Raw genomic sequence first — 72,089 nt, 5'->3', positions numbered from 1 at the left:
TGTTGAATTTTTATCTTGTATTGGGAAAACACTGTATAAGTATTGTGTGATCAGTTTTAACAAGAAAATGTTAGATGGGAAGATCGACTTGCAATGGAGGATCCTTCATGGTGCTATTGCAGTTAACTCTTTCATTTCAGTTTTAAACCCGGAGATTGGTGCTAAATGCCCTTTTTGCAATGGGAGAGAAACCATTTTTCATGCCTTTGTGAACTGTGCTAGATTGGAACCTTTGTTTTTGCTATTAGGAAACATTTTCACAAGTTTTAGTGAAACTTTTTCTTTGGAAGTGTTTATTTTTGGCTTTAAATATGCAAGGAAAAGAAGATTTTCTTGTCAATGTTTGAATTTTGTAATTGGGCAGGCCAAGTTGGCTGTTTATATGAGCAGGAAGAAGAAAATTGAATACAACCTAGAACAGGATGTAATTGTTATATTTTCAAATATGATGAAAGCAAGGATATTGACTGATTTAAATTATTATAAGTTTATGAATGATCTTGACACTTTTGAAAATATTTGGTGCTGTAACGGTGCTTTGTGTTGTTTGTTTGAAGCTGATGTGGTTTTTACATTTATGTGATTTGCTTTTGCTTTTAGGCAATGTGAAGTGAAATGTGGTTGTTGTATTGTGATTTTTTTTGTATTAAAGTTTTGTTAAAATTCAAAATTCTCTCTCTTTCTCTCTCTCTCTTTCTCTCTCAATTCAATTTAATTCAGTATGTGCTTTATTGGCATGACAATTGTTACAATGTATTGCCAAAGCGTAGTGTTTACATTGAATCTAGAACAGATATATATGCAACAAAAACATGCATGTAGATACATTTAAAAAGTAGAACAAATCAACATTTTAGAATTCCATGAACAATTTAAAATTCAATGTTGTGTGTGTGTGTGTGTGTGTCTCTCTCTCTCTCTCTCTCTCTCTCTCTCTCAGCTTTTCCGTTCCTATTTTGCTGATCTTGAAGAAGCTGCCAAGAAGGCTGAACAAGTTCTTCAAAGATTCAACCCTTCACAGGTAATGTTGAACACATTTAGCTATAGCTGATTTGCTTTAATGAACGCATCCTTAATAATATCTTTCTTTACAAATGACCTGCTTCTATCATCTGATTGTGGTTGTATCTCTTTATTAGTTCTACTGGATCTTAGCGCTGCGTTCGACACTATCGACCACAACATTCTTTTGAATAGACTACAAAACTTTGTTGGCATTAGTGGAAGTGCCTTAGCATGGTTCAAATCGTACTTATCTGACCGCCATCAGTTCGTAGCAGTGAATGAAGAGGTATCATATCGATCACAAGTGCAGTATGGAGTACCTCAAGGCTCAGTACTAGGGCCGTTACTTTTCACACTCTATATGTTACCCTTGGGAGATATTATCAGGAGACATGGTGTTAGCTTTCACTGTTATGCTGATGATACTCAGCTCTATATTTCTTCGCGGCCCGGTGAAACACACCAAATTGAGAAACTAACGGAATGCATAGTCGATATAAAAACTGGATGACGAGTAATTTTTACTGCTAAATTCTGAAAAAACAGAGGTGTTAATTATCGGACCTAAAACCCCACATGTAACCTAGAACATTATCTAACACTTGACGGCTGCTCTGTCAATTCTTCTTCATCAGTCAGGAACCTAGGTGTGCTGTTCGATAGCAATCTGTCATTTGAAAGCCATGTTTCTAGCATCTGTAAAACTGCATTTTTCATCTCAAAAGCATATCTAAATTGCGACCAATGCTCTCAACGTCAAATGCAGAAATGTTAATTCATGCGTTTATGACCTCAAGGTTAGACTATTGTAATGCTTTATTGGGTGGTTGTTCTGCACGCTTGATCAACAAACTACAGTTGGTCCAAAATGCAGCAGCTAGAGTCCTTACTAGAACCAGGAAATATGACCATATTAGCCGGTTCTGTCAACACTGCACTGGCTCCCTATCAAGCATCGGATAGATTTTAAAATCTTGTTAATTACTTATAAAGCCCTGAATGGTTTAGCTCCTCAGTACTTGAGCGAGCTCTTATCGCATTATAGTCCTCCACGTCCGCTGCGTTCTCAAAACTCTGGCCGTTTGATAATACCTAGAATATCAAAATCGACTGCGGGCGGCAGATCCTTTTCCTATTTAGCACCCAAACTCTGGAACAGTCTACCTAACACTGTTCGGGAGGCAGACACACTCTGTCAGTTTAAATCTAGATTAAAGACCCATCTCTTTAGCCTGGCTTACACATAACACACTAATACGCTTCTATTATTCAAATCCGTTAAAGTTGTTAGGCTGCATTAATTAGATGAACCGGAACCGGGAACACTCCCCATAACACACGATGTACTCGTTACATCGTAAGTTGAATGGCATCTGCGCTAATGTTTGTCTGTTTCTTTCCTAGTCTGTTTCTCGGTCCGTGTCCGATCAGATGGTGGGTCGGCGCCGGAGGTGATGTCTGCAGCCCTGATCGTCGGCGGAGACCAGGGCGCCGGATGACCCCAGAGATATATCCCCAGATATATCAACCAAAAATAACAAAATAACTAAAATATAATAAAATACCTAACTACATAATACTACTATTGTTAGAAATTGCAACAAAATTAAAATAGAAATATAAACTTTTGAACTGCGGGTTTCGTCTGGTCAGAGGAGAACTGGCCCCCCGACTGAGCCTGGTTTCTCCCAAGGTTTTTTTTTCTCCATTCTGTCACAGAGGGAGTTTTGGTTCCTTGCCGCTGTCGCCTCTGGCTTGCTCAGTTGGGGACACTTAATTTCTAGCGATTATCGCCGATTTGATTGCACAGATACTATTTAAACTAAACTGAGCTAGACAATGACATCTCTGAATTCAATAATGAAATGCCTTTAACTGAAAATTGAGTGTTTAATCTTATCATTATACATTACTGACACTCTATCCTCCAATTTGATACTGTTAAGTGCTTTGACACAATCTGTATTGTAAAAGCGCTATATAAATAAAGGTGACTTGACTTGACTTACAGTCCTTCCTCTCAAATATTTTGGTCACTTTAGTCATTTTTAACACACTGTCTCAACATGTATATATTTCTCTTCATTTCAGCTGAAAGGGAAGACCAAAGGAAGGCCTGTCCTGGGATTTGAATTTGGCCATCTTGTGTGTTACGGAGAAGACCAAAAGCTGCAAAGACAAATACTTCCAATGGTACGTCTGTGTTGGTCTGAGCACCTTGACTAAACTGTACTGCAGTTACATTTGCACAGCATTTGATGTTTCTTTAACTTTGGTTTACGTAGCCCATCAGGAAGAACCCTCAACAAAGTGTCATGTAGAAGTAGTAATAATTCATACAATTTACCAAGTCAGCAAATTCATATGATATTGTACAAGCGTACTCCAACAAAATTCTACCACTTTTACTCCTGCTGCTGCCATTGGCCATTGCCTCAACTCTCCTGCAGTGTCAAGTCAAGTCACTATTATTTGTATAGTGCTTTTAACAATGCAAATTGTGTCAAAGCAGCTTTACATCAGCTTTACATTATTTATATGCAGATTGTGCCCGTGTTTGTATCATAAAGTTTATTTTAAGTCCATTGGAATCTTTATTAATCTTTACAAATTGGTGCGGTCTCTTCCCGTTCTAACAGTACATGATACCTGTCCACACCTCAGAGTCTGCCTTTCTTTCCGTGTTGATTTTTATTGAACATATCTGTCTAAGAAGCAAGAGTCTGGAAATGCTGTTTTAAATTGTTACGTGACAAATCAGATCTTCAGTTAATTTGGCCAAATCAGATCACTTAAAGCTATTCACTGCAAGAACGAGAACTATAATGATAACTATTTTAGCATCCACACCAACAGACAATAATGTTCTGTTTTTGTTTTCATTTCATGCTCTCTGTATAGAATAATATTTACCATATATTGTTCTCTATATGTATTGAGTTCTTATATATATATATATATATTTGTGTTGCATATATATATTCAATTCATCCATATTGTCATGCTGCAGTTTGCACAGAAGACTTTCACCACCTGTATGTACACTTGCGTTCATGGTATTGTGACAATAAAGTGATTTGATTTGAATTGGTCACGTCTTTTGTTCGTCAGTTGTACTGTAGGGTGCTGGGTAACAACTGAAAATTATTTATGACATGGAAGAAGAAGATTATGATAGGGACATGGACAAGCAAGCAAGCGGAAGAAAACCAGGAGAGCTCTGATGATGAGCAGGAAACTGAATGTGATTCTATGATGCTCAGGACATTTCACCATGCATGCATTTGGGTGGCTTCATCTGATTAAAATAATATGGTTTAAACATAACCCATTTTTATTTCCCTTGACTATAATGTCTTAATATGCTACTTTAGCTGTCTTTATGCTGTGTCCTCCAGTAAATTATTGCACATAGTGTTGGATAATAAACTATGAAGTAAATATTCTGTATTAGGGATGGTGTTTGGTAAATGCACCATTTAATTTAGTAAACAATACATATAATTACTATGATTGTTTTAATTAAAACATGAACATTTACAAGAAGGGAATGCTGAAAGATGCTGCATGGACTATATTGCACAACCACAGTTTTTTAAAACTGCTTCACATCTGTGTGGCATGGAGTCAACCAACTTGTGGCACCTCTCAGCTGTTATTCCACTCCATGATTCTTTAACAACATTCCACAATTCATTCACATTTCTTGGTTTTGCTTCAGAAACAGCATTTTTGATATCACCCCACAAGTTCTCGATTGGATTAAGGTCTGGAGATTGGGCTGGCCACTCCATAACATTAATTTTGTTGGTTTGGAACCAAGACTTTGCTCGTTTACTAGTGTGTTTGGGGTCATTGTCTTGTTGAAACAACCATTTCAAGGGCATGTCCTCTTCAGCATAGGGCAACATGACCTCTTCAAGTATTTTAACATATGCAAACTGATCCATGATCCCTGGTATGCGATAAATAGGCCCAACACCATAGTAGGAGAAACATGCCCATATCATGATGCTTGCACCACCATGCTTCACTGTCTTCACTGTGTACTGTGGCTTGAATTCAGAGTTTGGGGTCGTCTCACAAACTGCCTGTGGCCCTTGGACCCAAAAAGAACAATTTTACTCTCATCAGTCCACAAAATGTTCCTCCATTTCTCTTTAGGCCAGTTGATGTGTTCTTTGGCAAATTGTAACCTCTTCTGCACATGCCTTTTTTTTAACAGAGGGACTTTGCGGGGGATTCTTGAAAATAGATTAGCTTCACACAGACGTCTTCTAACTGTCACAGTACTTACAGGTAACTCCAGACTGTCTTTGATCATCCTGGAGGTGATCATCGGCTGAGCCTTTGCCATTCTGGTTATTCTTCGATATATTTTGATGGTTGTCTTCCGTTTTCTTCCACATTTTTCTGGTTTTGCTCTCCATTTTAAGGCATTGGAGATCATTTTAGCTGAACAGCCTATAAGTTTTTGCACCTCTTTATAGGTTTTCCCCTCTCCAATCAACTTTTTAATCAAAGTACGCTGTTCTTCTGAACAATGTCTTGAACGACCCATTTTCCTCAGGCTTTCAAATGCATGTTTAGCAAGTGCTGGCTTCATCCTTAAATAGGGGCCACCTGATTCACACCTGTTTCTTCACAAAATTGATGACCTCAGTGATTGAATGCCACACTGCTATTTTTTTTGAACACACCCCTTTCAACTAATTCAACTAATTGCACAGCCTTAAGAGGGTCCATATCATGAATGCTGGGTCTTGTTTGTTTTCTGAGAATCTACTGCACCTACTGGTAACTTGTTTGCCACGTAGCAATAAAAAATATACTAAAAACCTTGATTATTCTGGTTAGTCACATTGTACTGCTATTATTTTGAACAATACTGTATTACTGACGTAATAATAACAGCAAAACGTACTTTACAACATTAAGCTTTTTTTAATTTGGGTTAAAAGATAGTCCAATCACAGCGAGTTCTGCGACTGCCAAGGGCACTTCAAAGCCAATGGCAACCCAGTTGAGCAGAGGCGTCACACTTACTTGTCCATATATGGTAATTCGTAACAGAATCTTCCGGGATCTTGGGGTGAATGGACAGATAATCAGTTAAATGTTTATTTGTCTCCACTCATTATAAAATTACAACAACAGATTGCATCGTGTGGTTAACCTGATGTAGCAACAGATTTGTTGATTACAGTGATTTTTTTTTCAAACAAGAAATAGTTCCCATTGTACACATTGTTTACACTAATATTAATGTACAATATTTAAACTCAAAAGTTTGCATACACTGTGTGAAAAACAAATAAGTCAAAATGTTTAATTTGCTTACAAAAAACCCCTTTAATAATTATTCAAACATGCTATATTTTTCTACTATTCAATTTTGCTTCTGCAACATTTACAGTGTATTTATAGTGTATTAAAGGAAAACAATCAATCACTTGTTTCCTGGAAATGGACCCTACAAACTTGCCATTCTTAGATCTGCCAGTTGAACTAAGCAAATAATAAAAAATAAAAAATAATAAAATTTAAAAAATCATGAATCACACATTTTGTAGTCATTTTACAACGTTTATTGATATCTCAAACTTTTCCCATATAGTTCTCTCTCCAGTTTGTGCCACTATGGAGAAAAAAATGAAAACAAAAAAGCAGTTGATTATAAAAATGTATTTGCATGGAGGTAACTAAGAAACATGCAACAGAAAACCCCTTTAAAAAACATTGTCTATATTCAAAAATAAAAAGAGAATTTGTTTACAGAAAATGTTACAAGATGTCAAATAATATGCAAGTGCATATTTTCTTCTCTTTAACAAAAATAAAAAAGGCAAAAATAATTAAAAACAATATTTCAATATTTTACAATTATTACCTTTAAAAATATATCTCCTGTAATCATTGTTTGCTACTATTGTGACTAAATGCAAGACAAATTAATGGTTAATATTAATTATAATTTTAAAATGATAAAAGTCAACCATTTTGAGCAAGGATATATATATATATATATATATACATACATACATACAGTGGGTACGGAAAGTATTCAGACCCCCTTAAATTTTTCACTCTTTGTTATATTGCAGCCATTTGCAAAAATCATTTAAGTTCATTTTTTTTTTCCTCATTAATATACACACAGCACCCCATATTGACAGAAAAACACAGAATTGTTGACATTTTTGCAGATTTATTAAAAAAGAAAAACTGAAATATCACATGGTCCTAAGTATTCAGACCCTTTGCTCAGTATTTAGTAGAAGCACCCTTTTGATCTAATACAGCCATGAGTCTTTTTGGGAAAGATGCAACAAGTTTTTCACACCTGGATTTGGGGATCCTCTGCCATTCCTCCTTGCAGATCCTCTCCAGTTCTGTCAGGTTGGATGGTAAACGTTGGTGGACAGCCATTTTTAGGTCTCTCCAGAGATTCTCAATTAGGTTTAAGTCAGGGCTCTGGCTGGGCCATTCAAGCACTGTGAGCTGTAAGGTCTTATATAGACAGGTGTGTGGCTTTCCTAATCAAGTCCAATCAGTATAATCAAACACAGCTGGACTCAAATGAAGGTGTAGAACCATCTCAAGGATGATCAGAAGAAATGGACAGCACCTGAGTTAAATATATGAGTGTCATAGCAAAGGGTCTGAATACTTAGGACCATGTGATATTTCAGTTTTTCTTTTTTAATAAATCTGCAAAAATGTCAACAATTCTGTGTTTTTCTGTCAATATGGGGTGCTGTCTGTACATTAATGAGGAAAAAAAATGAACTTCAATGATTTTAGCAAATGGCTGCAATATAACAAAGAGTGAAAAATTTAAGGGGGTCTGAATACTTTCCGTACCCACTGTGTGTGTATATATATATATATATATATATATAGTGATAGTGACAGGAGTGCAGTGCTCACAGTAGAGACGGGAGTGTTAACTGTACAGGAGAAATTAATACAAGTATACATGCTAATATTGGAAGTTGGCAGTAAAGGACTGGGAGCAGATCTGCCACACGAGAGAGAGAGAGATGTGAAAGCTTTTGGAAGGGCTGATATTGTGGAAAGCTGATGGAGTAATCTGTGAAAAATCCTGCAAGACAGGAAGAGACAGAATTGAACACATGATGAATAATAAATACATTGACAACAACAAATGGTAGACAACAACATAATTGCAGCATGTATAACAGTAAACAGAACATTATTGTCTGTTGGTGTGGATGCTAAAATAGTTATCATTATAGTTCTTGTTCTTGCAGTGAACAGCTTTAAGTGATCTGATTTGGCCAAATTAACAGAAGATCTGATTTGTCACGTAACAAGTTAAAACAGCATTTCCAGACTCTTGCTTCTTAGACAGATATGTTCAATAAAAATCAACACGGAAAGAAAGGCAGACTCTGAGGTGTGGACAGGTATCATGTACTGTTAGAACGGGAAGAGACCGCACCAATTTGTAAAGATTAATAAAGATTCCAATGGACTTAAAATAAACTTTATGATACAAACACGGGCACAATCTGCATATAAATACTGTAAAGCTGATGTAAAGCTGCTTTGACACAATTTGCATTGTTAAAAGCACTATACAAATAATAGTGACTTGACTTGACACTGCAGGAGAGTTGAGGCAATGGCCAATGGCAGCAGCAGGAGTAAAAGTGGTAGAATTTTGTAGGAGTACGCTTGTACAATATCATATGAATTTGCTGACTTGGTAAATTGTATGAATTATTACTACTTCTACATGACACTTTGTTGAGGGCTCTTCCTGATGGGCTACGTAAACCAAAGTTAAAGAAACATCAAATGCTGTGCAAATGTAACTGCAGTACAGTTTAGTCAAGGTGCTCAGACCAACACAGATGTACCATTGGAAGTATTTGTCTTTGCAGCTTTTGGTCTTCTCCGTAACACACAAGATGTCCAAATTCAAATCCCAGGACAGGCCTTCCTTTGGTCTTCCCTTTCAGCTGAAATGAAGAGAAATATATACATGTTGAGACAGTGTGTTAAAAATGACTAAAGTGACCAAAATATTTGAGAGGAAGGACTGTAAAGAAAGATATTATTAAGGATGCGTTCATTAAAGCAAATCAGCTATTGCTAAATGTGTTCAACATTACCTGTGAAGGGTTGAATCTTTGAAGAACTTGTTCAGCCTTCTTGGCAGCTTCTTCAAGATCAGCAAAATAGGAACGGAAAAGCTGAGAGAGAGAGAGAGAGAAAGAGAGAGAAAGAGAGAAAGAGAATTTGAAAAGCTCTTTAATACAAAGACAATAAAACAATTATACATCACATTATATATAAATCACAGAATATGTGTAAAAAACAATTCATCTTCAACAACAGAGCACAACGCTCCTCTGCTACACCATTTCAATTCAAAAGAAAAAAGATCATTAACTAATTTATAAAAATTAAAATCAACCAAAACTCTAGCCTTTACAAAACTTGAGAACAAAACAACATCTTGCCCAGACTTCTGCTCAATCTTGTTTTTTCTACTTGTATAAACAGCTAATTTAGCTTGACCCAGAATAAAATTCAGTAATTGACAAACATAAAGTTTTTTCTTCACATACTTGGCACCCAATACAAAAATTTCCATTGAAAAAGTTTCATTAAAACAACCAAAAAGACTCCTTAATACCATAAATAAATGGTTCAACCTGGAACACTGCATGAAAGCATGAAAAATTGTTTCTCTTATAAACCAAAAAGGACATTAAGAACTCACTTCAGGGTTCAAAATAGAAACAAAAGCATTTACAGCAATTGCACCATGAAGAACTCTCCATTGTATATCTCCTACTCTCTTTACTAACGGTGGCTTATACAAAACTCTCCATTCAGGTTTAACATCATCGTCTATTTTGAGGAATGAACGCCATGGAGTGTCTATTTTATTGTTTAAAAGCTTCTTATTGAAAGCCAAAACACAAGCTTTGTACAAAATTTTCCCAGGAGATAAAAAAATAGCTGGAAAAGAGTCCTCAACATTAGGAGCCTTTACCCCTCTACAAAAGTCTGCTAATGATTCCCTCTCTTCAATCAATAGAGCAGACTGCCACTTTGTCAATAATTGATCAACTTTACGGGACGAACAAATTCCAAGATGAGAAGCAACTTGCTCAGTGTTCATAAAATTAGGTCCAGCCACCTTTAACAGATGACTTAAAGTAGTGGTCTTAGATTTACAAAGCAAATTATTCAGTCCGGGAAAAGTGTGGTCACCAACAGAAATGTCCAGACGAGCTCCATGTATTATAGGTTCATTTAACAACCAAAAGAGAGAGAGTTCATAGATGGTGCCCTTTGATGATTAAAAAGATTCCAAACTCTGAAAAGGTTACGATAAAAAATTGGTACGTCGGCAAAGTCCAATTTCAAGGGGTCCAACAAGAAAAGAGTTTTGTCCAACTGAAAACCTCCCAGCTTCCGTAAGATAGCACACGCAGTAGCTCTCCAGCTGAAATCAGTTGGTCCCAACAAAAGTCTGTATAAATTGCAGACGAAAAGCCGCTGTTCTGCTTTGCAGGTTTACCAACCCCTGCCCGCCCTCTTCTTTTGACAAAAACAAAATACTCTGAGTGACCCAGTGTAATTTATCCCAAAAAAAATCAACTAATAAAGCTTGAAGTTCTGCTAACAATTTTGGAGGTGGATCAATGCATGCTAATTTATGCCAGAGAGATGAAGCAGCTACATTATTAATTATTAAAATACGCCCCTTATAAGACATGTTTGGGGCCAGCCACTTCCATTTAGCTAAACAACCTTTAAGTTTTTCAACAACCCCATCCCAATTTTTCTGTACAGTGAACTCATTTCCCAAAAAAACTCCTAAATATTTAAAACCTTCTGTATTCCAACGTAAACCTTCAGGATGTCTCAGCCTCCCACTCACCCACTTTCCACACACTAAAGCTTCACTTTTGTTCCAATTTACTTTAGCGGAGGATAAGACTTCTACATCGTACATCGTACATCAACCTCTACATCGTTTTGATTATTAACCATTACAATCACATCATCAGCATAAGCTGATAAATGGACATTACAGTTAAAACCAGGTATTTGTACACCATTCAAATTAATTCTTATCTGCTGTAATAGAGGTTCAATTGCTATTGAATAGAGCATTCCTGACAGAGAACACCCTTGTCTGACACCTCTACCGGCCTTGAAAGGAGTGCATAAGCCACCGTTCACTTTCAGCAGACTCTCAACATCAGTGTACAAGACTTTGATCTTACTCACAAACTCTTGGCAAAAGCCAAATGCTTCTAAAGTTTTCCACAGGTAATTATGTTCAACCCGATCAAAAGCTTTCTCTTGATCTAAAGAAATCAGAGCACAATCCAAATTAAATAACTTGGAAAAATAAAGAAATGTTATCAAAAATAGATCTACCAAGTATGCAATAGCTCTGGTCCGGGTGAATAACTTGTTCCATTACCTCTGTTAGTCTGTTTGCCAATGTTTTGGAGAGCACCTTGTAATCTGTACACAGAAGGGACACAGGGCGCCAGTTTTTGATGTCAGTCAAGTCTCCTTTTTTTGGGAGGAGTGTAAGAACTGCTCTACGGCAGCTCAACGGCAGCCGCCCTTCGGCCAAGCTTTCGTTAAGCACTGCGAGCAGATCCTCCCCCAACACTGACCAGAACGACTTATAAAAGTCTATTGGAAGACCGTCGATGCCTGGAGCTTTCCCCGACTCCATACCCCTCAGGGCTTTGTGCAACTCCTCTAGGCTCAAGGCCTCGCTGAGTTTCAAGTTGCCTTCTTCAGACACACTTGACAAGTTTTCAAAAAAAACATTGTCAATATCAGGCTCCACGTCACATTCAGCCTTGTACAGTTTTTCATAAAAACAAGCAGCTCTCTTTCTAATATCAATGGGGTCCGTTAGTAAAGTGCCAGATTCAGAGCGTAGTGCGTGAATTATTCTTTTCCGTCCAGTTTTTTTTTCTAAATTAAAGAAAAATTTAGTTGGAGCATCCATTTGGTCAATGTTTTGAAAACGGGACCGAACCAGAGCTCCTTGCACCTTACCCCCCACAAGGTCGCTAAGTTGAGTCTTTTTCATTAAAAGAGCTTCCAAACAGCTATTCTCCCCAGTTAATTCAACTAACTCCTGAAGCTTTACTATTGATGTTTCCAAAGTTTTCATATCTCTTGACACCTGTACAGTGATATTTTGAGTGTGCTGTTGACAAAGCTGCTTAATTCGTACTTTTCCAAAATCCCACCACTGTCTCAAAGATTGGAAAGAATCCTTTGTAGCTCTGAATGTTTTCCAAAAAAAATTAAACGTGTCTTCAAATTTCTTGTCACCCAACAAGGAGGTATTAAAATGCCAGTAGGCACTCTTTGGTTTGATGGAATTCAAAATAAAAGAACACCACACCATACTGTGATCAGAGAAACTTACAGGAACAATAAAACACTTACTATAGATACCACATTGATGTTTAAATGTATAAAACCTGTCTAATCTTGCTAAAGACAAAACATTGTCACGAGTATGAGACCAAGTGTATTGCCTTTGATTGCCATTAAAATGCCTCCATATGTCACTCAGCTCATGTGTTTTAATAACTTGGATAAGTCTCTTACGGGAGGGTTCATGAGGCTCCATATGATTCCTATCGAGATTTTGTTCAGTACAATTAAAATCCCCTCCTAGAAATAAAAAGTCTTCACTATTACAATTTTGCAGAATTAAATTGAGGTTATTCAAAAACAATATTCTTTCAACTCCTGAAGTAGGAGCATAAACACAAATAAAAACAAAGACTTGATTTTCAAATAAAGCTTTAACCTTCAAAAGTCTACCTTTTATAATTTCATCAACATCATAAGAAACTGCTCTTCTGTTCTTAGTTGCTTTGAGAAACAATTTAATGTCTTCCAAATCACAACTTCCACTCACCCCTTCACACTGCGAAAGAGAGACGCTAGAGTCGGATTCACTGTCACTTTCTATATCACTCTGCCCTTCACATTCAACAGAGTCCATTTTCTTTACAAATTTCGAATCGCAAACATTAACACTGTTCTTTCGTTTGCGAGGTACTTTGAACAGTGTACTCTCTGCCTCTGTATCGATGCCAACATTCTCACACACCATATCCACTACAGGCTGCTCGTCTCCCTCAATATTGTCCGAATTAGAGACTTTCAGACCTTTGAAAAAACCCATCAACAACAATTCCTCGCTCAACCAGCTCATTAGCTTTTTCTACAGTATTTTAAAAATCACCGCGGCATTATTCATTTTTGAAGCTGACAGAATACTTTCATGGCCAACAGCTTCCCCTATAGCAAGACAACAATCCTCTACACTCACTGCGGACGGGTCGCCGTGATTTTGCCAAGTAAGACATGTTCCTGGATCAACATCTTTTGTTGATCCTGGATCAACATTATTGTCCAAAAATATAGACTTAACCCAATCTCTACCCCTAAACCTAATCCTACCCATAATTTATTCCTAAAATCAGTGAGAAATGATAGCTGATTAACAAGGGTGTCAAAGCACCTAACCCTGATCATAAGCCTAAAACTTATATTTCCTGAAAAGTTATCCCTCAATTCTGATTGGTTGATTGGAATGACGTTCCAGGATCAACAAAGATGTTGATCCAGGAACATGTTGTACTTGGTGAAATCACGCTCACCCACTGCGGACGCCACCTTCACTGCATGACGAGTATATTTAACACCCGTGAATCCGGGGCTGTCATGCTTCAAAAGTGAGCACACGGCCCGGAGAACTCTCTCCCCAAGATTAACGAAAAGTAGGAAAAAGAAAGCTTAAAAACACTTATTTATAGCTCATCAACCACAAAAACCACACTAACAATCAAAGACGCTCAGACTCACCACATGTTCTCCACACACTCACTCCACAAACGCCCACGCATGCGCACACGAGAGAGAGAGAGAGAGAGAGAGAGAGAGACAGACAGACAGACAGACACACACACAACATTGAATTTTAAATTGTTCATGGAATTCTAAAATGTTGATTTGTTCTACTTTTTAAATGTATCTACATGCATGTTTTTGTTGCATATATATCTGTTCTAGATTCAATGTAAACACTACGATTTGGCAATACATTGTAACAATTGTCATGCCAATAAAGCACATATTGAATTAAATTGAATTGAGAGAGAGAGAGAGAGAGAGAGAAAGAGAGAGAGAGATGGCTTCTTAAAAGAGCTGCTGGAGTATGTGATCTGGCGTTAACTGCAAGACGGAAAAAAAATATTGAATTACTTCACAAAAACATTAAAGGCATGGCAAGCACTGCTGGTAAAAGCATGGTGTTGTGGTTATTGTGCTTTAATTACAAATACCACAGTAAAACTATGCTTTATCTACAAATACCACAGTAAAACTACGGTTACTGTGGTAAACTCATAATACGTGTTGTGGTTATTGTGCTTTAAATATCACAGTAAAACTACGGTTACTGTGGTAAACTCATAATACGTGTTGTGGTTATTGTGCTTTAACTACAAATACCACAGTAAAACTACAGTTACTGTGGTAAACCCATACAAAGAGTAGACAGTAAACACAGTTACTTTACTATGGTAAAATCATGAAAAGGTGTTGTGGTTACCATACCTACAAAAAAATACCACAGTAAAACTACAGTTACGGTGATGAGAGGCATGGTATACAGTATGTTGTAGTTACTGTGTATTGACTACACATGACATGGTCGAGCAACAGTTACTATGGTAAAAATATGGTAAATGTATGAACTTTTTACATGATCACAATTATCACACAATACTGGGTTGGTTACAGTCTTTCACAAATTCCCCATCCGAAAAAGGCTTGCTGTGCTTTGCAATTTTATGTGCCACTACATAACTAGCTTTCGTTACAGATTCTTGAATAGAGCACTGTTTCGTAAATGTATTTTGCTGGGCTTTTAAGTTTGTGGCAAGTTTTAAAGCCTTGTTTGCCTTTTCTGCAGTTGACAGGTTGACAGCATAATTCGAATGCTTGCTTGAAAAATGACAACCCGGTCTCATCAATCTGCGTATAAATAACACAAGTTTACACTTTCAAATTGCGTGTAATGCATACGCCAAAGTCCAATTTTGCGTGCATATGACACGCCAATCTTTCCCATTAACTTCAGCGGAGAGCAGATGCGTCCAAATACCACGCAGCATCTTCAGCAGCAGTGACGTCACCAGCGAGGCTCGGTCACGGCTAGGTTCGCCCGGTTCACCTGATGCGCGTGCACCTTCAAACAGTTAAGTAAAGGCAACACTCTTTTCATGTAACGAGATCACGGGTTTAACGGTATTATTTTAATTATTTCAGTGTTTCTGCATCACATTAGATGAGGTAATGTGTTCAAATGAGTTGTTAGTGGAGCTAGCACAGCTGGTAGCCTGCCATTGACATTAGCCTAAGCTGACTTCTACTGTATATTATAGACCTGTTGCAGTTTTAAATAAATCAATAAATAAAACCGTTTCTAATCATGTTGTGACATGGGTCTTCAGCTTTTAGACATGGCTGATGACAGCACAACATGGTGGAGACTGCTGACATACTTTGTCCTGGTTCTAAAAGTCAGTTTGAGAAAATTAGCTTATCGCGGAGAACAATTACCAGGCGCGTGGAAGTAATTGCAGAGGAGCTGCTCTCCGAACTAAAAAAAAAAAAAGCAGACGGCTTCAGTCTTTTTTCTGTCGCACTTGATGAAAGTACTAACATCACAGACACTGCGCAACTTTTGATTTTTGTCAGAGGAATAAACAAAAATTTCGAAATAACAGAAGAACTCCTCGGGATGGAATCAATGATGGGAACGACCAGGGGCGTGGATTTGACAATGTGTCCGTCTGCCTGGAAAAAATAACCTGCCGTGGAGAAAGCTCACAAGCGTCACAACAGATGGATCACCAAATCTAACCGGTAAAAACACTGGACTGCCAAAAAAGGCTACAAGACAAAGTAAAAGAAGAAACCCCGAACTCAGAAGAACTGATATTTCTTCACTGCATCATACACCAGAAAGCCTTGTGTAAAAGTGTGTTGAAGCTAGAAAATGTTGTCAAAGTGGTCGTGAAGCTTGTCAATTTTATACGGGCAAGAGCACTGAACCACCGGCAGTTCATTCAGCTGCTTAACGAAACGGAGGAAGAGCACCATGACCTCTTGTACCATTCAAATGTGCGCTGGCTAAGTCTCGGAAATGTGTTTCACCGCTTCTGGGAACTAAAAGGTGAGATAGCAACATTCCTCAATATGATTGGCAAAACTGACGACTACCCCGAATTACAAGACACAGACTGGCTGGCAGCTAGACCTCGCGTTCGGAGTCGACACAGTGAGGCATCTGAATGATCTCAATTTGAGACTTCAGGGAAAGGACGTTTTTGTGAACGAACTGTACAGCAACGTGAAAGCGTTCAAGGCCAAACTTGTACTGTTCTCCAGACAGATATCCAGCCGAGATTTTGCACAGTTTCCTACACTGGCCGGACTAAGCACACCAATAACACAGTCTCGCAACTTGTCTCATGCCCCCTATCTTTTGACAGTGAGAAAGCACCACCAGACACACAACTGGAACTCATCGACATGCAGTGTGACAGTACTTTGAAGGAGAAGTTTCAGACAGCACCAGTTAACCAGTTTTATGCCTCACTGGATGAAAAAAAAATTCCCAAACATTAAAAAGCATGCCCAAAGAATGCTTGTTTTATTTGGATCCACATATGTGTGTGAACAAACCTACTCATGAACAACAACAAATCCCACCACAGATCAAATTGAACAAACAGCCACTTGTCAGCTATCCTGAGGATCTCTACATCAAAGATCATTCCAGACTTTGACACCCTTGCAAGGAGAGGGGACCAGGCTCATTGTTCACATTAACACACTCATAACCATGACTTGGAAAGACAAAGAGTAAGGTTCTCCTTCAGTTTTTATCAGACATAGTTTTATGATGGTTTATATGTACATACTAATAGCAATGCAAATGAAATTGTCTGTTGTAAATTTGAATCAATAATATATATTAAATAAGAATTTTTGTTTAATGTGTTAATATGACAAATGTTTCTGTCAGATAATATGTTCCATGCATACCTCCACAGTAAATAAATGTTCTTTTATCAAGGATTTGTTATTTTATCAAGTTTTATGATAATTTATATGTACATACTAATAGCAGTGCAAATTAAATTGTCTGTTGTAAATGTGACTCAATAATAGATGTTAAATAAGAATTTTTGTTTAATGTGTTAATATGACAAATGTTTCTGTCAGATAATATATGTTCCATGCATACCTCCACAGTAAATAAAAGTTATTTTATCAAGGATTTGGCATGCGGCCCTTCACTTGGTTTACAAAACTTGATGTGGCCCTCTGGTCTAAAAAGTAGAGTGGAGTATTTAGAGGGTCAACACTGCAAGAGTCTCTAGAGCAGAGAGCTGCAAACATTCCCCAACCTACTCCACTGCCAGGGACAGACATGACAATGCCCTTTTTTGTTGTGGCAGATGAAGCTTTTCCTCTGAAATCATACTTAATGAAGCCTTTTGCCAGGAGAGGGCTTTCCAAAGAACAGAGAGTCTTCAACTACCGGCTATCCCGTGCCCGCCGTATTGTTGAAAACACCTTCGGCATCTTTGCGAACAGATTTAGAGTTTTTTTTTTAACCACAATTAACCTAGATCCAGATGCTGTGGAGGTTATTGTTCTTGCATCATGTGCCCTTCACAACCATTTACGTGATGAATGTGGCAATGCTTATCTGTGTGGAATGACTGATCAGGATGGTCAAGAAACCTGGAGACAGGACCCTCCCCTGGAACAGGCAGCATTGCCAAGGTCCACAAATGCACGTAGCGAGGCCAAACAAAACAGGGAAAGGCTAATGGGGTACTTTAACTCAGAGGCAGGAGCTGTTCCTTGGCAATGGGATAGAATATAGTAAATCATTTCCACATGTACATAACATGTAAACCAATAGTAAACTGAAATTAACTGTAAAATACGAGAGCTGTATATTTTATATGACTAATTTAAATTAAATATTTTTTTTAAACAGATAAGTTAATAGGAGTATATTTCTGAGAGGTGAGCGAAATTGCTGTAAATATTTGTATTAAATCATTAAAAAAATTATTAAATAAATAAATAAAAATATGTAAATAAACTCACATTTTGAACATCAAGGTTTGATGTCGAGGGTCTTTTTTTCATGTGCAGCTCTAAAAACTTAAGTCTCTTCAAAAACCATTCCTGCCTTGGAGTGTGATATCCTCCACTACCAGAGGGAGGTGATTTCAGGTATCTGCTGTACTGTGTCCTCATACTGTCCATTTTCTTCTTTACCTCAGCTTCTGTGAAACACAAACAACTAAAGATGATACGGTAATGTGGAATGAATGCCAGAGATTGTTTTCATTATATTTATTTTTTAGACACACAGCATCAAAAAGCGTGTTACATCTCTGGAAACAACTACAAGTAGCTAGTGCAGTCCATGGCTTAAACAGTGATTGACAAAGGACATTAATATTCAATATAGGGCAAAAAAAAAAAAAAAAAACGTTTTGAATTGTAAATAACTATAATTATCTAACGTTACATAATTGGCTCGTATTGTCAACATTACCAAAATATTAGATTAAAATAAAATGACAGTAGGGCGTTTGTAGCGAGTTTAAATTCAGACTGAGCAAGCTGCAAAAACCTCAATAAACACAGTTAACGTTACTTTGTAGCATTTTCAGTGCAAGTCCGTTTACCAAATAACTTTGTAACCATTTAGAACACACTAACGTTTCATTGAAATGCTATAGATAACCACAACTACATACGTGTCAGACAGGTTTATTATAATAATAATAATATATTAGCATGTATATTTTTGTTGTATTATAATTAAAGTAAGGCAAAACATAAAAACACTAACCTGAAATCCCAAGCGCTGTAGCAATCGACATGATTGCATTCCCCCTCACGTTGCGGTTGGTATACTCGGCCATACCCACTGCGTAAAGCTCCGGCCTCTCCTCGCAAAGATCAAGCAAATGTTCTTCTTTTTGATTTGTCCAGAAACCTGCCATTTTAGGATAACGCTAAGCCCGCCCAGCACAGAACCTACTAGCGGTCTTGCCACGTCGTCATGGCAACGGTTCGTGAATCGTGGCACGTCAGAGTTTGTTGTAGTTTGTTGTAAAACCCTTTCACACTGCTCAGACATTCCACGACCCAACAAACGCTGATTAAGCATGTTCAGTCGGGTGAAAACAAACTCCAACCAATGCCAACAGGCAGGGCCGCATTAAGACTGCACTGGGCCCCGGGGCTATGACTTACTGCAGGGCCCCCCCATCACAATAATGATATATATATATATATATGTCAGTCACAGTCACAAATTAGGCTACAACAGAACAAAGATCATAAGAAATCGACCTACTTGAAATACTTAAAGCACTGAACAATATTATGATGTATAAAAAAAATGTACAAATAGACTGAATGGTGTCCACTGTATTCAATATACATTCATTCTTATTTATTTTACAAAAGTGATTCAGTCAAGGACAGTAAGAGATTTTCTTTCTGATGTTTGATTTACATTATTGACACAAATGGCAACAGCAGCTATATTAGGCTGCTTTAGAGGAATAGTTCACCCAAAAATGAAAATTCTGTTGTTAATACATACATCATTTTTCAAAGTATATCTTCTTTTATGTTGAGGAGAACAAAGAAAGGTTTGGAACAATTTGAGTTTAAGTGTGACAGTATCTTCATTTTTGGGTGAACTATCCTTTTAAGATCTCATCATATCCAGGATCTCAGATCTAACACTACACATGCTTTATCTTTAAATATTAATGTTCATTTAACACACAGATAACTGTGTTTACGAGGATACTCGCAAAGACGAGATGACACACAGCAGTGTATTTGAACGTTTAAGCACAACAAGGAGTGAAAAGTTTATTCAGTCGCAATACGAGCAGATGCGCGCCGCGCGAAATCAGGCTGAAACCGTCTTAATGCACGCATTTACCAGAATAAATGGTAACACTTTACAATAAGGTTCATTAGTTAAACATTAGTTAATGTATTAACTAACCATGAGCAATACATTTGTTACTGTATTTACTAATCTTCGCTAACGTTAGTTAATAAAAATACAGATGTTCATTGTTAGTTCATGTTAGTTCACAGTGCATTAACTAATGTTAACAAGATTTTAATAATGTATTAGTAAATGTTGAAATTAACATTAACAAAGAGTAATACATGCTGTATAAGTGCAGTTTATTATTAGTTAATGTTAACTAATGAACCTTATTGTAAAGTGTTACCGAATAAATTCTGCCCCACTGCTTAATGTTCATTAAGAGTTTAAACCATTTGCTTTAAAACCTGCTTAAAACACGTTTAAATGATAAGTTTAGCCTACATCTTGACACGCAAAATGATTGATATATTTCTACCGGATAATCTCCCAACCCTTAAATGAACAGCTATATAGAGTTTGTTCAAACACAAAACCAATATACTGTACATCCAGTTCATAATCAAACTAACCTAAAATCTGTGTGGACGATGACGCTGATTGTTTTTTGTTTATGCTCTGCGCAGAATAAAAAGTGGACTGCTGTGCGCGGTCCACTCGCTGTTCCAACATCTTCCACTCCATCATTAGCTTTAGTAAAATAACCCGATAGCTGGGGATTTTACTGACTAACTTGTGTTTTTTTTCTGTTCTTCGTATTTGGAGTTTTTCATTTTTTGAGCCCCACTCTCAGAATTTCTGACATTTTTACTTATCGAATATTGTTCTTTGCGCGACCATTTCCATATTACTCCAGAACGAAGTGAAGAGTGGAGGTGAATGGAGAAATACTGGGCAGCGATCACCTGATAGATATGTGCACATATCGTTTAAAAAAGTCAAATATAGAATAAATGCATTTGATTAGTAAACCAAATTCAGACTTTACGCTTCAATCTCAAATGGTAATGCATGGAATTTATGGAAAAGCTCAACTAAATAACAGCACTAATAAGTGGGGGGTGTGGTGGCTTCGGCGATCGGCGCGCCAGTCAATCTACCCCACAGCCAATCATGGGCCCCCTCCTTGCTCGGGCCCCGGGGCTTCAGCCCCGCCTAGCCCAATGGTTAAAACGGCCCTGCCAACAGGGGTAACACACTGATCCAACAAACTCCAACAGACTAGTTTGTTGGCGTTTGTCTGTGCAGTGTGAATTGGCCTTAAGAGCCTCACACTACATTGTTTGAATTGTATTTCAGGGCAGTTCGTGAAGACAGATAACCTGGACAGAAGTCAGTTCCAGATCCAGCCTCCACACCAGACTTCTCACAAGGATTGCTGTCTACTAGATATTATGTGTACTCTTCAGACTTAGGTTCATGCAGATATTATTCAGGGACATGAACACTTGAATATTGCAAAAATAGAGAAACTACCTTATTTAAGAATTGTGTGTTAATTGCGTGAACATTAAACAAATATATATTTATTTTACTGTTTTTTGTTTTGTTTTCCAAAGCACCTAAAAGCAAATTCACACTGCTATACTCCAACAGGGTGAACACACTGACCAAGCAAAACAAATAAGCATGTTTTTTTTAATAGGTTTTTATAGCTTTTGTGAAAGTGTGAACTGACCATAATGCTGTATGTTAGGTGTGAGATTCATTCAACTTGGTTTGCTGATTAAATATTTGTTCAGAATATTGTCGTTGTTGTGACTATTCATCTGGGAGGGGTGTGTATCAAGTGGCTTGGTTATGGTTTTGTTGAGGCTGACATGTGGAACTAGGGGTATAATATCACAATATTTTTAAGAAAAATCACGATTCACGATTTTATCACGATTCTTTGTCATGTTGGTTTTACTATTTTGCAAGTTGTCTGAGCATTACAGCCAAATTAATTTCCCTATTATAAAGACAAAACCTTTCAAGGTAACAAAAATATTAAAAAAGAATGGTGGATATTTAGGCCAAAGTGGGCGAAGATAAAAATCTTTGTCATTATTTTATCTTTGTTATTAAAAAATGAGAACAAAAGATACACATTACAAATACACATACTATACAAATAAAACAGTGTTTTATTTTCAGGTACAATAGGTGTATTTAGCAGGAGCATTCAATAAATTGAATCAACAAATATAAAAATAAAACACTATATAGATTGATTCAACTGATTGGTTGTTCATCTGGCGAACAAGTGCGTGAGAAAGGCACAGAACGGACGTGCTACTTGGCCGTCGGGTGTCGAGCATCGGCTTGGTGTGTCAGGGCAACTTTAACTAGTAACTAGTTACTAGTAATTAGTTACTGTAATAATATTACTTTTTGCAGTAACTAGTAGTGTAACTAATTACTAATAATATTTCAGTAATAATATTACAGTTACTTTCCATAAAACAGCTTAGTTACTTTTGATGCCTCAACCCCGCTGATTTCAAATAATTCCTGGATTTATTTTCATAATTTTCACGACTCGAACATGCATGTGATGTCCCCAGTGCAGCAGGCAAGCTTGGAATATGGAAAAGCAGATAGAAATATTGCATTATCGGCATGTGGTACATTATATTAATATAATATAATTTAAAATATTTTTTGAAAATTAAACAGTTTCTTACAAACTCATGTGATTTGATAAAATACATAACGAAATTTAATCGCATATGGGTAACAGAAAAATTACTTCAAGCTACACATGACAATTAATGAGATTAATACAACACTTGTACTTGAATGCCAGTATCAATCACTATTGAGTGTTTGTAATAACTTCTGACTGCGATCCAATGTAGATTTTGGTCAAATGATGAGGCACAAATATGTTGTTAGTAATATAGGGCTTATTCGCAAACACCGGAAGTAGCTAACCGCGGCCATTTTGTTGACATGACATTTGCCCGCCCCTAGCCGCCCGCGCGTAGATTTGAGTTGAGGGGAGAAGTAAGTTAGCCGGTAACACTTTAGAATAATGGTCCGTTGTTGACAAGTAACTATGCAGGAAGTAATAAGTAGTTCTACATTAACACTTAACTTAATACACTTAACTAATATAGAAGCAAGATTAACTAAGCAATAAGTAATAGGTAATTTAGGACAGAGGTAGTTCCTTATTAGTTATTTGATAATTACTAAAGAAAAATATCGTCATTGAGAACTACTTACGAACTATGACCAATTAATAAAGAATAACCAATGAATTACTAATCACAACAGTAAAGTCTATAAAGTGAACAATTAGGTTCTTTGTGGAAACTAATTTATGAATATTTAATTATTATTATTATTATTACATTTACAAATGTAAATAATAAGGAAATGATGCTCACGATTGGATTAGTTCACTATTATGAGCTCCATTCAGTTCAATTAATTATTGATCAAACACAAATTAACATCAAATAACGATGTTCTCTTGTCAAAAGCAATTTGTATCCTTAATGAAGACATTGACTGCATTTATATTGTTAAGCACAAAATCACATCTTCCAGATTACAATGTCTGGTAGAATATCACTAGTGCTTCACAGAAATGTACGGCTGTGCAGTAGGCTATGTGTCAGATATGAAATATGTTAAATAAGTTTATTGTAAATTACTTGTGAACAACATGTTAACCCCTCACTAATGACTCGAGCGTTACCTTGTCAGTCCGCAGGAACTACTAGTGATCTGGACCATTATTTTAAAGTGAAAAACATGTTAACCCCTCACTAATGACTCAAGCGTTACCTTGTCAGTCCGCAGGAACTACTAGTGATCTGGACAATTATTTTAAAGTGAAAAACATGTTAACCCCTCACTAATGACTCGAGCGTTACCTTGTCAGTCCGCAGGAACTACTAGTGATCTGGACCATTATTTTAAAGTGAAAACATGTTGACCCTCACTAATATGCCACACTGCAAGAACTATATACAACATAAAAGAACTACAGTGATTGGGTCTAACATTTTTTATTATAAGCACTGAAACATTTAAATAGAAGAAAACACTGTGAAAAATATAACATTCTAAAATTAAATTTCACACAGTGATGAAACAGATAAGAAACTGAGCCACAGTAATATCTAGCACACAAATGCTCACTCACACAGGTACTAGCAATTTATTCATGAGCATACTCCAAAATATTAAACTCTGTATTGTCTTTTAATATCTTTTAACAAACGTCCTAGAGGACCTTCACGGTGGTTGTGTCCAAGCCAGTATGTCCACTCAATGCATTCCAAGTGTTCCTTCAACAGCTTTTCTGTCCTATTGCCTCTCAACCTCCAGACCTGGTTTTTATATGTTGACCATGCTCGTTCTATATTCTGGGTGTGGCCTCCATGAACTGGGTCAACAAACCACCTGCTATGATTCACAGTGTAGTGAGTGTAGCCAAGTGTGGTTAGAGCTCTCTTGTAGGGTCTCCATTCGTCACTCAAAATGGTTGATCCCTGGCGAACATGTCTTGAGATTACTGGAATCAGGTGATTTCTTGAGCACTGTTCAACAAGCCGCAAAATTGGTCGTCTTCGATCACCCTTAATGGCCAAGATACCAAAGACCCACTTTTTTCTTCTCCATGTTTCGCCAACTCTTCCTCGTCCATACTAAAAAATAAATAAAATAACATTCAATAAGTGTCTTGCTTTTTCTTTCCCTGTGAGAAGTGTTGTATTAACACCATTACACTTTTGTCTCTGATGACAAACTAAATATTCAAGATAACATTACAGTGTCCATACTTTTTAGCTCTTCTTATTGTCTTTTAATCATTCAATTAAATAACTGTCAAGAATAGCCAGTATAACTTTTACTCAAGCAAAACTTTCTGATGAACGCCTTAAAGGGGACATTGTGTGCACATTTTCCACAAGTTTCAATTTTCAATGATTCTTTAGAGTCTTCATGAAATGTCTGTATTATACTTTAGTTAAAATTCCTCAATGATTGTGTAAAACAACTCCCTTTTTCCCTCTGTTCACAGTGACCCGTTTCAGTGCATTTATCTTTTAATGATAATGAGGTACTGCTCACCCCACCCCTCTCTTCCGTGGGGCGTGCCAACACAAGACATGTGAAATGAATTGCTGCCTTGGACTCTGTATATGGCTTCAAATAGCTAGCTATCTATGACTATGTTTACATGGACATCAATACTCCAATTTTAATACGATTAAGACAATACTCTGATTAAGAGTCTACCATGTAAACAGAGATTTTTGATGACCTTAATCCGGCTAAAGTCATAATCGAAGTAAACACAAATCAAATTAAGACATGTGGAGTATTCCTATTTCAGTCGCATTATTGAAGTGCAGTACAGACATGTAAACACCTTAATCACATTATTACCGTCGTGCAGAACTTTTCGCCGCATTTTGCGACAGGATACGCACACGGCAGCGGTCAACCGTTTGACGGCAAATAAAAGAGCTTCAACACCGCCGTCGTCTGTATGCACTTACAAATAATTAACTGCACTTGAAGCTTTCATAAAATTAAAATATGACTCACCCAAAACTGTATATGGCATCATCAAGAAGACAAACTATATGTTTATATGTGAAATTCTGGGGGAGACGTCGGATGGCGTCACGTGGTGACGTAATGACGTGTGCCATTATTCGATCTATGTACTATAACATGTAAAGAACATGAAAGGATTATTCTAAAAGCAACTCATGTAAACACCTCAATCATAATATTGTCTTATTCAGAATAAGGTAAATAATTGGATTACTGATGTCCATGTAAACGTAGTCACTGTAGAAACTGGCTGCAGATTGAAACAGCTCACAGGTTTCAGTTTCATTCTCAGAAAGCCCAAAACGAACCGGCTGCATGTTTTCTTTTCGGCTTTTCTGAGCTGGTAGATATGCCAGAAACCTAAATAGGTGCAAAAAAAAAAAAAAAAAATAAAATAATAATTTAATCTGATGTCCTCTTTAAGAGTTTCTGTATAAAAGGGAGCAAGCCGAAGGAAGAGAGAGAGAGACAGAGAGTTTATGCCAAAACATGTTGCTCCAATCATGCTGCTCCTTGCTTTGTTTTACTCTTTCAACAGACAGTTTATTTTAGTACATTTGATTTGAAAGTTGCACTACAGCCATTATATATTATAGCCTTAAAAATAAATACCTTTCTTTTGTGACGGAAGTTGCTTTCATCAATAATGACAAACTCTGTCCTGCCCCCCACAAACTGTCCTGTCTTTCTCTTGTACTTTCTCAAAGCTTTTTTACAGACCATTCTTAGCTTCTTTGTCATTTTGCTCAGTGTTGCTGAGCTTCCGGCTATGCCGTCCTGGATCATATCCACCTGACGTAATCTCAGTCCTTGACAATATCTGTTAACAAGAGTGAAAATAGATTGTGTGTAAAAAGATTCACATTGGTCACTGCATTATCACAAAGATGTTTGTTTTAACATATTTGCTCTAAGGCAATGGTTATCAAACTTTTTATGCCAAGTACCACCTCAGAAAACATTTGGCTTTGTACCACCATAATGACCAACATTAAAATACAGTAGTGTAACGACATTAACAGTGAAGCCAAGAGCAAGATATGCTTTGTCATATTTTCTGCATTTAGATTTGAAAGACCTGCCTGGGTCTGTGCAACTTCTATGGCCTTTCTCTTCCCTTTTGCAAACCAATCCATATCCTACTCTACATCCGTTGGCTGTTTTATTTTTTTTTCCTTCTCTTTTCTTTTTCTGCTGATGGCCCATTACAACAATACACCCAGATAGCATCATATTTTCGGCCCAGATACGGCCCACATCTGGCACATGTGGAATGATGATCTGGCCCACATGTAGCGTGGAATGATGGCACTTAGGTGGACCGCTCCTGTTTGCCAGATCTGGGCCACAAGCAGGCCATAGCAATGCCACATGTCAGCCAAGAGCAAAGAAATAAACCTGAGCCACAAAATCTTCATATATTATTTATAGAGTCCTCTCAGCTTGTCTAAGATTGTTAACAAGCAAAATCACTGAAGGAAAGAAGAGAACAGAAAAAAGAGACAAACAGAAACTCAAGAACTACAACTGACTTCAGCCACAGCCTTACATGAAATCTCTGAAGATCTCTACAGACAACTACACAAACAGCATCACCAGCTTCACTTATTACTAACCAGACTGACTTTATTTCTGTTAAAGGTCTACAGAAGTTCTTATTGAGAATTAACAGAGGTTTAAATCTAACGTCTATTAAGAGTCGTTAGAATCTAACAAAAATACAATATGTTAATGTAAAAGAAAAAACTCTGTATAAACTCTAATTCTCTTATCATTTCACCTTATTGCCATTTTGTTCCAAACTTTTTTGATTTCCATCTGTGGAAAGCTCGTTTGAAATAATGCCTATTGTAAAAAGCACTGCACCATGGGTTTTCAGACTGTTCACTTAAGCCTCCCCAGCAATGCACATTTTAGATGTCTCCCTTATTTAACATAGCTAAAGGAACTCATCTGCTGGCTGTGTCCAATAAGGGTGACATTCAAAATTTTGAGGAGACTTCAGGAATAGTTTGACTGGACAACACTAATAAAAATGACTACAAATGAATCTTAATTTTTTACAGCCCTGTCAACTAAAGAAGCAAAAGAGTCAAAGAGGTCTATTGTCATCACAGATTCTTCTGATGAGGACCATGTGCGAGCAGAAAAGAAAAAATACAGAAAGGGAAGGAAGAAGACCAAGAGAGACAACTCACCTTCTAGTTCCTCCCAGTCCTCATCTTCCTCCGAGGCTTACTCCTCTTCATCACCCCACAAGACCAAAAAGAACAAGGGAAAAAAAACACAGAAAAGTTCAAAAAGCAAAAGAGGTATGTTCGGTGGCCTTTCAGCATTATTTATATTAGTTTTTTTGTGCTTAATTCTCTTCCGTTCCAAAAATGTAAGTTTGGTAAACTCTTGTCCTGCAAATGTGGATAACATGTTGATAAAATGTTGATATGTGACCAATAGGTCATTGGCTCTGTCGGGGCAATTTTAACTGACTCTCATCAGCATAAGAGACAAACTCAGTCTTAGTTAATAAAAGGTTTTATTCTTTGCAAAGAAGGTCAACAGTCATACAGACACACCGGTTTCTGCAGAGTGCGACAAAAGGGGAGGGCAGTCCTCCACCTTTATACCCTCTTCAATGCACTCAAGGTCAAAAGATCACATGTTATAACAGCTGTACTTTTCCACCAAAATGGGACAGGAAAGCAACACTCTGGTTTATTATACCCTCAGCCCCTGTTTCTCATGGTTTTAGGCCCTAAATGACCCTTCAGGTCATAAACAGCAAAAGGCCCCAAACCCCTTCCTTTCTCGCACAGCCAGACCTAAAAAAGGTTTACATGTTCTCATAAACATAAAAAATAAGCATAAAAATGAATTTTCCTCAACAATTCCCCCTTTTTATCATTCATTGATAACTGATTATAATAACAATTCATTTCTACATCTATCATTCTCACTATGCTACCTTAGTTTTCGCCAGTCTCTGTACTGAGCTGGATATGAACTGGAGAATGCATGGTAAACACAACAGTAGCTACACTCCTGCTGCCACAAATGGTAATACAGTGTTAAACAACCAGTATCCCCATCCTCCCCACAGATTCGTCAACCATTCAAGCCATACATCATTTGCTCGCTCAGGCTCTTTTACGGCCATTCTCATGTGAGTGATGATATTAGTGATGTTATCACTGTAGTCTGGAATATGGAAACAACATGATGTACCCAACATTTTACAAAGTCCTGGTTAATTTTGTTTGCGAAAGCAAATTAACTGGTTGCAAAACAAGTACATATTCACTATCTGGAAGCCGGGCTAAATGAGTAAACACTGCTACTGCACTTCTGACATGGGTCAGACCCTCAGTCACTCCTCACATACCAAATACGAACCTTGCATGCACACCTGTTTTGTAAAAATATTATTTCCAATATAATACAATAAGACCTTTTCGAGTTCTTCTATCAGCACCTCCTTTCGTCCCGCACCTTAAATGTCTGTTTGTAATGGGTGAGAGGCCGCAGTTTGTGCGCGGGCTGTCTCCCCACAACTTTTCAGTCCTGGCCTTGCTCACACGCTTGATGTTTGTACAGGGTTTTGGCACCTGTCAACACACCCCTTGGATCTCCTACTCCCTCCGTTCCTCCTCCTCAGATGCAGGTGGAACTTTTCTGCAGTGGCTGGCGTGAATCCACGTTGCCCTCTCAGCTACCTTCACGGCCGTGTGAGTAGTCAGAAGCACTTGGAACGGTCCCAGCCACCGTTTCGCCTTCTAACTTTTCCTCCTCAGATCTCGTACCACCACGAAATCTCCTGGTTTGATGTCGTGCAAGGGAGTTTCTGCAACTTTCCCCTGGGCGGCTTTTACCTGCGCACAGACATTAGACAACAGAGAAGACATTTCTTTGCAGTAACTCAACATGTCATGCTCACACAATTCTGTTGATGGCAGCTGTTGTTTTCCCCCTTCTATTCCCATAAATGGTGGTCTACCAAAGAGAATTTCGAATGGGCTCAGATTCACCCTGGATCGTTTTCTCATTCTCATGTACATGAGGATGATCGGGAGCGCTTTAACCCATGTGAGTCCAGTTTCCTCACAACACTTAGCCAATTTGTTTTTATTATCCCGTTCTGCCGTTCTACAGCGCCCCCTGAGGCTGCTCTGTAACTGCAGTGTGTTCTCAAATTGATGCCTAAAAATTCACCCACTTGTTTTATTGCCTCATTGACAAAATGTGTTCCATTGTCAGAACTGATTTTTTGTGGAACTCCCCATCTCGGGACTATCTCAGTCAGCAGGGCCTTTGCCACCGCCGCTGCGTCTTGTTTTGATGTTGGGAAAGCCTCGACCCATTTGGACCACATATCTACCATCAGTTCGATGAAGTCCATTTGTAGATATTCAAAAGGACCTGTCGCAGGCGGTTGGGATACTTGAGACATTTTTATCCCTTTCGCCACATTGTGGGTGTTACAAATCACACATCTTTTACAAAAATGTTCTGCAAATGTTGTAAACCCCTTTGTAGACCACAGTTCTTTCATTTGTGCCACCATTCCCCCTTTCGATACATGGTCTTTCCCATGTGTCGACTTAGCATAATGTGGAAAGAAGTGTCTAGGTAAACAAGGCTTGCCATCACAGCTCATCCAAACACCCTCATTCAGTTTACAGCCACACTGCCTCTCTGCCCCTGAGGCAAAGGCCTGCATGCTCTGTAAAGAGGAAGAAATGTTTGGGTTAGTCTCTGATAACATAGTACACTCTGTTTCTTTTGTCTGCTTCGCCGCCGCGGCCTTCGCTGCCGCATCTGCTCTGGCGTTTCCTGTTGATATGAAATTTTTGTTATTGGTGTGTGCGGCACATTTGCAAATGGCTATTTTGTCTGGTAGTGGAATGGCCTCCAGTAAGGCCGCCACTAGAGGAGCATTTAATATTGGGCGCCCATCTGACTTAAAAAATTTTCTGTGTTTCCACAGTGCTCCAAAGTCATGCGTGACGCCAAATGCATACCGCGAATCGGTATAGATTGTGACGCATTTGCCTGCCATCAGTTTGCACGCTTCTGTTAACGCCACAAGCTCCGCTGCCTGTGCTGAAAAGTGTGGTGGCAATGAGCCAGAAACCACGACTTCGAATTCGGTTGTTACCGCGTAGCCAACTCTATTCTGCCCTGTTTGTGGATCTTTGTAGGCCGAGCCATCCACAAAGAGGACATTTTCGCAGTTTTCAAGTGGTACATCAGAAAGATCTGGACGCGGTGTACACACTTGTTCTAGCGCAGTTAGACAACAATGGTGCTCCTCCCCATCCTCCGCCGTCGGAAGGAGAGTAACAGCATTCAAAGTTGTGCATCGTTTGACAGTGATATTCGGCATATCAAGCAAGATAGTGTGGTATCGCAACCACCGCGCCGTCGACAAATGCGATGTTTTCTGTTCTTGCAGGATCATGGACACAGCGTGTGGCACCTTTAATATCAGGTCAGAGTACCCTACAAATTCTCCAGACGCCATTACGGCCTGTTCTGCAGCAGCCACCGCCCTCAGACAGTGTGGCAGGCCTGCTGCAACCGGATCTAGTTTGCTGGAAAAATAAGCCACAGGTCGCAATTTATCTCCATGATGCTGCAACAACACAGAAGTCATAAACCCATTTTTTTCATCCACCATCTGAACAAAACTTGGTTGGTACCGGTAGGCCCAAAGTCGGCGCCAGAGACAGCTGAACTTTCATGTTCACAAATGCCTCCTCTGCCTCCCCTGTCCACTCAATTTTGTCACATGACTTCAACCCCTTCCCTGTTGTTAGGGCTCTCAGAGGCTGCTCAAGAATTGCATCATTTGGAATAAACGTTCTGCAGTATGAACACATTCCCAAAAATGATAGCATTTGTTTCTTTGTGATTGGTTTTGGTACATTCTTAATGCCTTCAATTCTTTTGTCAGACAGGGATTTGCTGTTTGGTGTTATGACATGGCCCAAAAATGTAACCTGTTGTTTTACAAACTGCAATTTAGACAAGCTGACCTTGTGGCCCTCCCGAGCCAGATGCTGCAGGAGGGTCACAGTGTCAGCCACACATGTGGGCTCATCCTTAGCAGCCAGAAATAAATCATCCACATATTGAAGCAAAGCAGTTCCAGCTGTCAGGGTCAATGGCTCCAGACTTCGCCTAAGCGCTTCGTTATAAAGAGTGGGGCTGTCACAATACCCCTGGCCCATTCTCGTGAATGTATAGCCTTTGCCATCAAATTCAAATGCAAACCAAAATTGACTGTCTTTATCCACTGGCACGCTAAAGAATGCATTGGACAAATCTACCACCGAGAAAAATGTTGCATCTTGTGGTATTTGTGACAAAATCGTATATGGATTTGGAACTGATGGAGCCCTTTGCCTGACAGCTGCATTCACTGCCTGCAAATCTTGCACAAACCGCCACTCTGTGGGTTGACCTTTGTCCCTTATCTTTTTTACAGGGAAAATTGGTGATCTTACTGGGGAATCACTGCATTCAACGATTATGCCTTCTTTCAAAAGTGAGTCAAATACTGGTTTGATTCCCAGTATTGCCTCCTTTTTCAAGGGGTACTGACGTTGACACGGCCTGTAATCAGATTTTGGGGTGATTACAACCGGTTCACATCCTTTGATCAGTCCCACATCGTATTTATGCTTTGCCCACAGCTCGGATGGCACATCCGCTAAAGCCGGGTGAATTTCTGAGGCACAAATGTTTGTCATGCAGTGATTTCCCTTCATGCTTTCGTCAATAGGTGTCACATTTCTCGCTACTTCAATTTCATGCTTGCACTCTGACATAAATGCTTCCAAACTTTTGCTGTGTTTCACCCCAACGCTTATCTCACACCAGTCTGTAGCATCAACACAGTTTTTCACAAACCCCCCCAGCTCAGCCCAAGCCTGCTCTTTGGCCTTGGAGAGCGATAAGTGAGGCACAGACTCTGACATTAGGAAAAAAGAAAGCTGTTTTTCTGTCAGGCCCACTGAAACAGCACACATATTTTCTTTCCAAAAGATTTTCTTAAAACTCAAAGTTTCTCCTTTTTCCCCCTCAAACCAGTCTTTTTCATACTGGTTTTCTCTTTCCACTACGACATGTGACGTGCAATGCAAATTGTCAGGCACCATTATTTCTGTGTTAAATGGCTTGGTCTTATTTTTGGCCAGTTCGCACATCATTTCAGCCCAATCATGATTTATGATGTGCCATTCGTATGCCCACTGAGGCTCTGTTCGCAAACAACACCATTGCTCCCCCTCTTCTGCCACTCTGACACCCGAGGAGTCCGCAACTAGCATCAAATTTAGTTTGCACAACAGATCTCGCCCCAAAATGGGCACAGGGCAATTTGGTGAATAAATGAATGCATGTTTCAGCACTCTTCCCCCCTCTGTTTCACAATTTAGAGGCACCGTGAATCTTTCAAAAATGGTATGCCCTGATGCAGAGACAGACTCATTCGTTTTGTCTGTTACAATCGGTTGACATGGCAAGTCACATGGTCGTATGGATGACCTCGAAGCCCCAGAATCGGCTAAAAACTCAATCAGTACCCCCTCAATCAGCATGGGGTAGTTTGGCATTTTCTTAAATGCTCCACTTTTGTACATCATTAAACATTTATCAGAATCTTCATTATTCAAATCGGAATCACACAAATAAATGCAAGCTTTTTTTTCTTCATTGCAGAGAGCAGTGTATACATCAGTGTATGTGTGTGTGTGGGTGTGTGTGGTTAAAAAAAATTTCACTTCCCTTTTCGGTGGCTCTCGGAGACTGCTCCCCCTTCTCCCGTCCCCGCTGCTCTCCACCATCCTCGTTTCAATCTGCCTCTTGAGTTTGCTGATTTCCCGGGCAGTCCTTGGCCCAGTGTCCATCTTTTTTGCACAGTCTGCATTTGGTACACTTGTACGTCATATGATCGTCAGTCTCGCAAATCCAGCAGGCCCATTTCTCAGAATTTCTTCCAGCCCCATTTGGATTCCTCTCACTCCACTTTTTACCTTTCCCCCACCTCGTCTGCTGGCGGCGCTGGCCAGAGGGTTACCCCGTTCTCGCGACAGCCTGCATCACAGCCAGCTGTAGGTCTCTGTCAGTCTTTGTTTTCACTCTCTCTCTCTTTGCTATCTGCAGTTCTTCTGCATGCAAAGCGTGTGCTAAAATAGCAGACAAACGTCCATGTTTCCATTCAATGTAGCTGGTTCTTACTGCCAACGCAATCTCAGGTCTCAGTCCATTCAAAAACCAGCTCCGCAGATGACATTCCCACGTGTCAGGCTGATTTCCGCAGTCACCAGGCTCCTCCAAGCCGCTGTGTTTGTTGAATATCTCATAAAGGCAATGATAAAAGTCTTGAACCGACTCTTCTCTGTTCTGGCAGCAGTTGCCAATCTTTGCTGTGTCCACCCGCGCCGGAAATGCTGTTCTTATGCTTTCAGCCAGCTCCTCAACAGCAGCGCGGTATTCCAGATTGTCTCTGTGGCCCCATTCGGTGTGCCCTCTTCGGTAGTCTTCCCTTGGCAGCCTTCCACTCACTTTGTGCCAGCTCGAGGCCCCCAGTTTCACTGCCAGCAGCCTCTTCAGCTCGTACACCGTGGGGCTGAATTCTTTGCAGAACGTGACCAGTTCTAAGGAAAGTCTGTCACCAGCTTCATCAGGGCTCGGCAAGTGAGCCATGGCTTCTTTCATATCTGCCACTGTCCATGGTCTAAAGACCATCATTGGTCCGTCAGGTCCTGAAACTTCAATCATCGGTGCCGTTACACTCACGTTTTCTTCTTTTACCGTTTGTCTGGTTTTTCTCTTCTTCGCCCGGGGTGCTCTGTACGCCACCTCTTCTTCTTGGGGGGTTTCAGGAATCATGTCGGGGTCTTCCTCCATTTGGTGCTGTTGGTCTTTTTGGTGGAGAGCAGTCGAGGTCAGGATCCATTTTCAGGGCTCGCAGCTCCGCCACGGGATAGTGATGATAGGGTGGTGGAGCATGTTTAAACACAGAAACATCAGAGCGGTTAGTAAGGCTACGTGATGTAGTTACTTTTTCTTCACATTTTTCATTTTCTTTTTTTGTTATCAACTCTATACGCTAATTCTTTTTGCATCGCTCTTCTTTCCCTTTTATCTGCCTCCCCCATCCAGCAATTCACCGTTTCCCCACATTTATCACACTTGTGCTTCACACAACACCTTTTCTGTTTTTCACTCCCTTCCTCAACTGATTCTTTCACAATATTCAGCCTTGTGACACTCAGTGTTCCCTCTTCTGGAAAATCATGATACTTAATTAATTTCCCCATATCTTGCATGCTTTTCTGGCCATATAATTTTTTCATTTGCCAAAATACCGGTGTATCATATTTAATGAGCTTGCTCTGGGACTTCCCCATATTGGCTTTTCTCCCTTCTCTGTGGATTTTCTCTTAAGCGCTTAACTATTAATCTGTCGGACGTCTCCAACAGATCCGATCTTTATCCCAAGACCGGACAGGCGGAGCGCACCAGCAGCTCCGATTAATACCCGCACAGTTTCAGTTCCCCTTTTAGAAATGTGTTAACTGCTTGCGCGTGATCTCAATTTCTTGCTTCGAAATCTCCGGATCGTACTTGATCTCAATTTCTTGCTCAATTTCCAATCACGCCAGTTGCAGCAGTTTCAATTTCCCCCTAGAAATTTATTAACTGTGCTGTATCTACTCAGGTAATCTCAATTTCTCCCAGAAATCTTCTGATCACACTACCACAGAGTCAGACCCACCAATATGGTTTTTTCCCTTTTCTCAATTCCAATTCTAATTTTCAAAAACCCAAAATCTTTTTAGAAAATTTTGATTTGTCTCTTACCAGAGAGTTTTGTTGCCTCCTCGGTTCGTTTTCTGATTCCAGTGGTGTCCCCTCCGGGCCTTGGCGGTCGGTCCCTTTCGTCCCTTGAATTCTATTCGGGGTTAGGGCTGGACCCTAAGTCCAGGATGTACGGTCACCGTCCGCTCTCAGGTCCAGAAGGCACATCCAAGGAATCCCACTTCTGACACCAAATTGTCGGGGCAATTTTAACTGACTCTCATCAGCATAAGAGACAAACTCAGTCTTAGTTAATAAAAGGTTTTATTCTTTGCAAAGAAGGTCAACAGTCATACAGACACACAGGTTTCTGCAGAGTGCGACAAAAGGGGAGGGCAGTCCTCCACCTTTATACCCTCTTCAATGCACTCAAGGTCAAAAGATCACATGTTATAACAGCTGTACTTTTCCACCAAAATGGGACAGGAAAGAAACACTCTGGTTTATTATACCCTCAGCCCCTGTTTCTCATGGTTTTAGGCCCTAAATGACCCTTCAGGTCATAAACAGCAAAAGGCCCCAAACCCCTTCCTTTCTCGCACAGCCAGACCTAAAAAAGGTTTACATGTTCTCATAAACATAAAAAATAAGCATAAAAATGAATTTTCCTCAACAGCTCAATACAAAATCTTTTATGGTGTAACGCAAGTAAATTAACAGTATATTTTAATAATTTGTATGGTACTATATTGTACTTTTACATATTATTTATTATACACAGAAGCCCTAAAATATGCATGGGTGGCTATGGCTTTACACTCAGTCACTTCTGAATTCAGGAAGTCTGCCTTTACTGAAAAAAGAAATTCCTATATTTATAAGTGTATTCATTGATATATTATCTTCTGTACTGTATGATATGCCACTCTCATGTAGAGTCTGCCTATATGCTTTCAGAATAACTACAAAATAATGATATTTGGAGAAACTTGTTAAGATTAATGGATTTTAGTGTTATAAGTAGACATTGTTTTTATTAATAATGTACTATAATCTAGCAAAATGTTGTTCTGTGTCAGTATTTTTACCAGAGCAAGTAATAGGAAGATACAAAAAGGTCCTGAGGTACCTGTCAAAAGGAGCAACCAAAACAGAGGCTTACCTCAAGTGTGGCGTGGACAGGAAAACGATTGTGGACTCATGTGCCATTGCTGAATTGGAGGCCTGTGACATCACAGCTTACAACAAATTGCGTGCTACATTTCAAAAAGGGCAGAAGCTGTCCGACTTTGCAGAACGTTGCCGACAGTTGTGCACACTGCAACCAGTGTGCACTGCCATAGAGGAAAAAAAGAGAAATGGAGAGCTAATAGACATTACACAAAAAAGTAAATAACATGTTTACCAGTGGCTGTATGTTCTTACCTGTCTAGGATATGTTCTTAGTTTATCCTATATATATATATATATATATATATATATAGCCATCATGTTTAGCTTAGTTTTTCATCACAGTTTCTTGAATCTATTGAATGTTGTTTCATTCTGAAATGCAGAATGTGGCTGAAATGCAGAATGTTTAATCACTGTGCCAAATTTATTTTAAGAATTTAATTTTAGTTCAATTTAAAAATTTAGTTTAATTCAGAAATATTTTTCACAGTGCTTTATTCTTGCACACCCAGTTGTGCATTTTTGCATTGTGCAGTTATTTATTCTATTTAAATGTTTCAGTGCTTATAATAAAAAATGTTAGACCCAATCACTGTAGTTCTTTTATGTTGTATATAGTTCTTGCAGTGTGGCATATTAGTGAGGGTCAACATGTTTTTCACTTTAAAATAATGGTCCAGATCACTAGTAGTTCCTGCGGACTGACAAGGTAACGCTCGAGTCATTAGTGAGGGGTAGGCTTGGGCGGTTTCCAAATGTTGATACCGTCAAACCTCCTCCCTATTTTACCTCGGTATACGGTATTACCGTGAATAATAAAAAAATTATGACATAAGGCTCAGACAGTGTCACCAAACGGTTGGCTTGTGCCTAAACCGTTCAGAAACTGAATACCAAACACTAATACTGAAACAATAACATGCACAACAATATTAACAACTTTTATTAGCAACAAATAGCAGTTTAGAAAAAAGTGCAAATACAACAGTCAAACAGAATTAAATTAAATTAACATAAACATCCATTTTATAAAAAGTACTGCAAAGCAGCTGTCGTTGGACCTAGATGTTGTTGGTCCTGCATCGGGAGGCGTTGAAACTGTTGCACCAACCTGATCTCACAGAATTCCGTGTAATGTTCACGGACTTAATTAACCTCCGAATCTGTGGTGGAATCTGTCACGGAATCGCCGAAAATTCCGTGATGGGCTCACAGAAGGCAGCAGCCGTGGTCCATGCACGGATTCACTGGTTCAACACCAGCGCTGCACCGGACCACGTAAAAAGAGTGACTCAGATGCAGTTATACTTTCACCGGAGTACCTGACCTCACCCCTACCCTAAACCTACCCAGTTCTGAACAATAATGATGACGATAAATTTCCCAGTATCACGTCGGCATATTGATGCTAAGGGTTTCCGTGCGTGGAGCACGGCTGATGCCTGTCACATAATTATTATTATTATTACTACATTTACAAATAATAATAATAATAATAATAATAATTAAATATTCATAAATTAGTTTCCACAAAGAACCTAATTGTTCATTTTATAGACTTTACTGTTGTGATTAGTAATTAATTGGTTATTCTTTATTAATTGGTCATAGTTCATAAGTAGTTCTCAATGACGATATTTTTCTTTAGTAATTATCAAATAACTAATAAGGAACTACCTCTGTCCTAAATTACCTATTACTTATTGCTTAGTTAATCTTGCTTCTATATTAGTTAAGTGTATTAAGTTAAGTGTTAATGTAGAACTACTTATTACTTCCTGCATAGTTACTTGTCAACAACGGACCATTATTCTAAAGTGTTACCAGTTAGCCTAATCACCCTCAACCTAATACAAGTCAGGGCTCCAGACTAACTTTTACTAGGAGCGCTGTAACAAAATAACACAGTATCATACAAGCACTAATTCTCTACCTAGTATCAATGCCAGACCTATATGTTCATATAGTTATTGATACTAATTTAATAATTGTCTCAATGTATGGCAGCTTCCTCTATTTGAAAGAGCAGTTTCAGCCACTGCTTACAGCTAACCATACGTGATAAAATTATGGGGACAGACTTTGCTGTGAGGTAACTTTAAATTATCTAAAAACTGTAACGTTAGCCTACATGTGATAAAATGATGGGAACAGACTTTGCTGTGGGGAGTTGGCTGAAAGTTTAGCCTATTTATCCTAGCTAGCCACAAGTCTCTCCTGCGCTGGCTCAACTCCTCTGTCTCCTTCCCTTCGCGTTTTCTGACTAAAGTAACAATATTACCTTTGAAAGGAGTAACTAGTAGTGAGTAATATATTACATTCTTTGAGTAACTAACCACTGACCGCAAGTCATTGCGGTATGTGGGCCAAGCAAAAGCTGATTGTGTGGGCCAGAGAAAAATTGCTATGTGGGTAAATGCGAACTTTTTACACAATATTTCGTCTAAATAAATGAGGAAATTGTAACTTGATGTCTCTCAGGTAACTGGTGATCATGCCCTGAATGTTATGTGGGATGTGGTAGTAGTCCAAAGCAACTTGGATCAAGTTATGAGGAATAGACCCATATGCATTTGACAGTTTCTGTCAGCAATGAGAATTCCTGCTGATGCTCTTCTCTAATTTCCCCATCTTCTCTTGATTTTCCCTTTCAATAAAATAAATGTTACTGTTCTGTCTCATTGGCAGCCTCAGTCTCATTAGGGGATGTCTCAATAGTAGCCATCTGCATTAGAGGATCAATCTGTTCAAGGGGTGGGTCTTCAGCATCATTCATCTGTAAGAAACACAGATTCACAGAAGGTAAAAGAAATGAACAGGATTGATGTTTGAATTACACAAACACACAATACCACAAAGTAGATATAAAGTTGCTATTTTTGTTTTTATGTTGTGTTATTTAGTTCATTGGGGAGTTTTTTTAAGAGACTATTTACTGTGAATTTGAAAGATTTCCGATTCATTAGTTTCTATAAATAACTAAAAGAACAAGTGTGTTTATCATAATGACAGTAAATTAAAATAACAAGTCTGCAATATCAAGCAATATAAAGATCTGTTTTGTCCAACTAATTAACTGAAAGTGAATGAAACCAGAAGCATCAGAACATAATAAATTTACAGTTGCAAACATCATCTTACCTGATCCCTGGGCTGCCTCCTGATGCCTGTTTGAACAATAATAAACTTGGTTAAACACTGCTGACTTTGCTTAATGAGGAAGGGGGGGGGGGGATTTTTCTTACAACAATTCTCATATTTCCATCTTGTTAAATCAGCTGTATATAATACTCACATTTCATTATTGCGTTGCGCTTATAGAAACCAGCAGCAACAAGCAGAAGAAGAACAGCAGCAGCAGTAGCAGCAGCAGCAGCGGCAGCAACTGAAGATGATCCTGAATCTGAAACATGAATGAATGAATGAATGAATGAGGCATTTATATAGCGCTTTATTGTGTACTGCAATACACCCAAAGCGCTTTACAATCATGTGGGGGGTCTCTCCTCAACCACCACCAGTGTGCAGCATCCACTTGGATGATGCGACGGCAGCCACAGGACAACGGCGCCAGTGCGCTCACCACACACCAGCTACAGGTGGAGAGGAGAGAGAGATAGAGCCAATCAAGTGGATGGGGATTATTAGGAGGCCATGATAGACAAGGGCCAGTGGAGGGAATTTACGAGAAGTGCCATGGGATTTTTAATGACCACAGAGAGTCAGGACCTCGGTTTAACATCTCATCCGAAAGACGGTGCTTTTTTACAGTATAGTGTCCCCATCACTACTGGGGCGTTAGGACCCACACAGACTGCAGGGTGAGCACCCCCTGCTGGCCTCACTAACACCTCTTTGACAGACATAAAGACAAACAGATTTGACTGATTGATTTTATCAAAATTGATTACTGATATTTACACCTTTTGTACTTGGATCATTAGTGTTGCGTGATTTTAACTGATAAATGGTGACATCTGTCATTGTTTTTAAAGATCAATCCAGGTTCTCATTTAGTGGACTTGTTTAAAAACATTGAACTGTATTCTAAAATAACATGGAAACATGCACTGAATGACAAAATAATACTCACAAGTGACAATAACAGTGAAGATCCTAATAATGCTGAATCTGCTGCTGTTGATCTGTAATTTATAATCTCCAGAGTCTGTGGTTCTGGTGTCTGTGATGTTCAGAGATCCAGTCTGAAGATCCAGCTTCAGTCTGTCTCTGAATCTCTCTTTACACTGAACATCTGTACAGATTTTACTCTGATCTCCAGTGATTTCAGCGATGAGACTGTCATTAAAATGCCACGTCATCAAATCATTTGGGTTGTTTGTTACACCAGGATCTAAAGTGACAGATTCTCCCTCCTTCACAGACTTTCTCTTCATTTCATCTCGTTCAGCATCAGAAACACCTGAAACAAACCAACAGCTGATCGGAGGATCAAAAACAACAAACAAAAGAACAAAGAATGGAATAAAGGGAAAAAAACTACACAACATTATGATTGCATATTTTTCCATGGTTTTCAGACTGAAAATCCTTATTTTTGCTCATCACAGACTTATTTTACATGAAATCCTCAATCAAACAGATTATACTAGAAGATAAGGGTCTCATGAGAAACTGCCATCTCCACCAGAACACAACTGCAGCTCATGAATTAAAAAGCTCACAAAAAATGGTTATGATGATAGATGCACTTGCATTGCATTAAGATTTCTATTAACAACACTCTTTTAGCAATGCAGATCAGTCTGCATGACTGCTAAGTGCATAAATGCAAGCCAATCAGAGGTATTAAAATGAGCAACTATCACTACTCTAAAGAGTTTTGTTCACAAAACCCTTATTGGAATAAAAGAGAAAAAGTTATGCAGAAAGAGTTCTCAGCTTTGCGTGTGGGGCAGGTTTTTTTTTTTTTTTTTTTCCTTGAGTGTAATAGTCAACCTTACATTGCCTTTAGTAGAAAAAGCATTTAATTTACATCTATTGGATAGCATCTATCAACATTTGCACTAAAAAAATTGTATTACTGCAGTTTAAACTTGATACAAAAACACACCATACTAAATAGATGTGATTTAAACATAGATAACCTGGCTTTAAAATTTTTAAATGACTCACCTTGTACAGTAACACTAAAGATCTTTTCAATGTTGCGGCTGGTGATCTTTAGTTTATAATCTCCAGAGTCTGTGGTTCTGATGTTCATGATGGTCAGAGATCCAGTCTGATTCACATTCAGTCTGTCTCTGAATCTCTCTTTACACTGATCATCTGCACAGATTTTACTCTGATCTCCATTAATAAGAGCTATCCGATTGTCTTCAAAATACCATGTCATTCGGTCTTGTTTCATTTTATCATCAGTGTATAAAGTGACTGCATCTCCCTCCATCACAAACACTGAGACACTGTCTGTCTCAAAAGCAGAAGCACCTGAAGAAGAAACAAACAGTTAATTATAAATAGCTTCTGGAATAGTGGGACAAATATATACAAGATGAAATGTGAATAATGTGAATCTCTGCATTCAAATTGTGATGCATGCATGACATAGGAGCATGACAAAACAATAGGACCATTGCAGTTTGATGTTGTCACAACCTAAATAAGATTATTAATTAATTAATTAATTCATGCATGCATTCAATGATACTTGTTGAACCTAAGCGTAGTGTGGCTAAATAAAATTTTAAAATAGTAGTTTGACCATAGTTTGTTATGCATGTAACTTGATGTTACAGTTTCAAAGTAACTTTGACTGGAGATAAAGGGGGTGCACCCTTTTACACACTTGGGTAAAGTTGGTTTTATATTCGCACATTCGGACTTCTGCATTCAATTACTTTGTTAACCACACTACATTGGACATTCAGCGGCCATTCACAAGTAAGTATGACAGTAAAACAATACTTGCCCTTTTTGATCGATTGTGAAAAAAAAATTTAGTAGGTTGACAATGATGTCGTTGATTAGAATTTGCAAAAAATAACTTTATTGCACATATAATTAGGAAGTTATTGAAGGTGGAAATGTGTTAATGTTGTGAATTTGCAAATATAAAACCAAATTTACCCAAGTCTTTCACACAAGGTGTAACATCAATTTACATATTCATAAATGATCTTCTGCAACTTAATGAATATAGTAAAACTCACATCCCAATTCATGTCACACTGCATATATTTGTGTATGTATTCATTCAAGTGGTGATCAGAGCATATTTCCTTGCACGCCTTCCTCTAATAATAATAATAACAATAATAATAATAATAAAAAATAAAGGGTTTCAAATAACCTACTGGTATTTTCCACCTAATAAAAAATTGCTTTTACTTTAAACTTACAGTATAACTGTCTTTGCATGCCATGCATTTTGGAAACGTTTATGTTAACATAAACTACGGCTAATTTTAGAGCTATTCGAAATAATATTTCTGCTTAGATTCATATTATTAGATTATTTTAATTTTTAGAATTAAGATCGTGAAATACTCTTCAAATCCTTTGGTTCTGACGTCAATAAGGAGATCATACAATGGCATTTCGATTGTTTTCTATAAGTTATGATGCCATGAGTTATGATATAAGAACTACAAAATAAAACTGGGTTTTACCGGCGAATTTAAAAGAGACAAATAAACAAAATAACAAATAAAAGTCTTACCACACACGAAGAATAAGCATATACCTCCTAACGTTACCAAAAAAGTAAATATCTGCATCACATTTCCATTTAAAATTTAAATGAACGCAGATTTCATAATAAAAATGTCGGACGCAAAAGTGAAAGTAACAGCGTAACTGTTAGGCCAGATCTGTTGGGTGAAAAACATCACTTTTCAAATTCAAGCAACGTGTCGAAGTCTTCGTTCGTGTTTTGCCAAAAGTCTTCTTCTTCTTATTCTTATTCTTATTCTTATTCGGATGTTGTTTTATGTCGGATGGCAAACCAACTTTAGGTGCATTTACCGCCACCAACTGGACTGGAGTGTGAAGCACTAATAATTACTAACAATAATAATAATAAAAAAAAAAAAAAAAATATATATATATATATATATATATATATATATATATATATATATATATAACACATATACACACTGTAAATAACCATATATATTAGTAACTTATAATTCTAAATTCTCCTTATTAGTCCTATTTCTTTAATATACTTTATAATATATTTTACCTTGCTCTGCATGTTTTTTTAAAAGATTTGTCAAATTAAATGGTTCAACACCTATATTTCTTACTTCCTTAATTTTAAATTTTCTTTTTCATATTTTTTTTACATTTTATTAAAACATGCTCTATAGTTTCAGCCTGATTACAATAAATACATTGACCTGTTTCATGTTTTCCTATTTTAAAAAGAGATTGATTTAAACTTGAATGCCCTATTTGGATGCGAGAAATAATTGTATCTTCTTTCCTATTCCTAAAAACACTTCTTCCATTTCCTACTTGCTGCTGAATATTATACGTCTACCCTTGCTATCACAGTTCCATACTTTTTGCCATTCATTATTAATGCATTTTTTAATTTTCCCTTTAATCTAATTTTTGCTAAGAGTCACTTGAATATCTATTTCTGTGTGTTTAAGAGCTTGCTTAGCTAGCTTATCAACCTCTTCATTGGCCTCCACTCCCACATGAGCAGGAACCCACAAAAATGTTATTACGCTTTCATTACTTATTCTTAACAAACTTGCAAGAATCTCATATATCATGTCTTGCCTTGATGATTTTACTCCACTTGCAAGGCTCGATATTGCTGCATAAGAGTCAGAACATATAACTACTAACCTTGGTTTTACATCCTCCACCCACTGGAGTGCTACCACCATGGCAATTAATTCTGCAGTATACACGGATACATGATCAGTTATTCTTTTCTTAATACTAGTTTGAAACTTTGGAATAAATACTGCAGCAGCTGTTCTACCAGAGACAGGGTCTTTAGAACCATCAGTAAATATATGTAACCATGATGGATAAGACTGATCTAAATACTGCTGTGCAATAATGTTCTTAGGGGTATCTTTCTCATTCTTATTTTTTATTTGTATTTGAAAATTACTTTTGGCATAGGAAAAAACCATGGTGGAATAGTGGATAATATCACAGCTGGGCTAACATCACAATCTGCAATGCCAACCACTTGTGCTTCCCTTTTAGCAATCCATCCAAAGCTTTTAATATTTTTGTTTCCATGCTCCCAGCATTCCTCAATCACTCCCTTTACTGGATGACTCTCTTTATGTCCTTTTAAATTGACCCAATAATTCATTCTTATTTTATAGTCAAGTCAAGTCACCTTTATTTATATAGCGCTTTTAACAATACAGATTGTGTCAAAGCACTTAACAGTATCAAATTGGAGGATAGAGTGTCGGTAATGTATAATGATAAGATTAAACACTCAATTTTCAATTTTCAATTAAAGGCATTTCATTATTGAATTCAGAGATGTCATTGTCTAGCTCAGTTTAGTTTAAATAGTATCTGTGCAATCAAATCGGCGATAATCGCTATAAATATATATTATACCTACGAAGGAATAAAGGAGCTTCCCCAACCTCTACCTGCATGGCTGCAATGGGAGATGTTTTGAACGCACCACAACATATTCTAAGAGCTTGATTCTGTATTGTTTCAATCTTTTTGAGTGTGGATTCTGATGCAAATCTGTAGATAATACTTCCATAATGTAAACTTGGTCTGATTAATGTACAATAAATTCTTTTCAAAGACAATCTACAAGCTACCCATTCTACCCCAGATAGACATCGTAAAATTTTTACTCCTGTTTTACATTTCCTGATCAGTTTTTTAACATGCATTGCAAATGTCAATCTAGATTCCATCCATACAGGTGCATCTCAATAAATTAGAATGTCGTGGAAAAGTTAATTTATTTTAGTAATTCAACTCAAATTGTGAAACTTGTGTATTAAATAAATTCAATGCACACAGACTGAAGTAGTTTAAGTCTTTGGTTCTTTTAATTGTGATTTAGGCTCACATTTAACAAAAACCCACCAATTCACTATCTCAACAAATTAGAATACTTCATAAGTACTTCATAATTTTTTAGTGAATTGTTGGCCTTCTGGAAAGTATGTTCATTTACTGTATATGTACTCAATACTTGGTAGGGGCTCCTTTTGCTTTAATTACTGCCTCAATTCAGCGTGGCATGGAGGTGATCAGTTTGTGGCACTGCTGAGGTGGTATGGAAGCCCAGGTTTCTTTGACAGTGGCCTTCAGCTCATCTGCATTGTTGGGTCTGGCGTGTCTCATTTTCCTCTTGACAATACCCCATATATTCTCTATGCTACACACTGATGTTACTGAAATACATGAAGATGATGAAATAATGTGGAATTTTGGAGCTAAAAACACTTTGATAGCTCAAATAAACAGAGCTTCTCGAATCTTCTTCACACATAATGATGGGAGATTCAGAGACAGACTGAAGCTGGACGATCAAACTGGATCTCTGACCATCACAAACATCACAACTGAACATACTGGACTCTATAAACTAGAGATCATTGCAGCTAAACTGTTATCAAAAACATTCAGTGTTTCTGTCTATGGTGGGTATCATTTGCCTCATTCTTAATATCAAAATATTCTTGTTTTTTAAAGGAATATTACAGATTCAATTCATATTAAGCTCAATGCACAGCACAATTTTGATTACAAAATAATAATAATAATAATAATAATAATAATAATGATAATAAAAAAAATAAAATAAAATACATTTTAAATAAATAAAATAAAATTGACTTGTACCTCATTTGCAGTTTAAGGTTTTTAAGTCATTTGCAGTGTTTACTAATTTTAAAATGTTTGCCTTGTTTGAGCTGCTAAGCTTTTTAAATCATTATACAATCACTTCATGGTTGTAGGGTTTACAGCATTACATTGTGATAGTGATGAAATTTTAATACTGGATTTGAAGAGGGCTCGTAAAGAACCTTTAAATGGGCTTAACAGGTTCTTTGTACGGCAGTGGTGCTATATAGCACCTTAATCACCCTAAAGAACCACTGAAGAACCATACAGGAGCTTAACAGGTTCTGTATATGGTAGCGGTGCTATATAGCCCCTCAGTCATGCCAAAGAACCGGCGAAGAACCACTGAAGAACCACTGAAGCACCAAGATTTGGTGCTATACAATATGATTACGAGCCAAAGAACCACTTTTAGTGCTATACAACACCATTTTAATCTAGCTATACTAATCTGAAACCATGAGTATTTTAAAGTTTACAGATTAGCCATTATCTTCATCTAAATATTGCAATGTTTAATCATTGTATAGTTTAAAATGACAAAAACACTAAAACACTACACCAAGATTGTTGCTTACATTTGTCCATTTTTCTGTTTATTCTATTATATTTTTCAGGTCGTCTGCCCACTTCTTACATTACCAGAGATTGTTCACAAAATTGTTCATCATCATCACAGCAGAATTGTTCATTGTTGTGTTCAGTGGTGAATGTGGGTCATGTGACTCTCTCCTGGTACAAAGGAAACAGTTTATTGTCCAGCATCAGTGTGTCTGATCTCAGCATCAGTCTCTCTCTACCTCTGGAGGTGGAATATCAGGATAACAACACCTACAGCTGTGTGCTCAACAATCCCATCAGCAACCAGACCACACATCTGGACATCAGCAAACTCTGTCAAATTCACTCAGGTACGTCACCAGCTATATTGCCAGTGAAATATCAGTTATACAGTGCTGATGTTTCATAGTGTTTGTTGTAGAGCAGACAGACAGATTCACACCAATGGCTCATTTTGTCAATTGCAGAACTGTCAATTAAAGAGCAAGGCCTACCGTTATTTTACATATTGATCTTTGCTGCCGCTGCCGGATCTCTGTTGATTGTAGCTGCAATTGTGACGTGCTGCTTCTGCAAGAAATGTAGAAAAACAGGTCAGCAGGACAAGCAATTAATCTGTAGAAATTTATTTTACTATACAAATGTTGAAATAATACTGAAAATGTTTCATTTTAACACACTTATAATTATTAATGCAGTTCAAACCCATGAGGAAGACTCTGATTCAGCATTGTGTAAACCCAAAACACACAAAAAGGTAAGATCATTCATGACTGTGTTGCAAGAAGTTTTTGCAGTCAGTTAATCTGATTGAAGTTTTGTGTTTAATGTGCATCAGACGGTCAGTGAACAGACGTGGGTGGTTTAGCGGACCAACTGCCAGCACCTATGATCAAAGGATAGTTTAATCATGCTTTTTTCTCCATTTACACTATGCATTTCAGTGCAAATAGAGTAAGTTTTTCAACGATAGTGAATGATGAATGTCAAATCCTAACATTGTCCATGGCATGTAAAATGTTATCTAAATTAAAAACTGTAGACTTTAGTGTTTGCTGTGGTTGATGAGACATTAACCTGAAGGAGTTATGACGGACGCTCAATCATTCACATCTAATGATGCTCTTTTTTTTTTTTTTTTTTTTTTACCCCCAAAACAGTTTATTTATTTAATAAAAGAGCACTATTAGATGCGGATGATCGAGCGGCCTTCATCGTTCCTGAAAGCACCATTGCATGCTCTCTCATTGACAACAGCAAACACCACTGCTTTTCATTTAGGAAAGATTATACTTGGATTGTAAAAATAAATAATTAAAATTAAATATAAAATAATAAAAACTTTAAACTTGTAAATCTGCTTAGAACTTGGGCACTGGAAGAACAGGGTGACTTCACATTTAACCCAGCACTTTTTAAGTAATTCATGGATTTGTTTTAAGAAACAATATTACTGGCGTAATTTTGTCTTAAAAAGTGATGGGGTTGTGTTTTTTCCCCCCATATATAATATTCAAGTGTTTTTAAAACAACAGAGCAGCAGTGAATGTGCGTAATTGGTCATGGCAACCAGAAATACATTGCCATTGTTGCATCTGTTGACGAGTCCAGCAGCGTATGATACTAAATCAAGTGTGCATGACAATTATTCAAGTAAAAATATGTTCTTCGCACTCATACTGTAATTTCTGCAATGCAGAATAAAACTTTCATAGCCAAGCAATTCTCACTGTCATTAAAACATTATATTTACATTTGTGTATTTTTTTTAACTTCTGGATGTCATTTGTGATATTCATATTTACTGAAAACGTGTAAGTGTGTAAATGAAAGGCATTCTGGGGGGTGTTCTGAGATGTTTTAAAAACCTGACTATAAAAAAAAAAACACCCATGAGAACGGTGTAAACGTAGCCCAGTTCCGCAGGAAGACCCTGCAACACCATGCAGCGACAAGAGCACGCTCTGCGAAGCAGCCTTCCAAACATAAAACAAAGGCTCCGTATTGTTTCTGTGTTACCACAGTGGAGAGTTGTATTCCATACGCACACGGAATAATTTAAGGGATTACACTTTTAAAACTATTGTCAGTCTTGCTTTGTCAGTCTCATGCTTGTACACCTGGTTGTGCAGTGTATCATTTGACTGCACTAGATCACTCCTGGGTTGTTGCATCTTTGTAGTTCACATCCAACTCATTTCTACATTTGAGGTGCTACTGTCTGTCAGGAAGGTGTTTTTTTATTTTATTTTTTATTTTTTGTAATGTAATGAGATAATTATATGCACACTGTTATGAATTGTACATGTAAAACTTTTTAACGTTACACTAAACACAAACCTGTGGTCTGTGGCCTACTAATTTAAATAATCTGCTATTTAAAATCATATACAGACAGTTCTAAGTATAAATAACTTGGTTTGTTATTCTAAAATAAATCATACAACATCAGTTTTATATCATTCGAATTTTAATGGAAAAAAGGAGTTGTTGACTCATGTTTACATGTGCTGAAGTCTGGCCTCGAGTTCATGATGGTTCATGATCGTCTGAGGTCAAATGCGGCTTCAGGCTAAAGCTGGTTGCTTTATAGACATGCTGCAACAAATATGTTGCTTTTGTGTGAAATGCAACCATTCTCAAACCTTCAGAACTGAAATAATTAGTTTGATGATTTAACGGTTTAAAAACTCATGTGATGAACTGGATGACTGATGTAATTTCCTCTAACTGCACGATGTGAGCATCTGTTCTGTAGTAGCAGTGCTCTTTGAAAAAACGGCTGTTCTTCCTATTGTGTCCTTTGCATTATGTTCAGCTCTACTGATTTGGGAATTTAAAACTATTTTTAAAAAGATTTTATAGAAATATTAATAAGCTCTTGTTGTAAATATTATTCAGAGAGATACCTAAAGTTGGTCTGCAATTAATTTTCTGTCACATCCGCAATGTTCCTGATTAAGTTTGCATTTTCTTGCAGAAATCAAAGTCGGAGGCTGTGTATGAAAATGTCCCAAAAAAACGGTGAAATACTGTATCTGCTGAAACGGATGATAGAGCTCATACAGGATGCTGCCTCATACCTTTTGGTTTTGTTCACATTTATTCTCTGCCCAGATGTCTCTGCCTCTTTGTATCACATCTTTTATTTTATTTTTTTGCACATGTGCTCCCATAAGTTATTGTGATGTCAGAAATATTGTTGCTTTAATTTGATGCTTCACAAATAGCACAGCATTCAGAAATTCAAACAATGTTCAATTAACTCTAGTTCCATTATTAAAATTGATTTCACCTTTCAGTGTGCCATTTTGTCTCTCATTTATGGCTCTTGATTTACAATTTTTTTTTTTTAGAAAATTTCATTGAACATACGTGCATCACATAGTAGTTTACAGTATCGCCAAACACAACATGATCAGCTGGACATTTTAGCAAATGTAGTTCAAGCTCATTATCTCTCTCTAGTGTCCAAAGGAGAAAACAGCTATACACCGCTATAAGTAGATGCTGCTGGAGCTGTTAAAGAAACAAAAAGCAAAATAAGACCCCTTGCCTGATCATTGCGTTGCCTTCCTGAGGCCAGTTTGAACAATAACAAACTCATTTAAGCTACATGTCATGTTTGCATCTGTATATTTCCAAGCTGTATACTTTTGCCATGCTTGTGTTACTGCAGTCCACACCACTACATATTCCTGCTATAGAACTTAAAGACAGAACTCAATCTGTAAATAAAGACAAACTATTTTTTATACAAAATATCGACTGATAATTGGTTTTACTGATATTTTGACTGATGTTTACACCTTTCTACTTTGGTTTTCAGTATTAACTAATGAATTGCGCCATCTGGTGGGTTTTTGAGAATCGGTAGCTAAAACAGCATCACAAGAGTGAGCTGAATAGTTAGGATCAATGTTCACCAGAGAACTATACATGTTTTTATTTTATTTTATTTTGGTTATACATTATTCTAACAGTTTTCAAATTGTGTACTACTTTTTATTTTATTTTATATTTCATATTTACAGTTTGAATCTCACAGGAGTATGAGAAAGATATCATCCCTGGTTTTACATGCATTTAGCAGAACCACCCTTATTATTACTGTGGCCCATTTCAGGTTTCAGGTCCCTATGGTTCCAAGTCAGTCACTGCACTGGGAACCTACTAAAACCATTATAAGACAGTTTTAGCTATAACATTACAACAGTAAAAGTCAGCAGAATGAAAGGTTTTTATTTGCACAGTGAGTGGAAATTTCACACCATCATATAATTACAGTTGTGGTCTAATGGTTAGAGAGTTAGAGTTTAGGAGTTCTAAAGGACGTGACATGTGGCTAAGTATGGTGTCCCATACTTGGATTTGTGCTCTGCATTTAACCCATCCAAGTGCACACACACAGCAGTGAGTAGTGAACACACACATCCGAATACACATCCGGAGCAGTGGACAGCTACTGCGGTTGGGTTGGGGGTTCAGTGCCTTGCGCAAGGGTCTCACCTCAGTCGTGGTTTTGAGAATAGAAGAGAGCGCTGGATATTCACTCCCCCCACCGACAATCCCTGCCAGACCTGAGACTCGAACCTGCAACCTTGTGGTTACAAGTCCGACTCTCTAACCACGACCACCCCATTCTACCCTCTATACCCACGACTGAGGTGAGACCCTTGAACAAGGCACCAAATTGCAAATGGTGTGTGTGTGTTCACTACTCACTACAGTGTGTGTGCATTTGGATGGGTTAAATGCAGAGCACAAACTTTGGGTATGGGTTATCTTACTTGGCCGTCATGTCGCTCATTTTCACTTTCATTTACAAGAGATGAGAGTTCGTTAACAACAGCTATAGTATTCATTTATCCATTTCAAATGTGGTGGAAAACAAATACTTTTGGTAATATCATTGAATAATGTGTGCATACAAAGGTAGATGTTTTACCTGTAGTAAGTCAACCAAGTACAATCTTGATTGTTAGAAGCATCCATTTCTTTCTTTCAAAAAAAAAAAAAAAAAGACAATCATTCTAAGTAATTTAAAGTTACAGTTTCTCATCATAATTCTTTCTATAGGTTAATGGGTCTTAAAAATCTGCTCATAACAGCAAGACAAGAAGAAGGCCTTCACCTACAAACTAAACCTATAATGTGTTCGTCCACCCAGCAGATAAAACCACATTTCTGAAAGCAGACCACAGCAGGTTTCAGTTTGACTCAAAAGATGAACCTCGGGTAAACCTGCACCTGTGAGATGGCAAATGGTTTTAACTTTGCACTTTGTTTTTTCCACAAACAATAAAAAACAAATAAATAAATAAATAAATAAATGTACATAGGCCCATACAACCATTTTAAATTACAAAAGTTAATAAGTCTTCTGATATTCAACATTATTCATCTACTTCTAGCCATTTAATAGTCTGAGAACTTTCAAAAGGTATGTGTATGTGTAACTGATAAAAATTGTATATATTTCTATACATTACGAACAGTTAAAGTCTTAATAAGGGCCAGATAAACTATAACATTATGAAATATGCAAACACAGGTGTGAACAGGAGGACCGTTGTGGGAGGATTCACACATCAGCTTGAGTGTTTTTAGCAGACAGTCTTCTTACATCAGACACTGAACAACTAAAGAACATGTTTCGCATGTTTGTCTTGTTCTGTCTGGGCTGGTGCCATCTGATTGGTATATATATATATATATATATATTTTTTTTTTTTCATTTCAGAGTAATAAAGCTGCTGCTAATTAGATCATTTTCATCTGCTAATACATACACACACACACACACACACACACACACACACACATATATATATATATATATATATATATATATATATGTGTGTGTGTCTGTCTGTTCATATATCTCACCTTTCATTTTGTTTCGTGCCTTTGTGCTTTTCGTGCTGCTATTGTGAATGTAAATGACAAAAAATGCAGCTGATTTAAACCAGTGGGAGTCTTATTCTGTGCAAAATCTCTTCATGTTCATCAGGTGTGTTTGGTGAGTCAGTGTCAGTGATGGAGGGAAATTCTGTGACTCTAAACTCTGATCTTACTGAAATACATGAAGACGATGACATACTGTGGAAATTTGGAGCGGAAAACGCTCTCATAGCTGAAATCAGCAGAGTGAAACGAATATTCTTCTCATCTGATGGTCCTGATGGGAGATTTAGAGACAGACTGAAGCTGGACGATCAAACTGGATCTCTGACCATCACAAACATCACAACTGAAAATGAAGGACACTATGAACTAGAGATAGATGGACCTAGGTGGTCAACAAAAACATTCAGTGTTTCTGTCTACGGTGAGTAGAAATCATTCTTCTGTCAGTCAAAGTGCTTATAATGAAAAACAATTAGGTCAATGGTGGAGGGATTAAAAGCAGAAATATGAGGAATTTATTAAGTTACAATTATAAATGTATTATTATCATTACAAATGTGTAAGTTTACCCATATTACCATTTATTCTGTCATATTTTCTAGCTCGTCTGCCTGTTCCTGTCATTATCAGAGATTATTCACAAAATCTTTCATCATTATCATCATCATCTTCATATTGTTCACTGCTGTGTTCAGTGGTGAATGTGAGTCATGTGACTCTCTCCTGGTACAAAGGAAACAGTTTATTGTCCAGCATCAGTGTGTCTGATCTCAGCATCAGTCTCTCTCTACCTCTGGAGGTGGAATATCAGGATAACAACACCTACAGCTGTGTGCTCAACAATCCCATCAGCAAGCAGATGAAACATCTCAACATAACTCAACTCTGTCAGATTCACTCAGGTACGACAGTGGTGTTATTAATTATCTATTAAGCTGATCTCTGTATTTGGCTCAAAAATAAACCATCAATGAGATCTCAGTCTTGTTTGAGGTCAGACTGACAGATTAATTTTGTCATTATAGATCAGGGTCTACCCTTGTTTTACATTCTGCTGATCTCTGCTGCTGGATCTCTGTTGATTAGCTGCAGTTGTGATGTGCTGCATCTGCAGGGAATATAGAAAAACAGGTGAGGAATTCAACTATAAATTACAAATATTACCAACAGTTAATGCATTTGAATCAGATATATACAGATTTGTATATAAGATCACAAACTTTTGTCCTTTTAACACATCTGTGATTATTATTAATGCAGTTCAGACACAGGAGGAAGACAGAACTGATTCAGCATTGTGTAAACCAACAACACGGAAAACGGTACGTTCATTCTTGACTGTATTGCAAGAAGTTGTTGCAGTCAGTCTGATTGAAGCTGCTTATTTAAGTTTTGTGTCAGACGGTCAGTGAAGACGTGGATGTTCAGCCTTGATTCTTCAGTAGAGAGCGGCTTTTAGAGCAGCAGTAGATAGTTTTAACTGTTTTTATGCCATTTTCCCTTTTTTTTTCTTTACACACATGTAACACGTCACACTCTAGTGATTATCAGGGAATCGGACATTGTTGCTTTTGTAAGAATCATTCTCAGCCATTTTCTTTCATGAGAGACCTTCAGAACTTGTGATAAAACATAAATGTGATGATTGATGTCATGTTAGCATGTGTTCTGCTGTTCTGCAGTAGCAGTCGTTTAAAAAAAAGTGTTAGTAAAGTATGCTTTGCACATGAAAAAAAAAAGAAAAGTAACCTTTAGCGTAAGACAATGCTTTGGGAAAAAAATTATGGAAAAATATGTTCAGTTATACTGTCCTGGAATTTTTTAAATTAGTCTAATTTAAGTAAATTATTTTTTGAAGCAAAAGGTCTTGTTATTAAAAAAAAAAGGTTATTCAGAGATTGTTCATTCTTATAATTGCCTGTCGCATCAGCAAGATTCCTGATTGAGTGTATTTTTCCTTGTAGAAATCAAAGACGGAAGCTGTGTATGAAAATGTCCCCAAAAAACGATGATCAAATATTGTATCTACTGGAACTGATGATAGAACTCATACAGGACAGTGTCTTTATTCTCAGGACAGTGGGATTATTCTCACTTATCCTCTGCCAGGTTTTGTTTTCACTCTTTTATGTACCTTTTGTTGTTATTGTGAATTTCGTTTGAATGTATTAGTTCACCACAGCATCCAGAAACTCAACTTAAATGTTCTATTTGTAGTTTATCATATGAAAATTTCCTAACTTTCATTATAGGCTACATTAAACATTGATCCACCCTTCACTGTGCTCTTTTGTCTGTCATTTACTGTTCTTTTTTATTCTTTTTGGAAAATTTAATAAAATATTGAGTGCGCTGCAGTGATTTTCAGTATCAGTTCTGGTGTATATGTTGGAAAATGTAGGCTACCACAAGCACATCATCGCTCTCTATAAACGCTATGATAGGGTGCACTATCACAACTGCAGCCACCAGCATTTCAACAACAGCTACACAAGCAGCACATGTTGTTGTTAAGCTTTGGAGATATTTGTAAATCATGAACAATAAAGCCAGACAGACATTATTAAGCCTAACAGACAGACAGATAATCGATTTTACTGATAGGCTACCTTTCTTTGATTATCAGTTGTTTAATTGATTGAACTGATAAATGGCGCCATCTGGTGGGCTTTTAAGCAGCAGCAGCTTTAAACAGCATCACAACACTTCCTCTTCAGGAACTCGAGCTGTGTCGAAACGCTTTGGGAATGCCTTCAGTGTGACCACGCTCTGAATCACATGTGTAATTAGTCCAATGGATGGGCGAGACGTCACGGGCGGGGTGATGTAGCGACCAGGAAGCTTAAAAGCACGTGCGGTGAAACCCGGCATCAGCTTCTAGGAATGAAGCATGCGCTGGCAGGGATGCCGGAAGTCTGGCTTCAAGACTTCTGGATTCTCGTTCCCTCAAGGAACCATGGTTACATGTGTAACCTGGAGACATTTTCGCTCAACTGGAAAGAGCTGCGTCCACAGGAAAACTGACTAATGGTGTGCATTTTATGTAATATTATGTGCGTAAAATTCCTAATGTTCTATTAAAAATTGTTTCACATTGGGCGCAAATAAAACACCTTACTTAACTGTGATCACAAAGCGTGCATTTGAAGGTAATTGTGACAATTTTGAGAGTAAATTTTTTTTATTTTATTTATTTGGTTGATTTAAAATCTAAACTAAACTTTAGTTTAACATTCCTCAAAAGAAAATGTAGGCCAACTGAACGATTAAATTACAATCACCAGTGACATTAAAGGAATCATGAACTACTTCTGTTTTTTTTGTTTTGTTTTGTTTTTTACTGTTCTCTGAGGTCCACTTATAATGTTATCAAAATTTGAAATCTAAAGCATTATAATTTAGAAGTAATAAGCTATTTTCGGTCCTGTTTTTGATCCCCTCATCAGAACGCTCTGTTTGAATAGGCGTGACGGATTGTAGACTCAGAAGTAAATGCCCTGTAGGATCTCCTTTGAACAACACGCAAAATAACTGCAGAACCTCTCCACCATCTGCAAGTCGTACAACTAGTTAATGATCAACCTAACATTGATTCCTGTGAAGGCCTGGTTCCTTATCCCTTAAACCTGATTCAACCAACACAGAACAAAGAACTTTGTCTGTCTGGAAATGTTCCAGCGACAGATGCTTCTGGACCCCTTGACCATTTAATGCATAAATTGATAATCTCATCAACAGAAAAGACAGATTTACATTGACACAAACGCTCAGCAGATCTACACCCGTGACATTGTCATGACCTCAGGACATCTCCCCTTCTCTTTCCTGCATTCCAGAAGAAAGCACCCGTTTCTCTTCTTTTACAGACAAAGAAATTTGCATAGATGATTTATAAGAGACAATCAGTAATTACCGCTGCTATTAAAGCAATATACTCAATGTACACTATATACTAATGTTGTATTTTATGTCTTTTATAGCCTGGCTGTGTTTATTGGAACTTATTATTTTAATCTTTGCCTTATAACTTTTCCTTTTAGCAGATAACCACTGTTTGATGTCGCACGAAAGCTTGTTTTATTTGCAATAACTCGGCGTGAATGAGAAGTTGATTTTATATACAGTGAGCTTGTTATACCATACTTTATAGAAGTATCAAGAAATTCTTACAGGACAGTTCCTCATGTGACAGGCAGAACATTAGGGCAGGGGTTTTCAAACGTTTTTGTCAGCCGAACCCCTTTGACATAAATTATTTACTTAAAGTACCCCCTGATATTTTAAGTAAATATTTCAATAATTTAATGGCACATTTGCATGTTTAACTTTAAAAACTATTTTTATCAGTTTTTAAAGTTTTTTTAAAAGTTTTTTTTTTTTTTAAGTTTTTAACTATTTTTATCAGTTTTTAAAGTTTCAGTAATATTTATATAGCTATTGGGACCCACTTTATCTTAGGTGGCCTTAACTACTATGTACTTACATTTAAATTAATCATTTCATACTTATTGTGTACATACATGTTCTTATATTGTACTATTTTTAAACATTCTATATGTAATTACATCTGTAATTCATTTCTGTAATTACATTTATAATTACACTGTTCACCCATCCCTTACACCTTAACCCACCCTTAAACCTACCCATACCACCAAACCTGTCCCTAACCTTACCCGTATCCCACCTCAATAACAGCAAAAGTGTTTTACAATACAATATGAACACAATAAGTACACTGTACTTATTTTTTTTAATGTAAGTACATAGTAGTTAAGGCCACCTAATATAAAGTGGGACCAGCTATTGTTATTATTACACCTCAAATCTTTAAGAATCGATTCCCTAAAAGCTAAAATAAGAGTTAATATCCGATATTCAGTATCGGTATCGCTCCGATACTGGCGTTTTCTGCCGGATCAGGTATCGGTCAGACGAGGCCGATCCAAATACGATATTCTGCGTATAGCCTACTATTCTGTTATTGTTAAGCGCCAGATTTGACTTACTTTACCTAACCTGAGAATAAATAAAATAAGGTAGAAAGTGTAGGAAATTAAGCACCATAAAACAATCAAGGTCCAGAAATGTAACAAGGAGATCGTTAAAATAATCCATGTGACATCAGTGGTTCAACCGTAATTTTACGAAGCTACAAGAATACTTTTTTGTTCGCAAAGAAAACAAAAATTACAACGTATATAAACAATGTATGCAATTACAATTTTAATTGTTATGCTTATGATACTCAACTATATATCTCAACAAGACCAGATGAAACTTCTAAACTATCTAAGCTAATAGATTGTGAAAGATTGGATGACCAATAATTTCCTCCTATTAAATTCAGATAAGACAGAGATATTACTTATTGGACCAAAAAACAGTACACAGAATCTCTTGGAATCTCTACGTCCTCTAAAGTCAAAAATCTGGGTGTTATATTAGACAGAAACTTGTCCTTTGAAAATCACATTTCCCATGTTACAAAAACAGCATTCTTCCATCTTAGAAACATTGCCAAGCTTTGAAACATGCTACCTGTTTCAGATGCAGAAAAGCTAGTTCATGCAATCATGACCTCTAGACTGGACTATTGTAATGCACTGCTAGCTGGTTGTCCTGCATCTTCAATAAACAAGCTACAGGTAGTCCAAAATGCAGCGGCTAGAGTCCTTACCAGGTCAAGAAAATATGATCATATTACCCCAATTTTACATTCTCTGCACTGGCTACCTATTGAGTTCCGTATCAGTTTCAAAATATTATTACTTGCCTATAAGGCCCTAAATGGGTTTAGCTCCTGCGTACCTAACTAGTCTTCTACCACGCTACAACCTAACCCGCTCCTTAAGGTAGCAAAACTCTAGATTTTTGGTAGTACCTAGGATAGCAAAGTCCACTAAAGGAGGTAGAGCTTTTTCACATTTGGCTCCCAAACTCTGGAATAGCCTTCCTGATAACGTTCGGGGTTCAGACACACTCTCTCTGTTTAAATCTAGATTAAAGACCCATCTCTTTAGCCAAGCATTCACATAATGCATCTTATAATTTTGTATTGCAGTCATTATTATTCTTTAGCTTGGGTTGAACAAATAATTTTTGCTTGGATGGAACAGCAGCTACGCTAATTATGTCTCTATTTGTTTCTTTGTTTCTGCCACGATAACTAGGAATTACTAGGAAGTGTCAGTCTGGATCCAACCCTTAAAAGATCTGAGATGACCAAACACCTGAGAAGAGATGATGCCAACCCCTCAGAGGACCTCAGAGGATGCCAACCCTCAGACAACATACAGAATTACCAAATTTGCCATAAGTTAAATATTAAGTTTCTACAATATATAAATACTAATAGTTTACATTCAGATCAAAGCGTGAATGACGTGAACAACATTCCCGCGTACGGTGCTGCTGACACAGAACAGCATACGTTGTTTACGTATGTGATACTCTCCAAAATGGAGCTATAGGGTGATGCGGAAGAGACGAATTGATGAATAAAGTCATTATTTTTGTTTTCTTTGCACACAAAAATGTTTTCTTGTAGCTTCGCAAAATTGCGGTTGAACCCCTGATGTCACATGAATTATTTTAACGATCTCCTTGCTACGTTTCTGAACCTTGATAGTGTAAGGATTCTTGCTGTCTATGCCATGGAGTCGTCCACAGACATTCTGGCACCCAGTATATGTATTGGGTGAGGGTTCTGTGATTATTTGTTAATCTAATGAACAATTGATTTGTTAAATCTAATGAAAAATTGTGTCTGATTGGTCCAAATGCTACATTGGTGTTCATGTCAGTTCATGTATGTGGGAGGTGTTAATGGCATGTGGTTGAGAGTATTTTTTCCATTCCTATGATTATGACACTCATAGTGTGACTTCTTCTAAATGCAGAGGTTTTTAAGAAATAATTAATTGACATTCATTCACAAAGAACTGACTCAACTGAATGAGTCATTCACAAGTCATGCCACTGATTCAATTGCCATCCAAATACTCACACTTGCGGTCTTTGCACTTAACCACTTGACTACGTATATGACGTGTTTGGCCCAAGTGTTTGAGTGAGCATGAAGACCACAGGTGTGTGTAGAACTTTTCATTACCTGATTGGACACACTTAAAGTATGTATGTTTGTATGTTTAGTTCTTTCTTTCTTTTGAATTTGATGTCTGCTTTGGCAATACAAATTATTTTGTTTTATTAAATTAGCATATTCAATTCCTATATTCTAGTTTTATTCTTTAACTTTTTTTTTTCTTTTACCATTTTAATTTTTATGTAACGGATAGTTGTAAAAAGCATTTCACCGCACACTAGACATGGCTGTATATGCGACAAATAACTGCTATATTGGTGCACTGCAAGGAATGAAATTATTTTCTTATGAAATTAATTGCTTGTGAAGCCAAAACTCAGGAACTCACACACTGCAGATGCCATGCAATAAAACAATAAAACCTAGAGAAGAAATCTCCAAAGAGAGCAAACAGCACCACTCCCCTTGTTCATTTACGACCCCCTTCTCCGCCCTGCCCTCTCTGCCTCTTACGCTTTCCCCCCAAAAGGTTTCACTTAAAGTTCATTATCTTGTGAACCTGTTGTTTATCCCCTTCAAGTTTGGTATCATTTGAAAGGTCTCTGTGTGATGGGTAAATTGGTCTGTTGAATGGTCTTAATACATAAACAAGAACAAAAATAAACTAAATTTAAAAATGAACGTACAATTTCAAACTACAGCTGTTTTCAGGATTTGTAAACCAACAGAAGTTTTAATTTGTTCTTCAGGTGTGTTTAGTGTTGAGACAAATGAAATACAATCAGTGTGATGAAGAGAGATTATGTTACTCTAAAAACTAATGTTACTGAAATATATTAAGATGAAGACATGGAAATACGAAGCTGAAAATTCTCTCATGGCTAAAATCAGCATTGAGAAACAAATCTTTTCCACATTTGATGTTGCTGAGATTTAGAACTCTGTATGTTAATTTTTGTTCTTCCTTGTCGTTCATTGGTCGTCTTCGCTTATTATTATGTTTCTCAGAAATCCCTTACTGCACCTTTAAGACAGTACATATACTCTCACTTGATCTCCTAATAAAATACTTGATTTATTTGGGAGTTATTTGTGTTGTTATTGTTGTGGCATGGCCTCACCCATCAATCCTGCTTCTGTGGTGATCATAATAATGGACAATCCAAAGGAAAACTGTTCTCACATTTGTTACAACCTTATCCTAAAGCACCATCAAAATGCCCCATATTAATCAATAATAATAATAATAATAATAATATAAAACGTATTAATGCCACTGTTCTTCATGATACTAACAAACACACATAGAGAATATGCAACTTCTTCAAGGCTGGTTTGTTCAAACCCAAGCTCTAATCAGGAACTTTGCCCAAACATATGAAGTGCTTTTTCTCAGAGGTTTCAGACAATATTCAACATTATTTTCTGATGTTTAAAGATGAAAAATAAAGTAAATGCTTTAATTGTAAATTGTAAAAATCATGTAGATGAGAGGCCCTAATCACCTGTGACCTAAGCTATCATAGTAAGTCAGAAGAGTAAATGTAGGGAAACACTTTAGTTCGATAGTCCACTTTAGACATTCTACTACTTTGCAACTACATGTCAACTAGCAGTCATTAAAGTATTAGTAGACTGTCTGCTTAATAACTTCTAACACTTTATTTTGATGGGTCCACAACATTCAACATACTGACTATGAGAAACCTTACAAGTATATGTCAACTTATTCTGCTAACCCTAAACCTACCCTAACGGTCTACTCTGAGAGTTAGTAGACATGTAGCTGCAAATGAATGATAATTATTTGACTTGTAGTTGAAATGTAGTTACAAAGTTGCTTATAGTTAGTAGAATGTCTAAAGTGGACTATCAAAATAAAGTGTAACCAAATGTAGCTATGTTTTAACGTGTTGGGTGCTTTTCTCAAACCAAGGAGAGAGGAGTGAGATAACATGTAGGTTTTATACTCTTCGAGTTTCACATATGGGAAAGTAATTTAATATTTTGATGAATAATACTAATTAGCAACTTACTCAAAAGGATTAAAGTGGCAATGGATTTCAGAATCCACCCCTTCAGATCTCATTCAGTGGTCACAGCATCTCGTTTTCACTGCTTCCTGTTGCATGTTTAAACAATAACATTAATTCACATTATTATTCAACAAACCGAGTTATACACATCTTACAGTTAGGCTAATTATAAAGCTCCTTTTACCGACTAAAATGTTATATTTCAGTTTTATTAAATCAGCAGTATGTTATGCTTGTCATCCTGTTGTGCTCAAGTTTTTTGTAGACTAACTGTTGTAACATTCTGCCCGTCTAGTGTAGGGGAAGCAACACTAAAAGTAACACAGAAACAGTGTTTGTGGCTCAAAAATGTCACATACAAAAGCAGAGGTCATGTGCAACAAGGTTTATTAATATAACAAAATAACTTCAGGAATAGGAAGAGGCCAAAATAACAAACAAAACGGTCAGTGTCTAATACAAGGGAATCACTCTACACTTACCTCATAAAAAAGAAAAGGAAACAAACAACACAATAGTTCCCTCCATGACTCCCTCTCTACTGAAAAACAGGAGAAAACCATTCTGCCCCCACTCCCTATGACTTTTTTTTTTTTTACACAATATTTAACATAGAGAATAAAATAAATAAATTTCAACAACTTAGGGTTCAGCAAGAGTTAACTGAGCACCATTTATATAAGTATCACAGAACCAAAGAAAATAAAACAAGTCAACAACAAAGGAACAAAAACAGTTACAGTAGAATAACAGCAGTAATACACAGCAACCACAATAAGTCAAACAACTGACAACGAGCTCTCTCTTCTTTGGAGATCCATCAGGATTTATACAGTCATCCTTTCCTTGAGGACCAACCACAAGCAGGTAGTCATCAAAAGATGATGAGCACTTTCACCTGGCTGTACCTGCTCTGACAAAGAAGGAGAAGAAGAAAAGGAAAAACAATAACCACTACTACCACCTAGTGGGCTAAAACATACATGAAAAAAAATTATATATATATATATATATATATATATTACATCTTAGTTATCTATCTATAAGATATCTTATGGTTGTAACATAAAAAAAAAAAAAAAAAAAAACAGTAATAAATCAATGGAACAAAAGGTTGGATGCCATTGTGTGTGTGTGTTTCAGATGGTTTCTTACTGCAGCTTCCCGTATGAATACAGCATTCAATTATTTAACAACAAAATGTAAAATGCATAAGGGGAGCTGTTGACAAAATTTCACCTGTACCAAAGCAGTGGAAACAAAGTACTACATTTAGTTTAGTAAAAATGTTAATAAGAATATAACTATATAACCTGTGTACAGAGCATGTGCATTAGGAGGGTTGTCAAGTTTTTTTGGGGGAGGATTCACACGCAAGATCGACAGTTCTGTTGCATTTGTTTTAAACAGTTTGAGTGTTATCCGTGAATAGTCTTAGACTATATTTTTCATTTTGTTCTGGTTGTGCTGCTGTCATCTGATTGGTAAGTTACAAGAGCATTTTTATGCTGTCATTTATTTCCCTTTCAGTGTAATAAGGTCCTCCTATAATTAAAATAAAATTATTTTCATCTACTGTGTTTCTTTCTTGTGGTTTTATAAATCTTAATTTCAATGACTACAAATGCAAATCCTCACCAGCAATTTCTAATAAATAAATAAATACATAATTTAAATAAATAATTTTAAATAAACAATTTGACATACTTCTGCAGTAATTGTTAACAAATGAAAATTAAATGAAAATTCTATAATAAAAATATTGGTTATATCCTGGATAGTTCAATGTGTACTGGTTCACACGTTAATTTTGCTCTACAACAGATCATTTTAAAATACATTAAAGATAAAATCTGATCCACACATCTGTCTGATAATATGTCACCTTTTGTTTTATCTTGCGTCTCTGCTGCTGTTATTCATTTCACATTTAATTGTTACAAACTGATTTCATACTTTGTAAACCAACAGTTAATCAAATAGGTTCTTGTTTGTTTTCTGCAGGTGTGTTTAGTGCCGAAACAAATGAAACACAGTCAGTGACGGAGAGAGATTCTGTTACTCTACACACTGATGTTACTCAAATACATGAAGATGATGAAATAATGTGGAATTTTGGAGCTGAAAACTCTCTGATAGCTCAAATAGAGCCTCTGGAAACTTCTTCACATGTAATGATGGGATATTCAGAGACAGACTGAAGCTAAATAATAAAACTGGATCTCTGATCATCACAAACATCACAACTCAACATACTGGACATTATGAAGTACAAATAACTGCAGCTAAACTGTCATCAAAAACATTCAGTGTTTCTGTCTATGGTGAGTATTATTTTCCTCATACTTAATATCCAAATATTCTTGTTTTATTAAAGGTATATTCCAGATTCAATTCATATTAAGCTCAATCCACAGCACAACTTTGATTACCAAAAATAAATAAATAAAGAAGTAAATAAAAATGACTTTGGAGGTTTTGATGAGGCACTTACAGTTGATGTGAAGATGACCAATTTTTAGAGGACTTAAACTTTATATAAACAAGGTAATGTTTGGTATAACATTACTTGAATTTGTGTTCGTGCATTGAGACATACGCAACTATGATTGTACTATCATCACTTTGTCTCTTCTCTGGCTTTCCTCAGTCAACTTCTTGGCTTATAGAAAACTGTTAAACACTCGTTTTGGGGTTTTGGGTACCATACAAGACTGTTAATTATTCAGACACCAGATATAATTTTTGATATTTTTTTAATAGTGGGTGCAGGACACTATAATTAATTTATGTAAGTGAGGATAGCAAAATAAAGTAAACTGTGACATATTATACCCCAAAAAATCTTCATAGAATGGACTACCAGTAAAATTTATAATATTTTGTGACCAAAAATTATTCAGACACTTTGACCTGGCCATGTTTTGCTTGTTTTTTTCCTTAAATGCTAATGTGACCTTTTTACACCACAGACTGGACAAAATTAAGCATTGTAATTGGTCAAAAAAGTATTGATAGTTGTGTAAATATTGTTGTACTAACAGTTGTCTGAATTTTTGGTTGATTGTAATCCATCACATACCTTTCTATCAAAGTTATCTGACATTATCAAGATGAGATTTTGTCATATTTTCTTACCATTTTCTAAACTATAGTGACTAAACTGTGATAATGCGAGAAATGTTTAAGGTGTCTGAATAAATATTGGTTTGACTGTATAGGCTAGATGCAGCTTTTCAGATTAGAAACAGCATTTGTTTTTACTTACTTTTTGTACACATTTTGGTTTTGTTCACATTTATCTGCCCAGACATCTGTTTTATTTTGTCTCTTTGTATCACAGATTTTTGTATCTTCACCAATTATTATTATTATTTTATTATTATTATTGTTATTATTTTGCATGTACTGTACACTGTAAAAAGTGAAAGTTGACTTAACTTAAAAAAAAATTGAGGAAACCCGTTGCCTTAAAATTATTAAGTACATAATAATTTTAAAAAAAAAGTTAAGTGAACTTGACAATTCAAATTAAATTTTTTTTTTAATTATCATTTACTTAAAAAGTTTAAGGCAACAAGCTTCCTAATTTTTTTTAAGTTAAGTCAACATCACTTTTTACAGTGTATTAAAATTGATTCCACCCTTCAGTGTGCCCCCTTGTCTGTAATTTATGGCACTTGGTTTATTCTTTTTCATATTTAATTGAATATGAAGTGCATTACATGTTGATTTACAGTATCATCATACACAACATGCTCAGACATTTTAGCAAATGCAGCGCATGCACATTTAGTGAACGCAGAAACATTTCTTTAATATAGCTCGATAGCCTGCTGATCGAACCACTGAAATACCAGGCAAAATAAGACACCTTACCTGATTATCGCGTTGCCTCCTGATGCCTGTTTGAACAATAGGCTAACAAACTTTCAGATCAGCTACTTGTCATATTTCCATATTTTTAAATAAGATGCTTGCCATTCTATCATGCTCATATTCCTGCTATAGGACCTGAAGACAGACTTGAATCTGTAAAGATAAAGACAGACAATTATTAATACTACAGATCAACTTTTAATCGGTTTTACTGACATTTTTGACTGATACTTAAATCTTTTCCACTTCGGCAATCAGTAGATGAACTAATAGTGACGCTATCTGGTGGTTTTTTGAGGAACAGTTGCGAGCATCAAAACAATGACCTCAACAGAAAAGATCACTGGAGAACTAATATCTTTAATGCAATTTTTGTTTCTGTTACTAACATTGGACTTGAAAGTCATTAAATTCATAATGTAAATAAAATAATGCGGAAAATGTGTCACTGCACATGATGGTAATTGAGATGATCTGTTATGTTATATAGGCCTAATATTCGTCTCATGGATGATGATCATTAACAATTTATTGAACATCATACAACCAACATCCAGATTCATATATATCCTCCTCATCATACATTTATACATTTGCTTTCACACACATATAGTGATTATGGCATACAGCACTTTACTAGACCATTATTAGACCCCTGAAAATATTAACCCTTTCAAAAGTTGGAAAATCTTTTTTTATTTTTCCACCATATTACCACACAAATAGCACAATTTCATGTTTCTGTTTTCATATTTACAGTTTGAATCTCCCATGATTATGTGAAAGATATCAGGGTCTTGGTAATGCATGCATTAAGCAGACCCACCCGTGTTATTAATAAGGCCCATTTTAGAGGTTTGGCAACATCTAAACGAAGTGTGCCATACACATCCTCAAAACATTTCATCACGCTCTGGTGGCTGCCTGCAGTGTAGGTCATATACCATGCCCTCTCCAAGTAAACCGGATGTGAATCAAACAAAAAAAAAGTCAAATTACACTTCAAATGATCCCCCCGCCCCAAAAGACAGTTTCAGTAATGTTAGGTAGTTATTATCATGCTGATGTATGTTCAAGTGTTTGTTTTTCTAATATGTTTTTAATTAGTTATTTAATACTATGAAAATGGGGTATGGTGTCATGTGAGCTTATGATTGGGTCTGCACTGTAAAAAAAAAAAAATAGAAAAAAGTTGGCCAAACTTAAAAGTTTAAGGCAACCAGCTTCAGCAGGTTTGAGTTTCCTCAACTTCTTATTTTAAGTTTATACAACAAAAAGTTGAGAAATTTCCTAAAAAAAAAAGTTGAGAAAACTCAAAAATCTGCTGAAGCTTTAAACTTTTAAGTTGGCTCAACTTTCTTTTTTTTTTTACAATGTGTGGTCGTCACCTCGGCTCCACCTCACAATCACTACTGCATGGATTCGAGCTTCATATGAATTACTACTGTGCAGACTCAAGCTCCAAATGAATCACTACCGTGCAGACGCAAGCTCCAAATGAATCACTACCGTGCAGACGCAAGCTCCAAATGAATCACTACCGTGCAGACTCAAGCTCCAAACTATGCAGACTCAAGCTCCACATGAATCACTACCGTGCAGACGCAAGCTCCAAACTGTGCAGACTCAAGCTCCAAATGAATCACTACCGTGCAGACGCAAGCTCCAAATGAATCACTACTGTGCAGACTCAAGCTCCAAACTGTGCAGACTCAAGCTCCACATGAATCACTACCGTGCAGACGCAAGCTCCAAACTGTGCAGACGCAAGCTCCAAATGAATCACTACTGTGCAGACTCAAGCTCCAAACTGTGCAGACTCAAGCTCCAAATGAATCACTACCGCACAGACTCTGGCTCCAAATAATGTTACTGGTGCAAGATGACAGCAACCATACTGAGATATTTTGGCTTCATTTCTATAGTGGAAAAAAGTAGAGATGTGCCGTCCATCTTTTTTTACAGCCTATGATCTTACCTATAAGTCAGTCACTGCACTGGGAACCTACTAAAACCATTAGAAGATGTCTTATAACAAAGAAAACAATAAAAAGTCAGCAGAATGAAAGGGTTAAAGGCCACTATTTTTTTTTTTTTGCACAGTGAGTGGAAATTTCACACCATCCTTTAATTACAACAGAGAGTTCGCTAAGAACACCTCTCATTATACAGCTAATGTATTCAAGTACTTTACAATAAAATGTGGTGAAAAATATATTTGGTAACTGAATACTGTATGCATAAAAAGAGAACTGCTTTAGTAAGTCAGCCAAGTTCCACATTTAAAATGTAAAAATTGCCTTGATTGTAAGAAGTTTCTATTTCTTTCAAAAACAAATGCATTCAAAACATTTGAAAAGTTAAACATGATCATTTTGTTGGTAATATTTCTCTCTTGTGTCAGAAACAGTTTCTCATCATGTTTTTTTTTTTTTTTTTTTTTCATAGATTAAAGTGTCTTAAAAAGCTGCATATAACAGCAGAACAGGAAGAAACTCTTCACCTACAAACCAAACACACCTGCTCTAAATGCCCACACATAACACGTTTGTCCACCCAACAGATCAAACCACATTTCTGGAGAAAACCAACTACTGCAGCTTTCAGTTTGACACAGATGAACTTCAGTTAACTTGTACTGTAAGATGCCAATTGATTTTAACTTTGTATTTTTTATTTTTTTTTCCATACACATCAACTGAGAATTTAATTATATGAAATGTAGTTCATCAATATTCAGTGTTATTCTTCTACTTTTAGCATTTAACAGTCAGATAACTATCGTTCAAGAAGTTTTAACTGATTAAAAAAAGCCATCCATTAAGAACAGTTAAAGTCTTAATAAAGACCAGAAGAACTATAACATTATGAAATATGCAAATGTAGGTGTGAACTAGGGAGGGTCAAACTGTTGTAGGAGGATTCACACACCAGCTGAAGTGTTTTAGCGGATAGTCAAACGCTGAACCGTTAAAGAAAATGTCACACATGTTAGTTTTGGTCTGTCTGTGCTGGTGTAATTTCATTGGTAAGTTATAAAACCATATTTGTGGCTTAATTTCTTTCCATTTCAGAGTAATAAAGCTGTTCAGATTGCATAATTTTCATCTGATGAATAATTATTGTAAGATCTACTATCTTTGAATTCAGACATCTGTTTGTAACGTTAAACTAACATTTTTACAGGTCTGGTAAAGTCATGAAAATGAAATGTTAAAGGGAGAGTTCACCCAAAAATGACAATTCTGTCATAATTTATTCACCTTCAATGCTGTTCCAAACCTGTATGAACTTCTTCCTTTGATTTCCCACATTCTTCTTTTGTGCTCAACAGAAGAAAGAAACATATGCAGGTTTGTAACAACTTGAGGGTGAGTCAGTGAGTACAGAATTTTTGGGAGAACTGTCCCTTTAAAACCATGGAAAATACGCAGATTTCTGCAGAGAATGTAAATGTCTCTGCATGGAGGCTTAGAAAATCAAAAACTCATTTTAAAAATCCATTTAAAATATTTCTACCGTAATCATAAACAGCTACAAAAGTCATGGAAATTAATTAATCAAATGTTTAGGAACCCTGAGTCTACTAAAGACAGACTCTGTTTTATCCATTCCTGTAAATGTCTCATTTATTTAAAAAAAAAAAAAAATTCTTATTGTTTTTGCTTCACTGGAGATTACTTTAAAACAACCAGATGATTGGTTTACACACAGCTATCTGTTTTAATATATCACCTTTTATTTTGTTTTGTGTCGCTGCTGCTGTTGTAAATGTTCACAGTTGATTTCAGGCTTTGTAAACCAACAAGAGTCTCACTCTGTGACAAAACCTTTTTGTGTCCTCCAGGTGTGTTTGGTGAATCATTGTCAGTAATGGAGGGAGATTCTGTCACTCTAAACACTGATGTTACTGAAATACGTGAAGACGATGACATTGTGTGGAAATTTAAAGCTGAAAACTCTCCGATAGCTCAAATCAGCACTGAGAACCCAAAGTCCTCTGCATTTAATGGTGTTGACGGGAGATTCAGAGACAGAATGAAGCTGGACAATCAAACTGGATCTCTGACCATCACAAACATCACAACTAAACATGCAGGACGCTATGAAGTAAAGATAGATGGAGCTAAACTGACATCAAAAACATTCAGTGTTTCTGTCTATGGTGAGAGTTCATTTGTGCATTTTTGGGTGATTAACTATTGACATACTGGACATTCACTTAACAGACTGACCCAAAAATAAGACAGCTGATTACATTTATCCATATTTTTTTCTATTATTTTATATTTTCCAGCTCGTCTGCCTGTTCCTGTCATCAGCAGAGACTGTTCATCATCACCGCAGAATTGTTCATTAGTGTGTCGCACACATTCCGGTACATAAATCACTGATATGTGTTTATTTACTGACCTTATCTCTGTGTTCTGTTGTGGATCAGACTGACATATTCACTAGCATTATGATTATTACAGACTCTGCATCTGCAATAGTGCTGATTTCTGCTGCTGCTGGAACTCTGTTGATTGTAGCTGCAGTCGGGATCTTCTGGATCTACAGGAAACACAGAAAAACTGATCAAGAAGGCAAGTGTTTCCTACAGATTTTATAAGAAGTAATACTATTAAATATTACTAATAAATATTCGGTTTCACTTTATTTTGATGGTCCCTTTAACACATTCTGTTGACTATGAGTAATGTTGCACCTACATTTCTACTAACTCATTAGAGTGTTAGTAGTGTATTAGTTGACTGGTAGGGTTAGGGTTAGATTAAGTTGACACGTTCTTGCAAAGTTACTTATAGTCAGTAGAATATCTGTTGGGAGACCAACACAATAAGGAGTTAGTAGATATGAAGCAGACAGTCTACTAATACTCTCATGAGAATTTGTTGACATGTAGTTGCAACATTACTCAGTGTCAACAGAATGTTCAAAAGGGACCATCAAAATAAAGTGTTACCAAATATTCGACTTGTTAATTCTACAAATTCAAATAACAACTATTCTCATCATATTTCTATTTTTATTTATAGTTAAACCAAACTAACATGCAGTTGTTTCGCAGTTCCTTTAGATTACTCTCATGCAGCGCTTTACTCATCTCAGTCATTTCTCAGTGCATCAAAACACCCTGAAAATACAAACAGAATTTGTAATTCTACATTATTTCAATAGTAAAATAACCTTAACTACATTTATGGTAATAATCTTAAACTGTACAAAGTTTCCATTCCACCTATTTCAATTTAAAAAACTTTAGTTCAGTTGTGGCCTTTAATTTTTTAAATATAATCAATTTCATTGTATTTTCAAAGTCATTTCAACTTAAATTACATGAAACCTGCTTAAAAATTATTATAAATCTTAAAATAATCTTGATCTTAATTTAATTTATAAATGATCTATAATAAGGAATGACTTATTAAAGATAAACATAAGTTATAGGAACTTTTTTGTGTTTGAAACTGTTAAAATTAAAATTGCTAATGTTTTTATAAAATGTTGCTGTTTTAAATATTCAATCACATACATTAATGCTTTGACAGCCTTAATAATAACACATAAGTCACAAAGAAACAGATCTGAGTTTTGTTGTTTTAATGCATCTATTATTGTTGCTAAAACAGTTCAGTCTCATGAAGAGGAGATTGTTTACGCTGCTCCCACATTCCACAAAAGAAAAGCATATCAATCGGTAAGACAGTTCATTACTAATTTATGTTATGTGTCTCTTTATAAATTCAGCAGCGAGTCAGATTTAGATGCATGTGACTGTGTTTATCTACAATCTATCACATACACCACAAGTACGCACACAACAGTACAATATCTGATATTTGTGACCCTGGACCACAAAACCAGTCTTAAGTCGCTGGGGTATATTTGTAGCAATAGCCAAAAATACACTGTATAGGTCAAAATTATAGATTTTTCTTTTATGCCAAAAATCATTAGTATATTAAGTAAAGATCATATTCCATGAAGATATTTTGTAAATTTACTACTGTAAATATATCAAAAAGTCATTTTAGATTAGTAATATACATTGCTAAGAATTAATTTGGACAACTTTAAAGGCGATTTTCTCAATATTTAGTTTTTTTTTTGCACCCTCAGACTCCAGATTTTCAAATAGTTGTATCTCAGCCCAATATTATCCGATTCTAACACACCACACATCAATGGAAAGATTATTTATTCAGCTTTCAGATGC

The 72,089-nt window shown here is 36.8% G+C and overlaps 3 protein-coding genes across 10 annotated transcripts; 1 reads left to right on the top strand and 2 right to left on the bottom strand.

Moving 5' to 3' along the window:
• Positions 1–24,106: 24,106 nt before the first annotated feature.
• On the bottom strand, positions 24,107–34,562 carry LOC131531182 (protein NYNRIN-like). Of its 8 annotated transcripts, XM_058761763.1 has the most exons (6): positions 29,117–34,562; positions 27,829–27,873; positions 26,243–26,450; positions 25,845–25,990; positions 25,619–25,740; positions 24,141–24,711 (listed from the first exon to the last, which is right to left on the bottom strand). In XM_058761763.1, the coding sequence occupies exon 1, from the start codon at positions 33,535–33,537 to the stop codon at positions 31,294–31,296; it is 2,244 nt and encodes a 747-aa protein (XP_058617746.1). In that variant the 5' UTR covers positions 33,538–34,562; the 3' UTR covers positions 24,141–24,711; positions 25,619–25,740; positions 25,845–25,990; positions 26,243–26,450; positions 27,829–27,873; positions 29,117–31,293. The 8 variants fall into 8 exon arrangements, with proteins under 8 accessions (XP_058617752.1, XP_058617746.1, XP_058617751.1 ...); XM_058761769.1 differs by lacking the exons at positions 25,619–25,740; positions 25,845–25,990 and having other exon boundaries at positions 24,107–24,711; positions 29,117–29,496; positions 29,841–31,283; XM_058761768.1 differs by lacking the exons at positions 25,619–25,740; positions 25,845–25,990 and having other exon boundaries at positions 29,117–29,496; positions 29,841–34,562.
• A 2,893-nt stretch (positions 34,563–37,455) lies between these two features.
• On the bottom strand, positions 37,456–43,517 carry LOC131530498 (uncharacterized). The gene is made up of 6 exons (XM_058760808.1): positions 43,290–43,517; positions 41,744–42,058; positions 40,701–41,030; positions 39,903–40,010; positions 39,749–39,774; positions 37,456–39,383 (listed from the first exon to the last, which is right to left on the bottom strand). The coding sequence occupies exons 1-6, from the start codon at positions 43,345–43,347 to the stop codon at positions 39,273–39,275; spliced, it is 948 nt and encodes a 315-aa protein (XP_058616791.1). The 5' UTR covers positions 43,348–43,517; the 3' UTR covers positions 37,456–39,272.
• Positions 43,518–51,135: 7,618 nt separating this feature from the next.
• LOC131530132 (natural killer cell receptor 2B4-like) lies at positions 51,136–54,318 on the top strand. The gene is made up of 4 exons (XM_058760255.1): positions 51,136–51,145; positions 53,010–53,327; positions 53,509–53,808; positions 54,167–54,318. Exons 1-4 carry the CDS (start codon positions 51,136–51,138, stop codon positions 54,316–54,318), a joined length of 780 nt encoding a protein of 259 aa, XP_058616238.1.
• Positions 54,319–72,089: the final 17,771 nt, after the last annotated feature.

This window comes from Onychostoma macrolepis, chromosome 22 (genome assembly GCF_012432095.1).
Source record: "Onychostoma macrolepis isolate SWU-2019 chromosome 22, ASM1243209v1, whole genome shotgun sequence".
Taxonomy (NCBI): domain Eukaryota; kingdom Metazoa; phylum Chordata; class Actinopteri; order Cypriniformes; family Cyprinidae; genus Onychostoma; species Onychostoma macrolepis.
This window is presented reverse-complemented; position numbering and strand designations above follow the sequence as displayed.

Excerpts from the sequence above, each read along its gene's own strand:
- LOC131531182 (XM_058761763.1), bottom strand. The coding sequence starts at position 33,537 with ATGGACACTGGGCCAAGGACTGCCCGGGAAATCAGCAAACTCAAGAGG.
- LOC131530132 (XM_058760255.1), top strand. Across the intron at positions 53,328-53,508 it reads ATTCAGTGTTTCTGTCTACG|CTCGTCTGCCTGTTCCTGTC; the intron begins GTGAGTAGAAAT and ends CATATTTTCTAG. Across the intron at positions 53,809-54,166 it reads ACTCTGTCAGATTCACTCAG|TTCAGACACAGGAGGAAGAC; the intron begins GTACGACAGTGG and ends TTATTAATGCAG.
- LOC131530498 (XM_058760808.1), bottom strand. The coding sequence starts at position 43,347 with ATGCAGATATTTACTTTTTTGGTAACGTTAGGAGGTATATGCTTATTC. Across the intron at positions 42,059-43,289 it reads ATGCTTATTCTTCGTGTGTG|GTGCTTCTGCTTTTGAGACA; the intron begins GTAAGACTTTTA and ends TTTCTTCTTCAG. Across the intron at positions 40,011-40,700 it reads CTTCACTGTTATTGTCACTT|ATTCAGGATCATCTTCAGTT; the intron begins GTGAGTATTATT and ends TTCATGTTTCAG.